This window comes from Rhinichthys klamathensis, unplaced genomic scaffold, assembly GCF_029890125.1.
Source record: "Rhinichthys klamathensis goyatoka isolate OS25496 unplaced genomic scaffold, OSU_Roscu_1.1 h1tg000056l_1, whole genome shotgun sequence".
Classification (NCBI taxonomy): Eukaryota; Metazoa; Chordata; class Actinopteri; order Cypriniformes; family Leuciscidae; genus Rhinichthys; species Rhinichthys klamathensis.
Genome location: NW_026606601.1, coordinates 1,736,051 through 1,804,625, shown reverse-complemented (window position 1 = coordinate 1,804,625; position 68,575 = coordinate 1,736,051). Strand labels below are relative to the sequence as shown.

At 39.1% G+C, this 68,575-nt stretch overlaps 3 protein-coding genes across 3 annotated transcripts; 1 reads left to right on the top strand and 2 right to left on the bottom strand.

The window, feature by feature from the left end:
* Positions 1-16,933: 16,933 nt before the first annotated feature.
* On the bottom strand, positions 16,934-25,537 carry tmem44 (transmembrane protein 44). Its single transcript, XM_056248634.1, has 9 exons — positions 25,124-25,537; positions 24,922-25,051; positions 22,520-22,610; positions 22,260-22,420; positions 22,037-22,123; positions 21,647-21,817; positions 20,652-20,885; positions 20,396-20,539; positions 16,934-17,219 (listed from the first exon to the last, which is right to left on the bottom strand). Exons 1-9 carry the CDS (start codon positions 25,267-25,269, stop codon positions 17,031-17,033), a joined length of 1,353 nt encoding a protein of 450 aa, XP_056104609.1. The 5' UTR covers positions 25,270-25,537; the 3' UTR covers positions 16,934-17,030.
* Positions 25,538-25,634: 97 nt separating this feature from the next.
* On the bottom strand, positions 25,635-33,062 carry lsg1 (large 60S subunit nuclear export GTPase 1). Its single transcript, XM_056248633.1, has 14 exons — positions 32,666-33,062; positions 32,169-32,295; positions 31,533-31,653; positions 31,334-31,420; positions 31,155-31,241; positions 30,936-30,996; positions 30,676-30,852; positions 28,201-28,551; positions 28,005-28,106; positions 27,612-27,755; positions 27,018-27,141; positions 26,829-26,908; positions 26,566-26,739; positions 25,635-26,453 (listed from the first exon to the last, which is right to left on the bottom strand). Exons 1-14 carry the CDS (start codon positions 32,765-32,767, stop codon positions 26,274-26,276), a joined length of 1,917 nt encoding a protein of 638 aa, XP_056104608.1. The 5' UTR covers positions 32,768-33,062; the 3' UTR covers positions 25,635-26,273.
* A 1,082-nt stretch (positions 33,063-34,144) lies between these two features.
* Positions 34,145-35,385, top strand: fam43a (family with sequence similarity 43 member A). Its single transcript, XM_056248636.1, has one exon. It carries the CDS (start codon positions 34,337-34,339, stop codon positions 35,378-35,380), a length of 1,044 nt encoding a protein of 347 aa, XP_056104611.1. The 5' UTR covers positions 34,145-34,336; the 3' UTR covers positions 35,381-35,385.
* Positions 35,386-68,575: the final 33,190 nt, after the last annotated feature.

The following is a 68,575-nucleotide window of genomic DNA, read 5'->3' as shown; positions in this document are numbered from 1 at the left end:
AGAGAGAGAGATTGATCTTATCATACATGCTATACTGCATTAACACACCATACATACTGATAAACAGTGAACAACCTTTCCTCTTGTACTCCCTATCCTGATCATCAACAATAGTTACACTATCTGCTTTAAAATCAATATAATGTGCATCATGTGATAAGTGAAAGTGGTGAGCAGAGAAAAACTGAAATCCTGTAATGATATGAGAAGCTGTATTGTTTTACTGGTTGTATTACATAACACAAGAGTTGCTATCCATTCAAAGGTCACTAACCTTTCAGACCTGCTGTCTTAAAAGTCGAAATCTCTAACCACTAACTGCTCTTTTATGAATTACATTAAGAGGAAGTGATGTGACAGCTACTTATTTAAGTGACTGAATACATTAAGCACACTAAGCATTGTACATCAGATTAGCCCCATTGTTACGCACCCTTAGACAAAAGGTCTTTAAAGGGGCAACATTGAGGTCGTGACCAGAAGATGGTGTATTTAAGGTGGCAAGAGACGACACAACAAAGTATTATGAAAGAAAATAAAGTACGGTTTATTGTACTTGAAGTGTAAATGCAAAAGATGGACAATAATAATAATGATGATAAATATATTTGTGGACACCAAGAAAATAAACAAAATATAAACAGATTGAGAGTTCAAAAAAATAAACAACCCAAGAGAATAAGGACATAAATAGTGACGCCAAATAAAAGAAAGAAACAAAACAAACTCCGACTATCTAGTCCCAACCTCTTACTAACTAATAACAAAAAGAAAAGAAAAGACAGTAATCTTCAGCGCCTAAGCGCCCTCTCTAGCTGTTCTAACTAATAACAAAACATCCATGGGTGGCGTTCACTTCCCTACCTGGGGTTTGTATACATCGAGTTTGCTAAGTGTTGCTTTGTGTACGTCACGTGACATATTACCTGTCCGAATTTCTCTTGGTAACCTCAAAACACGCCATCATGGCAGAACACATTACTCTTAGCAATCTCAGAACACGCCGTCATGGCAAAACACATTACACTTGGTAATCTCAAAACACGCCGTCATGGCAGAACACATTACACTTGGTAATCTCAAAACACGCCGTCATGGCAGAAAGAAAAAACAACAGGACAATATCTGTAACGGAAAATAAACACAAAGGCGGCAAGCAAAGCGACAGAAAAGAAAGCAAGCCCACATGCGTTCCTCTCCCGCTTCCCTTTAAACTCGAGTGTTGAACTTGATAGGCGGCGGGAAGGAGATGACGTCACGATGTAATGATGATTGACATCTCTCCCAGCCAACAGCAGATGAGTGAGGACGCACACCTAAGAAGGTGATAGCAGAGAAAGAGAAACCAAAAGAAAACACACACGCGGAACCACAGGGACGTAACACTCCCACCCTTAAGAGCAAACCTGTTTGTGAAAAACAAGTTAAAACAGACAATATTTTTACACTCTCGAAAGAGCGTCAGCCAAAACATTATCAACACCCTTTTTGTGCTTGATCTCCAAATTATAATTCTGGAGTACTAGAGCCCAGCGCATCAAACGCTGGTTTTGATTGTACATCCTGGATAAAAACACTAGAGGGTTATGATCGGTGAAGACTGTGATAGGAAGACTACTGGAACCGAGGTAAACTTCGAAATGCTGGAGAGCAAGCAAGAGAGCAAGTGCTTCTTTTTCAATGGTAGAATAGTTAAGCTGATGTTTATTAAACTTACGGGAATAATAACTCACAGGATGATCTATACCATGGGTATCCTCCTGAAGAAGAACAGCTCCTGCTCCAACAGCACTGGCATCGACCTCAAGCTTGAAAGTATGCGTACAATCAGGTGCAACGAGAACAGGTGCATTACATAAAAGCATTTTGACACAATCAAAAGCATTCTGACACTCCACAGACCATTTAAAAAGTTTAGATGGACTAAGCAACGAGGTGAGAGGAGTAACAACGGTTGAGAAGTTTTTACAGAAACTGCGGTAATAACCAGCCATACCTAGAAATCTTCGCAACTGTCGTCGAGTGGTAGGGACTGGAAAATCTGCAATAGCGGTAACCTTAGCCTCCACTGGTCGTACCTGGCCTTGTCCAACCTCTTTACCCAGATAAGTGACAGTCGCTCGACCAAACTCACACTTTGCCAAGTTGAGAGTTAAGTTAGCTGCACGTAGATGTTCGAACACAGTTCTCAACAAGCACACATGTTCCTTCCAAGTCACTGAATATAAAACTAAATCATCAAGATACGCATTGCAATTCGGTACATCAGCTAAGACGATATTTACAAGACGCTGAAAGGTGGCTGGAGCGTTTCTGAGTCCGAAAGCCATCGCTGTGTATTGGAGGAACTTGTCTGGTGTTACAAATGCTGAGATATCTGACGCTTGTGGAGTAAGTGGTACCTGCCAGTACCCTTTCAGCATATCCAGCTTTGTAACAAAGCGAGCAGACCCAAGATTATCAATACAGTCTTCCATTCGCGGTAACGGATAACTGTCTGGCACCGTTACGGCGTTCACTTTACGGAAATCCGTACAAAATCTATACGTGCCGTCAGGTTTAGGAACGAGAAGACACGGAGAACTCCAGGGACTGCAACTAGGCCTGGCTAAATTATTCTCAAGCAGATAATTCACTTCTTGACGCATAACAGATTTCTTGACTGCATTTATGCGATAAGCATGTTGCTTAATAGGACGAGCATCATTTACAACAATATCATGTTGTAAAACATTTGTTTGTTTAGGAACATCACTAAACAGACAGTTAAAATCAGATATTATTTTAACAATGTCAGTTCTCTGGTCAGGAGTTAAATGATTCAGATACGAGTGAAGATCTTTTAAAATCTCGGAATTAGCTAACCTTGCACACTGCTGAGGAGCATTGCGAAGCACGACCCCATCCTCGTCAGCCCCCGAGATATCAACAGGTTTTAACAGATCCACGGCTAATGCGACAGATGAGACAGCGGGCCCTGCAGTCTCCTCTGAAGTTTTCACCTCAGGCATCTCCCTGTCATGGTAAGCTTTTAGCATGTTTATGTGACAAACTCGGGTTTGACGTTTTCTGTCAGGTGTGTAAAGCACATAGTCAGTTTCACTCATTTTCTGTTTCACCACATAAGGACCAAAGAAACGGGCGGACAAAGATGATCCTGGAACAGGTAAAAGCACCAACACTTTATCACCGGCTGAAAACGAACGCGCAACTGCTCTCTGATCATACTTGCGCTTCATGCTTTTCTGAGCATTTCCTAGAGATTCTTTAGCTAGTGACCAAGCAGTATGCAAACGATCTCGAAACTTACTCACATAATCCAGTACATTCGTGTGAGGACTTGAAACAGTGGTCAAAATGTGTTCTTTAAAAACTTTCAAAGGTCCTCTCATCTGATGTCCGAATACAAGTTCGGCTGGACTGAAACCAAGAGATTCTTGTACAGTCTCTCTTACCGCGAATAATACTAAGGGAACCCCCTCATCCCAGTCTTTAGCAGTGTCCATGCAGTACTTCTTAAGCATCGACTTAAGTGTCTGGTGAAAGCGTTCAAGTGCGCCCTGGCTTTGTGGATGGTACGCACTTGAAACTCGGTGAGAAATTTCTAAAGACTCCAGCACTTGTTTAAAAAGTCTTGATAAAAAATTTGTGCCCTGATCGCTTTGTACTATTTTCGGAAGACCGAAAGTGGAAAAGAACTTCACTAATGCTTTGACAATAACGGGTGCGGTGATTTTTCTCAGTGGAATTGCCTCTGGAAACCTAGTAGACATGCACATTATGGTAAACAAAAACTGGTTACCCGATTTTGTTTTAGGCAACGGCCCAACACAGTCTATGAGCACATGCTCGAACGGCTCCCCGATTGCTGGTATGGGAAACAGTGGAGCAGGACGAATCACCTGGTTCGGCTTCCCAACAGTTTGACATGTGTGACAAGTACGGCAGTACTGAGCAACATCCTTCTTCAAGCCTGGCCAAAAGAAGTGCTGTAAAATCCTATCATACGTTTTCGTAATTCCTAAGTGACCGGCAAGCTGATGATCATGCGCTAAACATAACACATGCTGACGATAAGGAGAAGGAATGACCACCTGATACACAACATTCCAATCTGAATCGTTTGTGCTAGAACACCACTTTCTCATCAATAACTCATTCTCAAGAAAATAAGCAACTTTCTGATTTTTAGCTACCTCAAGAGAGACAGCAGAATTAAAAGCAGTAATGAGAGATTTATCTTCTTTCTGTGCAGAAATAATTTTCTCTCGTGACACGGACATTTTCAATTCTGGTGCGTCAGACACATTTTCTCTCATTTTCTCTGACTGTGATTTATCTATTTTTGATGACGTAACAGTGCACAATGATTCGTCACCAGCAAGAAGAGGGATAAAAACAGAGTCAGACAAATCCACCATATCACCCACTTTACGCGACTGAGCGCGAGTGACAGCGCATGCGGGAAAAACTTCAGGGTAAGTATGTGACACATCATCTGATTGACTACACACATCTGGTTTTGCAACAACTTCTAACACAGGCAAGATTTTTCCTCCAGCTAGATCATTTCCAAGGATAAAATCAACGCCCTGAACAGGAAGAGAAGGACGTACCGCCACTCTTACAAATCCCGTACATAACTCACTCTGTAAATGTATACGATGTAATGGCACAGTTATACAACTCATGTCAATGCCCTGAACTATCACACTTGAGCCACAGAAAGTGTCCTCAGACAATGGTAATCTATCTGCCACAATAAAAGATTGCATTGCACCGGTGTCTCTGAGCATTCTTATTTCTTTCTGGTCGTCACAATTTCCGTTTAAAGAAATTAACCCTTTCAAGATAAAAGGTTGATAACTGTCATCAATTTTCCTCACATTAGGCACACTAACAGTCGGCTTAACAGTTTTCACAAACCCTACGCTTTTAGGCTGCTGCTTGCGTTTTAACGTCAAACAATCTGCGATCACATGTCCTTGTTTGTGACAATAAAAACATTCTCGATCCTCTCTAGCACGAGGTGGACTGTTTTTAGAACGAAACGTTTGGGTTTGCACAGGAGCAGGCTGTGACCTCTCTGAACGTGCAAGTGAAAAAACATTTTTGTGGGTTAAAACAAATTCATCCGCTAACACGGCTGCGTGAGACAACGAAGTTACCTTCTGTTCATTTAGATAGACCACAACACGATCAGGCAAACACCCTTTGAACTCTTCGAGCAGTACAAGTTCTCTTAACTCATTAAAGTCACTCACTTTGCTAGCTGTGCACCACTTGTCAAATAAAATTCCTTTGTCTCTTGCAAATTCCGCGAATGTCTGTGCCGAATTTTTTTTATGCCCTCGAAACTTCTGCCGATAAGCCTCTGGGACTAACTCATAAGCACGAAGTATCGAAGCTTTCATAAAGTCATATTTTAAACTTTCTTCTAGAGATAAAGTAGAACAAACCTCTTGAGCTTTTCCAATCAATTTACACTGTAATAACAGAGACCAGACGTCTTTAGGCCAATGAAGAGAAGTAGCTATGCGTTCAAATGCAGTGAAATAAGAATCCACCTCTGATTCTCTGAACTGAGGAACTAAGACAATGTGCTTACTTATGTCAAATCTTACCTGGGATGAATCAGACCGCGGAGGAACATCAGAGACCGGACCTGGATTCAACTGCGCAGCCGAACTGGCAGTGATCTGCATCGCGTCCAGATCGAGCTGTCGCAGCTTTACCTGAGTCTCAGCCTCAATTTCAAGCCTGCGTACTTCCAAACGCAGATTTATCTCAGCTTGACGTGCCTCGGCTTTCTCCTGCGCCTCATATTGTAAACGGGCTAAGCGGACTTTCAGTCGCGCGCCGTCTCTCGAATCAACAGAACTGGGAGAGAATGGATCAAACGGTGGCAAGCCGGCCTTAGCCTCGGCTCTCACCTCCGCCTCAGCATCAGCTCTACCGCTCCGCTTATCCTCATCATCCACAAAACTGCGATGTGCCACTGCAACGTCACTCACACCAACACCTCCGCTAGCCTCCTCATCACCCACGGCATTTGACATAGGAAGAACATTGATCTCTTTTAAACGTTGTATCAACTTACTTTTTATCTCACTCTTAAGAGCTTGTCTACTCACAACAACCTGATAGTGATCAGCTATCAGCACTAAATCTTGCTTCTTACATGAACTAATCTGTTCAAAAGACGGGTTGGCAATGAACTTCTGCAAGCTAAACATTTCCATGATGCACAACCAGCAAACGAGTACAAAAATACTACTCTGCATGAATATGCCGCCAAACTAACGTAACGTCACTCACCACTAGCATACACACATACAACTGATCACAACTAAATTAACTTGGGATTAAAGATCCCGGACGAGCCCCCATTAAATGTTACGCACCCTTAGACAAAAGGTCTTTAAAGGGGCAACATTGAGGTCGTGACCAGAAGATGGTGTATTTAAGGTGGCAAGAGACGACACAACAAAGTATTATGAAAGAAAATAAAGTACGGTTTATTGTACTTGAAGTGTAAATGCAAAAGATGGACAATAATAATAATGATGATAAATATATTTGTGGACACCAAGAAAATAAACAAAATATAAACAGATTGAGAGTTCAAAAAAATAAACAACCCAAGAGAATAAGGACATAAATAGTGACGCCAAATAAAAGAAAGAAACAAAACAAACTCCGACTATCTAGTCCCAACCTCTTACTAACTAATAACAAAAAGAAAAGAAAAGACAGTAATCTTCAGCGCCTAAGCGCCCTCTCTAGCTGTTCTAACTAATAACAAAACATCCATGGGTGGCGTTCACTTCCCTACCTGGGGTTTGTATACATCGAGTTTGCTAAGTGTTGCTTTGTGTACGTCACGTGACATATTACCTGTCCGAATTTCTCTTGGTAACCTCAAAACACGCCATCATGGCAGAACACATTACTCTTAGCAATCTCAGAACACGCCGTCATGGCAAAACACATTACACTTGGTAATCTCAAAACACGCCGTCATGGCAGAACACATTACACTTGGTAATCTCAAAACACGCCGTCATGGCAGAAAGAAAAAACAACAGGACAATATCTGTAACGGAAAATAAACACAAAGGCGGCAAGCAAAGCGACAGAAAAGAAAGCAAGCCCACATGCGTTCCTCTCCCGCTTCCCTTTAAACTCGAGTGTTGAACTTGATAGGCGGCGGGAAGGAGATGACGTCACGATGTAATGATGATTGACATCTCTCCCAGCCAACAGCAGATGAGTGAGGACGCACACCTAAGAAGGTGATAGCAGAGAAAGAGAAACCAAAAGAAAACACACACGCGGAACCACAGGGACGTAACACCCATGTTCAATGTTTCTGACATGATGTTGTTGGAGATCTTGGGTGTTTGTGATAAAACCACAAGCCTTAAAAAAGAGACACTATCCATTTAAAAGCACACAGGAAACGGATGAGCATAGCCTACAGTATAGGCATAATAACACATTCAGATTATCTTCTCGAGTAAGAAGTATCAAAAATGCCTGAATTAAAATAAACTCGTCACCACATTCTGCCCTCTTGAGGCCATCGACACACCAAGAACGTTGGCTATTAGTATTAGTATCCACACCAGCGACAATATAGTTCTGTTTAAGCCTTTTTTTTACAGTCTAAGGTTTAAGCACGCACTGCAGCAGTTCCCTTTCGAACGGTCACTTCGTATTGCGTAGCTATACGCAGTGGGGAAACTCCTTTTCCTCGATTTACTGAAACCTATATGTAAAACGCATTTGCAGCTGCACAGCTAGCACACTGAGCGTCTGACCCGCTCATAGGCTGTGCTGCAGCAACTGCACAACCAATGGCGCGGGCGACTCTGACATACAGCCAATGAGCTAGCTCAACGTCAGAGCCCGTCAAGGGGGTGTGGTTTAGCCTATAAAAGACCCCCGAATTCGCCATTATAGCAGATTTTACTCCTTCAGCGACAGTACACATGTCCCTGAGCTTTTTACTGTGAATTCGCCGTCGAACAAGCCTTTCAGCCTGAGCGAGCTTCTCTTCAGCAGACTTCGCCTGCACGTCGATTGTCTCCTGACGCCGTCTCACCTGTGGCTATCCGGCGACATCCTATATCCTTTATATTATTGTGATTTGTTTACAGAATGCCTCGTTCATCCTGCGCCACGTGCGGAGGCCGTCTGCACGAGGCAGACCAACACGAGAGCTGCATTTCCTGCTTGGGTGTCGACCACGCGGAGAATGCACTCTCTGCCGGCGGATGTGCGGCCTGCGACTGCATGCCTATCTCCGTGCTGCGCAATCGGCTAGCTCTCTCTCGAGACGGCGATGCCGCTTCAACCACGCTTTCCATTCCGAGGAAGAAGAAGCGTCGCAGCCAACGGCAACCGGAGGGTATGGAGATTTGTGAACGCACGCCGGCCGCGTCCCCGCGTGCTTCACTTTCTCCGACTCAAACGCCATCACCGGTCCTGTTCACAGGAGACCAACGCCCCCCCCCACACGTGGCGGGCCTCGTCTCCTTCGGCGGATCTCTCGAGCGCGACGACAGCATATCCATCGCCGCTTCTGAGGACGAATGGCCGGGCTCTCTCGACCCCGTCACCGCTTCTCAATCCGTGGCCAGTGGATTAGCGACCAGGACGAACTCCGACGCCGAAATGCTTCGGATCCTGACGAAGGCCGTCGCGGACCTCGAGCTAGAGTGGGCCTCGCCCGAGGAGCCGCCTCGTAGTCGACTGGATGGATGGTTTCTGGAGGGGCGCCAGCAGGCCCCGCGTCACAAACCGGCGCCATTTTTCCCCGAGGTCCACGAGGAGCTAACCAAGGCCTGGCGCGCTCCTTACTCAGCACGTGTGGGTTCTGCAGTTTCCGCGACGCTCTCCTCCGTGGATGGCGCAGCGGAAAAGGGTTATGAGTCTTTGCCGCCCCTCGAAGAGGCCGTGGCAGCTCATCTTTGCCCGAGCACTGCAGCTAGCTGGCGAGCTAGAGCCGCTCATCCCAACAAACCCTGCCGAAACACCTCAGCCCTCGCTGGACGCGCGTACTCCGCCTCCGGTCAGGCTGCATCGGCCCTGCACACGATGGCCGTGTTGCAGGTCTACCAGGCCAAACTCCTCCGGTCCATGGACGAGTCTGGCCCGGACCCGGAGACCTTTCGAGACCTGAGGAGTGCTACAGACTTAGCGCTGCGTGCTACTAAGGCTACAGCACAGGCCATCGGAAGAAACATGGCGAGCTTGGTCGTGCTCGAGCGCCATCTTTGGCTTAACCTCACTGAGATCAAGGACGCCGACAGAACGAGGTTTCTCGACGCCCCGGTGTCCAGCTCCGGTCTCTTCGGCCCGGCGGTGAAAGGATTCTCGGAGAGGTACACAGAGGCACAGAAAGCGTCCCAGGCCATGCGACACTTCTTGCCGAAACGGTCGAGCTCCGCGACCAGCAAGCCCAAGCCGCCGCCTTCGCCTCATCCAGCCAAGTCGGTGAAACAGGCCTCTCAGCCCCGCCCTGCGGCTGATAGCCAACGCCAGCTAAGGCCCGCGAAGCGCTACCCGCTCCCCAGGCGTCAAGGCCCTCGACCCAGCGCCGCGGCCGACCAGGTGCCTCCGAAGTCGTCCTAGCACGGAGAGGAAAGAGAGAGGGCTCGTGTCTCGCGCTAGCCGGACCACCCTCGAAAAAGCTGGCAAAACTTCCCACAGCTCCCTGTTCAGTTCAGGCGGCTGGGGATTTTATTATTGTAAACAGGCCCGCAGCAGTGAGCGCGTCTTTGCAAACAAACGCCGTTTTCACGGCGACCCAAATAAAGCACAAAAAGAGTATGTTTCACAATCACATCACACGGGTTCACGGTCCCCCTTCACTAGGCGGCCCCCGCCCTGTTGTAAGACTGAAATCCCCCCGGGCAAAAGCCGGTATAATCAGTCAAACACTCAATATGTGCACAAATCACAGTGTAAGGGTATCAGGTCCCCCAATGTTAGGCGGTCCCCCCCATTCAGTGTGACAAGCCCTAGCCACACGGGTGATGGCCTGGCAAGCCATCCCCGGTGTGTCGAGTTGGGTCATAAACACTATAAAGCGAGGCTACTCGCTCCAATTCGCTCGCAGGCCCCCGAAATTCCAGGCGGTTATCGAGACATCGGTGAGAAGCGGCGTGGGTCACGTGCTTCGCACCGAAGTTCAGAATTTATTAGCAAAAGGAGCGATAGAGTCAGTCCCTCCCGCGCTAATGTATTCGGGGTTTTGCAGCCGCTATTTTCTAATTCCAAAGAAAGACGGCGGGCTCAGACCCATACTAGATCTGAGACGTTTGAACAGGGCTCTCATGAGACGGCCGTTCAGAATGTTAACACTCAAACAAATTCTCGCGCAAGTTCGCCCGGGGGATTGGTTTGTTTCAATGGATCTGAAAGATGCATACTTTCATATTCAGATCGACCCTCGTCACAGGCCATTCTTGAGATTCGCCTTCGAGGGGAGGGCATATCAATACACCGTTCTGCCGTTCGGTCTGTGTCTGGCACCCCGTACATTCACGAAATGTATGGATGCAGCGCTTTCCCCGCTAAAAAGCCAGGGTGTGCGTGTGCTGAATTATCTCGACGACTGGCTGGTGCTAGCGCAGTCGAGAGACGAACTAATAGTTCACAGGGATTTGATTCTCGGCCATTTAAAATGCCTGGGTCTCACAATCAATGTTGCCAAAAGCGAACTGAACCCCAGCCAGACTGTGGTCTTTCTGGGAACGGTTTTAGACTCGGTGACAATGAAAGCGCGGCTCACTCAGGAGCGCGCGCTCTCTGTGCAGACACTGGCAGCCGCATTCAGGGCGCGCGAGCACGCGCCTCTGAAGAGGTTTCAGAAACTGCTTGGTCTAATGGCAGCCGCATCATCAGTACTCCACATGGGATTACTGCGCATGCGCCCGCTGCAGCACTGGCTGAAACGCCGTGTGCCAACCCATGCATGGCAGTCAGGCAGCCTGCGCATTATGGTGAATCACGGGTGTTTAAGAGCACTGATTCCCTGGCGGGCTCAGGACTGGTACCACAAGGGGGTGACCATGGGGGTAGTTTCCAGGAGGAAGGTGGTTTTTACAGACGCATCCAACCTGGGTTGGGGAGCGCTGCACGAGGGCAAGCCTGCCTCCGGCCTCTGGTCGAGCACGGAGCAGAGCTTACATATCAACTGTCTGGAAATGAAAGCAGTTGGTTTGGCCCTGAAAGCATTTCTGTTAAACCTCAGGGGTCACCATGTCCTGGTCCGTACGGACAACATGTCAGTGGTGGCCTACATAAATCGCCAGGGTGGCATCAGGTCGGGCAACCTGTATGCTATGGCGAGGGACCTCCTCCTATGGGCACAGGCCAACCTGAGCTCCCTGAGAGCAGCGCACATCCCGGGAGTCCAAAATCTGGGCGCGGATATGCTCTCACGGGGCAACACTCCCCTAAGCGAGTGGTCTCTGAACCCTCAGACGGTCAGTCTGATATGGGAGAGATTCGGCGAGGCCGAAATCGACCTTTTCGCCTCGAGAGCCAACACCCACTGCAGGGTGTTTTTCTCGAAGAACAGGGACGCGCTGGCCCAACCGCCCCCTTTATGCTTTCCCCCCCATCTCGATGGTCCCACAAGTCATCGAACGGGTCAGGGAGAGCGGATGCCCAGTCCTTCTGGTGGCTCCTCTCTGGAAATCCAGACCATGGTTTCCGGAGCTGGTTCAGCTGTCAGACACGGTCCCCTGGCCCGTTCCAATGAGGAGGGACCTCCTCACACAGGCCAAAGGGACGATATGGCACCCCCGACCCGATTTATGGGCCCTCCATGTGTGGCGCCTAAACGGGTACCCGGGGGCCTTCCTGACAAGGTCTTAGGCACTATCTCTGAAGCAAGGGCCCCGTCTACTAGGCGTCTGTATGCTTTGAAGTGGTCGGGTTTTTCCAGCTGGTGCTCGAAAAATCGAGTTGACCCAGAGTCATGTGAGGTATCGGTGGTACTCTCCTTCCTGCAGGAGCTACTGGACGCGGGCCGCACCCCGTCCACGCTCAAAGTTTATGTGGCAGCCATCGCAGCGCATCATGCGTTGGTGGCTGGTCAATCACTGGGAAGAAATTACCTGGTAGTAAGATTTCTGAAGGGCGCTAGGAGAATTAACCCCTCCAGGCCCCCATCAGTACCTCCCTGGGACCTCTCCACGGTCCTCAGGGCCCTGAAGGGGCCGCCTTTTGAACCGCTCCGGTCGGTGGGTCTAAAACCACTCTCGCTCAAGACTGCTCTCCTGTTGGCATTGGCATCTATCAAGCGAGTGGGAGATCTGCAGGCCCTTTCTGTGAGTCCGGCATGTTTGGAGTTTGGAGCGGATGACTCCAGAGTCATTCTCAAACCCAGGCATGGTTACGTACCCAAGGTGCTCTCAACGCCGTTTAGAGCGCAAGTTATCACGCTATTAGCCCTTCCCCCTTCTGCCGAGGATGGGGAGGTTAATCTTCTCTGCCCTGTCAGGGCGCTGAGAGTCTATCTGGAGCGTTCTGCGTCTTTTAGACAGTCAGAACAGCTGTTTGTCTGCTTTGGTGGCCGATCTAAGGGTGGTCCAGTTACCAAACAAAGACTGTCTAGATGGATAGTGGATGCCATTTCTATGGCTTATACTTCAGTGGGTCAGGTTTGCCCTATAGGTGTCAGGGCCCATTCGACTAGAGGCATGGCCTCGTCATGGGCTTGGTCATCTGGGTTTCCCATTCAAGATATTTGTGAGGCGGCCGGCTGGTCCTCGCCTTCCACATTTATGAAGTTCTATAATATGGAGGTGCCTTCCCTGCAGGCGAAGGTTCTTTCAGTATGATTAAGACTCGATGCTGTCTGGTCTTGTCTACAAAAAATTACTGTGCATAATCACATACATACATATATAAAACCCGCTTAGGCTGGTTATGAATTGTACTAATAATCCTGACAGTGTCGGGGTTTGTTAGTATATTCTGTTGGTTGTTACTGACTCTTATATATTATTCAGGCCTGACAGTGTCTGGTCTGTTATATATATATATTCTTATATTGGGTTCTGGCTTGTTCTGTTAGCTCAGGGGGCCTGAGTTGCAGTGCAACCAGTTACTAAGGGTGCAGCGTTTTACAGGGCGTCCCCACTGCGTATAGCTACGCAATACGAAGTGACCGTTCGAAAGGGAACTACTCGGTTACTATCGTAAGCTCAGTTCCCTGAGAGAGGGAACGAGTATTGCGTAGCCGGCCGCACTTAGTAACGGGTGAAGTTGTCGCTTCAGTCGTATAAACCTGCTATAATGGCGAATTCGGGGGTCTTTTATAGGCTAAACCACACCCCCTTGACGGGCTCTGACGTTGAGCTAGCTCATTGGCTGTATGTCAGAGTCGCCCGCGCCATTGGTTGTGCAGTTGCGGCAGCACAGCCTATGAGCGTGCCAGACGCTCAGTGTGCTAGCTGTGCAGCTGCAAATGCGTTTTACATATAGGTTTCAGTAAATCGAGGAAAAGGAGTTTCCCCACTGCGTATAGCTACGCAATACTCGTTCCCTCTCTCAGGGAACTGAGGTTACGATAGTAACCGAGTAGTTTTGAGCTCTTTAAAGCAGGATGGATTCTGATTGGCTGTCAGTTGCAATGTTTTTAATCATTCATCAGCTGGGGGGAAATCATTGTTTTCTGTGCCATTACTGTGGTGTGGACTAGAACAATTTGTAAAACTAGGCCTATATCTTTATCGTTATTGCTAGTTACTGTTATTTAGGAATGCAAAAATGGTTCTACCCTTTCGGAACCTTTATTTTTAAGAGTGTAGTGAGTTCAATATGACGTAACAGTTACATGCCAATCCAAAAGACAAACAGTTCTCGCGCACAACTGCAGCTTCAGATGTTCTAATCCGTGCTTCGAGTCAGATGTGCAAACAGAATTCCACCTATTTAAACAAAGCGGCCAGTTTGCTTTCATTTCTCCAATTTCAAGGGGGGTAGAGGATTAAGTACAAACTCAAGCCCCTCAGGCAGGCCGCTCGCGGACGCCCGGCCAGAGCTCAGTGACGTCAGATGCGCATCATCCACGGCATGTTGCGTCAGACGCTCTGTGAAATGATGGCTCAGCAATGTCTGTGTCAAAGAGCACATTGCAACCAGTCTTTGAGGATTGTCATGCACAGAACCTAAAGAAAAAAGTGATTGAGAGAACAAATGGAGCTAAATAAAATTAGGTCATTACAATATTCGAAGATACAAATGTTAACTGTGAATGTTTGTTTACAGCTTAAATGAATAGTTCACCCAAAAATGAAAATTCTGTCATCATTTACTCACCGTCAAGTTGTTCCAAACATGTATACATTTCTTTCTTCTGCTGAACTCAAAATAAGATATTTGGAAGAATATAGGTAACCAAACAGTTGATGGACCCCAATGACTTCCGAAACAACAACAACAACAACAACAACTTAATGGTGCGTTCTGTGCTGATATCATTGTGGTGTGGCTATTGTTTTACATTTATAATGATTTTTGGAACTATATCTCGATAGTCCTTGGTGCGAACGTGCCTTAAAGGGATAGTTCACCTAAAAATAAATATTTCACCTTCATGGCATTCCAAACAAGGTTATTATAATTAACATACACAGACACACACACATATATAGTATATAACTGTATATATGTGTGTGTGTTTGTATATATATATACACACACACTGAGTAAATATACAGTGTGTGTATTAATTATAAAGCTGAAATAAATAAATAAATAATTAAAATTGGAAATGTTACTTTTGCAAATAATAGTTTAATAAATTACTAACTAAAAAGGCAGCCCCACTGTATAATAACATTAGACCACAACAACAAAACGTTATTCAGTGAACAAATATGCAAAAGACACAGAATTAATTGAACTTAGTGAATGACAGGCATTTCAGTTTGTTGGAAATTTCTGCAGAGTTCCACAGATTCTATGTGAGCCTACGCATTATTCACATCCCCAACGCAAAGCCACCAGGACAAGAAATGTCATGTGCTTGACATACTCTAATCAACACATTGTCTTGCTATCATGCTTTGAGGAAGTCTCCTGAATGCCAATCTGTTAAACCCGACTGACTGAGATACAAAGAGCATGGGAGGCAAAGTCACAAGCCAAGGCAGGCCGAGTCTGGTACCAGCGGGGACGCTGAATACACTCATGGTCTCGTCTACGCCTTATCTCGGGCTGTTGGGCCATGTCCAGTGTAGGGCTGAGCGATTTTATCGATTCTGCGATATAAATCGATATTTTTTCTCCCAAGAAAGTATCGATTTTTAGGCCGCGAGTATCGATACATAAGTCCCATTCAAATCCCCCGTGTTAAACCCGTTCGCGTTGCATGAAGAGTGATTTGGTCAGCCAGCCGCTAGTGGCCAGCTGCGCGCGTGCATCGATATTGACGAAAATCCAGCTGTATTCAAACAACAACTTAGCTCTCCTTGTTGGCTAGGCTCCTTGCATGCTGGCTAGTAGCTTTTTTTAAAGCTGGGTCTCCGAAATTGACAGCGCTGTGTTGGACAGATTTGTGCAGCGGTGTTCCGTGAGTGAGAAAGTGCGCGAGGTACGGATGAGTGTGTGTGTGTGTGTGTGAGAGAGAGAGAGAGAGAGAGAGAGAGAGCGAGAGCGAGGTAGTGCTGCGTGAATGCGCTGCGGCGCTCTGCAATCAAATACGATTTTAAATAGGCTTAGTAAAAAAAAAAAAAATGTAAAAAAAATCGTATTCGGTGGTGGAAAACGCCGGCTTTAGGCGCATGGTGAACGCGATGGAGCCCCGCTATCCTATTCCAACCCGCGAACACCTCATCAAGGTTTGCATTCCCAGGCTGTACACTCAGGCAAGAGCACACGTCAAAGCCTCCCTGGCCAGCGCGGAGAGAGTTTCCCTGACGTGCGACGGCTTGACCTCGCGCACAACTGAAGCACGTCACATGTTCAGTGTCAAGCTAAAAAAGCTGTCAAAGAAAAGGCAGTGCAAAGAAACTGTTCACAACAGGCCACTTGCTGCACCTTTTAACTCTCCATTGAAAAGTAAATAAAGTGCAGTATTGCAATTAACAAAGGCTTATAAGCTACAGTTTGCACTGTTGTCTTTCAATAAATAGAACTAATTTTCTCTACACATATTTGATTCATTTTGTCCAGCATTTGCAAGCTGTACTCTCTGCCCAGTCAAAAACATATATTGTGTAAATGATGTTTTCAGTTTTCAGTTCAATTAATTCAATCCAAGTAAATGGAAGACTCACAAGATGTCACCAAAATCACTCTGTCCCCTTTAAATCTTTCAGAAAATGATGTAAGTGTATCGAATTATATCGAATCGTATCGTTGGCTGAATATCGTGATATATATCGTATCGTCAGCCGAATATCGTGTATCGTATCGTATCGTGAGATTAGTGTATCGCTACAGCCCTAGTCCAGTCCAGCTCAAATAAGCCGACAGAAACTATCAAAATAAAGGAAGTGACCTCCCGACCTGGCGAGCCTGCAAAATGGTGATATTGCTTTTATTAGGGCAGTCAATGTGACACCTCCCTTCATTTGTCAGTGTTCTGTATCGTCTATGCAAACGACAGGTCTGATAAGGTTTTCAGAGGCATCCCATTAATCAGCGACGTGGCTCTGGAGAGGAAAGGGGACGACAATGGAAAAAGCCCTTAGCTTGAATGACAGGGAAGTGCCGACAGCCTTCGTTGCCACGAGGAAAGGATACAAGGGTAGATCAGCCTTCTAAAGCTGGTACTGCAACAATAGTCAGACCAGCTCTGAGGTTTGAGAGACACCATCAGTCTTCTCAAAAATGTGCCTGATCACATGAGTTACATATAAAGCCTGATGTAAATGATGGCTTTGCACTGTAAATGAACATGACATCCAGTTTTACACTGCTTTATTAAACTTACACTCAAATCATGTTATATAATTAAGGCATGATCATTCAACTTAGTGGCACAGGGTTCAGTTTTAAAATTATTTGGAGGCCAACTTCTCCATTAGCTGTGCGCGGTTGCAGATGGAAATACGAGTGCCAGGTCTGCCGGTGGACTCCGAAATGGGACCCACTGGCCACTCCTGGAGAGGGAACGCCTCTGATTTCTGGAGATCTTCAGGAGCTTCCTCTACCGGGATCCACTGCGTTTTTGGTTCTTCAAAGTCCCACTGCATAAATCAAAGAAAACATAAAAATGGTTTATAAAAGAATTAGAATATGAATGATAGGAATGAATAAATATTAGAGTAATGGCACATAAGAGCCTATTAAAAATGATACAAACTTTCAAGCAAAAAAATAAATTAAATTAATAAATAAATACATTTATTAAATTAATTAAATAAATGCATTTAATAAATAATTGGTTTCATAAATAATTAATTTAATAAAAAAAAATGCATTTAATGAATAAATGTAATAAATAAATGAATTTAATAAATAATTAGTTTAATAAATAATTAATTTAATAAAATAAATAAATGCATTTAATGAATAAATGTAATAAATGCATTTAATAAATAATTAGTTTAATAAATAATAAAATAAAATAAATAAATGCATTTAATGAATAAATGTAATAAATGCATTTAATAAATAATTAATTTAATAAAATAAATAAATGCATTTAAACTAATTATTTATTAAATGCATTTAAACTAATTATTTATTAAATGCATTTATTACATTTATTCATTAAATGCATTTATTTATTTTATTTTATTATTTATTAAACTAATTATTTATTAAATGCATTTATTACATTTATTCATTAAATGCATTTATTTATTTTATTAAATTAATTATTAATGAATAAATGTAATAAATACATTTAATAAATAATTAGTTTAATAAATAATTAATTTAATAAAATAAATAAATGCATTTAATGAATAAATGTAATAAATGCATTTAATAAATAATTAGTTTAATAAATAATTAATTTAATAAAATAAATAAATGCACTTAATGAATAAATGTAATAAATGCATTTAATAAATAATTAGTTTAATAAATAATTAATTTAATAAAATAAATAAATACATTTAATGAATAATTAGTTTAATAAATAATTAAATAAAATAAATGCATTTAATGAATAAATGTAATAAATAAATTCATTTGATTTGGCCCGCGACTGCTATTTTAAGAGCGGGTCTGTCGCCCGCCCCATGCATTGAGAACAGTGGACAGGCTGAGGGGTTTTCTTAACCCTGTTTTTTTAGGAGGGGCTGTTTGTGTCTGTGCATATGAGTAACTAAACACTCCTGTCAGCTATTCATGCCTTAAAGTAATGGTTTGGCCCAAAATAAAAATGGTCATTTACTCACCCATATCTCGTTCCGCACCCATATGAGTTTGTTGTTTCTGCATAACAAAAAATTAGATAAAAAAAAAAAAAAAATGTTTTTCATTTTAATTATTTATTTTATTTATATATTTTAAAGTTTATTCATTTAATACATTTATTTTAATAAATTAATTATTCATTAAATGTATTTCTTTATTTTATTAAATTAATTATTTATTAAACTAATTATTTATTAAATGAATTTATTTATTACATTTATTCATTAAATGCATTTATTTATTTTATTAAATTAATTATTTATTAAATGCATTTATTTATTACATTTATTCATTAAATGCATTTATTTATTTTATTTTATTATTTATTAAACTAATTATTTATTAAATGCATTTATTTATTACATTTATTCATTAAATGCATTTATTTATTTTATTAAATTAATTATTAATGAATAAATGTAATAAATAAATGCATTTAATAAATCATTAGTTTAATAAATAATAAAATAAATAAATGCATTTAATGAATAAATGTAATAAATAAATGCATTTAATAAATAATTAATTTAATAAAATAAATAAATGCATTTAATGAATAAATGTAATAAATAAATTCATTTAATAAATAATTAGTTTAATAAATAATTAATTTAATAAAATAAATAAATGCATTTAATGAATAAATGTAATAAATAAATTCATTTAATAAATAGTTAGTTTAATAAATAATTCATTTATTAAAATAAAGAAGTACATTTAATGAATAATTAATTTATTAAAATAAATGCATTAAATGAATAAACTTTAAAATAAATAATTAAAATGAAAAATACATTTTTTTTTTTAAATCTAATTTTTTGTTATGCAGAAACAACAAACTCATATGGGTGCGGAACGAGATATGGGTGAGTAAATGACCATTTTTATTTTGGGCTAAACCATTACTTTAAGGCATGAATAGCTGACAGGAGTGTTTAGTTACTCATATGCACAGACACAAACAGCCCCTCCTAAAAAAACAGGGTTAAGAAAACCCCTCAGCCTGTCCACTGTTCTCAATGCATGGGGCGGGCGACAGACCCGCTCTTAAAATAGCAGTCGCGGGCCAAATCTCCTGTAGACTGAACAAGCATTTTGTACCACTTCCGATGCAGAGAGGTCCTGCCCTGTTCCTTTATTATAGATCTTTAACAGCAGAACAATCAAGCAACAACATGAACTTCTGGAACACCAAGCCCAGCTTTCTCTTTCACAGCTGCTTACAGTAAGTGACTCAATGGAATGGAATTGCAAGAATGTCACATTTTGATTTGTCAGAAATGTGCCCACATATGCCCACAATCTTCTCTCATTCAGACACTTTTTAGATCCATTTATTCAACTCTCACAGCTAGTTATAAGTCTTCATATAACCTGTTATTACAATTTCGCCTGATGCTGTTGGCTCAAAAACTACAGGCTTAACCTACGGTTAGAGCTGTCGGAAAGCTTACATTTATCACTGGAATACATTGTTGACATCAAGAAAGATGTCATGGTCTGAACTCTGGGTTGTCCTTTATCGCACACTGTGTCTGAGGAGGTTCACATGCTTAGCTTTTTCCTGTTTAGTGAATAAAACAAAGTTCAATTGTTTTCATCCAGGGCGATTTGCCTTTGTTTTAGATTAAATGACATCCTCAATCACTTGGCATTCTCAAAAGCTGCTTGGAGAGCCAAGAAAGTACTAGAACGCAACAACAACATTTTCAGCAATACGGTTGCAGGTACATATTAAATTGAGTGATTAGATTGTAAAGTGTGCAAGCATTATGTTAAATAAAGTCTGTAGATATATCCTTTTGAAAGACTATCAAGACACTCAATAAACTGTTTTTCTTATTTTCCATATTTTCCATGTGATTTGTTTCAAGTCACCAGCAAAACTCTGCTACCATCTACCCTCAGAGAGCAGTACTGCAGCCTTTAACTACTACACTGGATGTTCAATAGAGGTGTGGATCCCTTTGAAAAGAAAAAAGAATGGGGTTCTAACCTCTAGTTCAGAGCCGAGAGAGGACGAATCAGTCGAGGTACCAGATGAACACGGTTCATCAACCCGCACCACCCTGACAGTCCTCTTCAGAGGAAGACTCTCTGATGAGCCGTCCCGTGAGATGGTCACCTCCTTTAAACAAACCTGGAAGAGGCACCAGTCATGACTTGTAGTTAATCATTAACATACCTTATACAGTAGACTGTTCAAAACACCATATAACGACTTGACCAAAATGAAAAAAACAAGTGCAAACCTTCCTCATTGGCTGTATGTTGACATCCATGTAGAGTCCCATGTCAGTCCCTTTAGGAGAGATGCCTCTTGCTGAGAGCCTCTTGCTCAGAGGCTTCTTTCTACAGCATTCAACATTGTTGTTGCACAGCTGACCCTTGATAGAAGAGTCACCGAGTAAAGACTCAGTATCCGAGTCTAAAGACCGGACAGAACGGCGTTTATGGCAGGATCTGAAACAGATGGTGACCACGATCTGAAAGATCAAAGTTAAAGAGAGGATGGAGAACAGGTACATCATTTCACATGTTTAGAATTTCCACAAATACTATAATGCTATTTTAAAGATTCCTAGTTTGTCTCCTACAACAGGTTTACATCCAGCCAAGGTCAAAAAACACTAATTTTCTCAATATACTTTGCAGCATCACCTCTTTTCTTTTCTCATCACCTCTGAAACAGTTCGATAAAGGATCCGATTTCTCTAAACCCATCCTTTCCAAGAGCCTACTCTGCTCTGATTGGTCTACCACAGCACATGTTGGAAAATAAAACGGCCATTTCCATATCTGAATTCCAGCTCCAGAGGCTTCCTCAGCACTTGTATACACAGTGATACGAACAGACACGATGGCGTCGGTTTTACTGTATCAATTCGAGCCCGAGTCCTCGTCATTTGGAAGTGCATGCAAAGTGGATTTGTTTTTGCAGAGCAGAAAACACCGTCTTCTCGACATGTCAAAAACCTGAACCAAACTCTTCCAGACCTCAACTACAACTACAGTGTTTGAGGGCGGGTCAAACAGACGTTGTTCGTTTTTAAACTTTTTCAGACCTTTTACATTCACAAACAGCTATATTACACACTACATGAAAGGTATGTCTGAAAAAGCATAATGGGGCAGTTTAATGCTTGCCTTTGCAGGCACCAATATTTAAGGGATAAAAAAAGCACCAAAGCAAAACATTTAAATGCAGACCTACATTCACTCACAGACAGTATTTGTTAAAGGATACAGAAAGATCCAGAACCGCACAGCTGATGGCAGAGAGTATCCATGGCATTGCTCTGATAACTGATCTTAGCTCTGTGTCATAGAGAAGAATGGCAGAGCCGTACAGAGCTCCAGCAACAGAAGACAGAACTCTAGAGGACACTTGCACAGCAGAACCCTGCTCTCCTCTATTCTGAAAAAGACATAATGGCACAGTTTAAACAAAGTGCATGAGGACTCGGGTATGATGCTCACATGCATTGCGTGCAACAGTGGTTTGTGACTGTATTCTTTCATTTAATGTTCTGTTGACATTATGAAAATAGTGCACAACTATTTAATTAAGCCAAACAAGAGGACAGACATGATAATGTGCTAAAAATGATTTAGAACAAAAAAAATTGCCACCCACAGCTTTCAGGACGAACGGAAACTTGGCGGTCCAGTTAATTGCGAAGGACAGAAGACCCAGCACGTAACCAAGGTGCTCAGTGTGGTCCTGTTCCCAAAAGACACATGTAAGGTCCAGGTGGTACTCTTGCTTAAAACACTTATCAGTATTTTGCATATGGCATAAGTTTACATGTGGTATGGCTCCATATATACTCCTCTCTTTTGAGAATGACTTTACTTACATTGAGGAAGAAGCCAAGTAGTCTCCTCATGGATGAAGTTGGAGATTTTGCACTCGAATGGACTGGCAAACCCAGGTAAACACTGCCGCCCATTACAAACAGCAGACACACAGCTAGGAAATTCTGCCGCCGCCTCCTGGAAATCATTCTCATTTTCTTTCCTTGAGAGCACAAATGATACACCATTTATTGTGACCTCACAATTACACCAATGAGTGATATGTGTGTGTGTGTGTGTGTGTGTAATATCTAACCCTTACCTATTTTTGACTTATACCATAAATAAATGGAGAAAGATATTGACAGGAAATGAATGACATCCAAAATTGCCATAAATGAAGCCATAGAAATCTGCAACAGATGCACAGAATGTGACTTATTCAAAGGGCCGTTTATAAGAAAGAGTAGACTGTTAGCATTGCTTTCTTGTAGTATTTGTAATATAATCAATTTTGTGGCATATAAAATAATCATTTATAGTAGAATCATTCTTCTTATTGACAAACTGTCTGTTATGCTCAAATTCACTCTGGTGATGTTCAAACTTCTCTTTTCTGTATTTTACAAATCACTTTGGTCTGACGTGAATTACGTGACATGTCTGACAAGGCAGCATTACAGGTTCCCAAAAGCTGTTACCTCTCTATATTTCACACACATTTGCTTTAATGTTATCCATATTCACTCTGATGATGTCTACACTCCTCTTGTTTCATACCCCAAAAAGCATTTTGGTCTGACGTGAACAGCTGCACGCATACAGCAGTGTCATCAAATCCGAACCATCAGTCGACAGGTTTCAACCGTCATTGATTCAAAGCTCTTGCAGGGATAGTTCACCCAAAAATTAAAAACCTGTTATTAGTTAAACACCCTCAAGTTGTTCCAAACCTGTAAGACTTTCATTCATCTCCAGAACACAAATGAAGATCTTTTTGATGAAATCTGAGAGCTTTCTCTCCCTCCATTGACAGTCTACTACTATATTGACGCTTCAAAAAGTTCATAAAGAGATCGTAAAACTAATCCATATGAATTGAGAGGTTTAGTCCACATTTTCTGATTTAAGATTAAGAGACTTAAGATTTATATGATAACAGATTTAATTTCTTAACATATAAACCTTGATACGCGAACATAAACAGAAGCTCAACCGAACCTGCTTGATGTGCGAGAACAAACCTTGCAGAAGCTCAAACGTGCTGCGTCCCAATTCTCGTAGTATCCGCCCTAAATAGTATTCAAAATTAGAATTAGTGTGTCCCAAACCGTAGTATATTGAAATGAGTATTCCAAAGATACCTGGTCAACTTTTCCAGATCAGTGCACAGCTAATATTGAACACACACTCATTGTGTGTTGGACGAGGACTCGGGGTTGACTGATTGCGTATCAGTATCTAACCTGACAAAAATATATTTATTCAATGTTATCCACATTATATTTCATCTGCAACAGCAATGTGAACTTTTGTAAAGATACGTTTGGTCATTAACATTTAACTGCATCATTATGCAAATTGCAAACACGAGTTCTCAGCATGAAAGACCCATGACTGGCAGATCAACGTGCTCCTATATTTCTCTCTGAAACGGTAGAAAATTAAATTAATTGAATGTGTTGGATTTTAACTGTGACAAAATTATTGACAGTTCAGTTTAAAAAGTGACAGGATGCACGGAACTAAGCGACAGAGCGTCCAATAAAGATGCAATTATGACAAAGTAGTATGTCCCAAAGCTCTTCTGCTATACACAGTACACACTCAAAAGTATGTACCTTTTCTTCACAAAAACAGTACTTTTAGGGCATAGTATAAGTAGGCGAATTGGGAAGCAGCAGAGAATGAACCTCATTGGTTCTCGCACGTCAACCAAGCATGTTTGAACTTCCATTTACCACAACTGATGTGCCAATTGATGAATGTTTATATGTGAATAAAAGCCTAAATTTAATCTGTTCATCTTATTGCACCCTATAAAGCGACTAAACCAGTCAATTCATATGGGTTAGTTTTACAATCCCTTCATGAACTTTTTGAAGTGTCAAAGTGGTAGCTGTCAGGGAGGGACAGAAAGCTCTCAGATATAATCTTCATTTGTGTTCCGAAGTCTTACAGGTAGAAAATTACATCGTTTAGATAGGTTTAGAAAACGCCGTCGGTGTATGAATGAGTGAGTGAATGTGAGACAAAATGTAAAGCGCTTTGGTGGCCATTGGGTCTGTGAAAGCGCTATATGCAGTCCATTTACCATTTACATGACATGAGGGTGAGTAGATAGCACAAGTCTATTTGATGTGATGTTTACATCTGGAAGACGTATTTTTAAGAGTGTTTGCTCATCTGCAATACGTCTATAGGACGTTTCCTGTCAGATATCAAATAGACGTTTAGAAGATGTCAGTTTAACATGCATTCTAAATCATTACATCTTAAAGACATCTTCTAAACGTCTATTTGACATCTTACAGGAAACGTCCTATATACGTATTGCAGATGAGCAAACACTCTTAAAAATACGTCTTCCAGATGTAAACATCACATCAAATAGACTTGTGCTAATTAATGATATAATTTAAATGTTTGGGGTGAACTATCCCTTTAATTACAATACGAAGGTGATGATAAAACAGTTCTGCGAACTTGTGTCTAATTTCTCACCTGAAAATCAAACTGTTTGGAAAGGAAAGCGCCCACTGCGCTGCACAAATTGCCCACGAAACAATATAAGGCGAAGAATGCTTCATCGCCCACAATCCTGCTTCGCGATTTACATCTGTGATAAAGAAGACTGAGAGGGGGAAACAAATTATAAGTTTATCCATTTACAAACTTCGGGTAATTTTAATAACATGACACTCACAGTGAACAGGAAACCAGTAATATAAAAGCAGACAAGACGTAAAGAGCAGCCGAGATGCAAATATGTTCTTCATATGTCGAAAGACAACCTTTAACAAACTCTGGGCTCCATCGGTGGACAATGTCTAAGAATGTAATTTTATCCATATGTTTCACTTATACTGTCACCCATTGAGGGAGAAGAAACTCCGAGAAAATCCAAATGTTTGTTTCTAACTTCTATCATTAGCTGCCAGCTGTATGGATGGTAGCGAATAGCGATCCCCCGTCAATCACCTGTATCTTTTTGGTAACGCCCACATGCTTGGCTCATACATATTAATTACGTACCGTAACGTTCACCCAGCTGATTGGCTGCGTTTGGAAAGTGAATGCTAGCCTATCCTGTGAAGTGGCTCGTACATGTACATCCCTGTTATTACATTAAAATAGTTCAATGATTATATTTTAGCTCCCACAATTTGTAATTTTTAAGTCGAAGTATGAGGACTCCACAAAAACATTTCCTGAAAGACTGTTTGTAATGTATTTAATGTAATGCAAGTTTATGACCGGTCATTGAGATAATGCAGGAAATAATTTTAAGTGTGATTAGAAGGAATGGAAAAACATGCAAGAGATCTAACCATCTAAAATATACACATTCCCTTATATATTAAGAAACATTTTACCCTTTAAGAGGTTATTTACAACAGACAATTCAACAATACCTCATATTTAAATAGCTTCGGAGAAAATTACAAACCGCAGTCCTAATGATGAATTTGAGAGAAATTACACTGAGAAACCACCACTATACTTAGACGATAATTGTCAGCTTTGCTAGACATTCATATATTCTACTGAAATTAAATTAGCAAATTTTTTTAAAGAATAAAACTAACTACATTATCAAGGAGCTTCATTTATTAGCGTTTGTCTGGGACCATTAATCTTGTCATCCCATACACTGATAAAATAGTGACAATTTATTTATTATTATAAGTGATGATATTTCAAACAAAGAGGAATGTCCAAATGTCCAGCAGCACTCATCAATCACTTCAACGTTATGGTGAAATTTGAAAATTCATTAAAGAGTCTTTGCATTAAAGAGTGTATGAAATCCAGACATCTTTGAGGTTGCCCTTGCAAATTGATTAGAACAGGGATCACGCATCCAGATGTTTGGTGAGTCTTCTCACTTTCTCCTTCTTGTTCCGGTTACCATGTTTTTTCCAGGGCTTCCCAGCCTGTTGTTCTGTGTTTGCATTTGCAGGCCCAACAGGACCACTTCCAGGCTTATAACCCATCACCATCTGCACACCCTTGGTCAGCGCTCGCACATTTTCCTATGAAAAATTGCAGATTTTGATTGATTTAGACCTCAAAATTTATAGATGTGTAATGTACTGCCAGCTGAACATTATTACAAAACAAATCCCTTCATGGGTTGAATCTCACTTGATGAAAGAAACTTTTATCCACTGTGTTCTCTATGCGTTTGACTTTTGATGGTTTGTTGGCATTGCTAGAAATCTGTTCGGCATCATCAATCTGCATGGCAAACCTGGCGTGCTGAGGCTGGAAGTCTTTAGGGTCAATGTGGGGTGGAGGGTGGCAGTAAAGGAGTTTTCCCTGCAGAGATTCAGAAAACATCCGATTAGCATCTCCCATTCGCCATGTTCATAACTATAAAATTCAGAGTGGCAAATGTAGGCACTTACACTGACATAGTCTTTCAAAACATAACGGGCTGATCTTGACTGGTCTGGCTGGCCGTGTGCCGTCATGAAACCTCTCATATCTGCATGAAGAAAATAAATTATGATTGGTCAGTAGTAGCAGAGTTTAAAAAAAGGTTAATTAATTGGTGCGAAATGCCTTAATGTGTACATCATGCAAAGTTAACTGACATCCATATGCCATTAGCAGCTCCTCATAGGTAGGCAGTCGATCAGGGTCCTCGTCTTCCCTCGGTCTGATGATGTTGATACCGTAGGTCCCCTCCAGCACAGTTCGAGGGATAGTCTGACATACGTATTTAGGTTAAGGGAAACATCCTGCAGTTCAAACTTTGATGCTTCAAAAGATTTCTATTAAAAATAAATGCTGTACTTTTGATTCTTTCTATTCAAAGAATCCTGAAAAACAAAATGCATCACAATTTACACAAAAATATGAAGCAGCACAACTGTTTTAAACATTGATAAAAAAAAAAAAAAAATTCTTGAGCAGCAAATCAGCATATTATAATGATTTCTGAAGGATCATGTGACACTGAAGACTGGAGTTATGGCTATATTTAATTAAATATACTAAATAAATAAGTATTTGAAATTGTAATAATATTTCACAATATTACTGAACTTTTCATCAAATAAATGCAGCCTTGGTGAGCATAAGAAAACTTACAAAAAAAACCATACATTTTTAATCCATTGAACATACAACTTAAAAGATCAAGCAAAAATGCAATTGTTATGGTCATTGCTGTTTAAAAAGGATATCAAAGAGATGGCTGGAACATGATCTCTTATCTGATCGATAGGTAGGATCCCACAGCAAATCATCTCGGCTTTGGTGGACACAAAAGATGGCATGACCAGTCCAGGACAATCACACAGACAGAGACCAGGCTCAACAAACAGAGTCTGAAACATAGACACACCAACAGTCAAATAAACCCCAAGAACGTAAACATGTAAATGTACATGTAAAAATGCTTATACATCGCTAGTTGCTAAATTCTTGATCAGATTGGTTGACTGCTATTGGTATACAGCTTGAAAATGAGTGATGTAAGGAAGTAGTTAAGAGTTTCTTACGAGTAATTTAGGAGAAAAAGTTTAGAAAATATCAGTAACTCCATTGTGAATTGTTCCTTAATTAGAAATAGTCACCTGAAAATGCTTTGTGTGTCCAGGTGTAGCTGAAACTGAGACTTTCTTATTCCTCATGATGGTGTTGATGGTGGAGCTTTTTCCAACATTAGGATATCCCACCTTAATGAGAATTTAGAGTGGAAATATGAATATGAGTTCTGATGGACAGTGTCATAAATGTTTGATACATTATAGAACTGTTGTTTAAACCCACCAATCCAACTGTGATTTGTCCGTCTTTGCATGTCAGCCCAGAATGCACAGACTTAAAAATTTCCAGCAGCTCATTTTTACGTAACAAACGGCTCGAGTTGTAAAAAGCCGCTGCGGATCCTGGGTTCTCCTCTGCATGATCCTCGTCTCCTGATTCCTCAGAGCATGTCTGCCATTCTTTCTCATCAACACAGACTCTCCCTTCTTCACCATCCTCTTCTTCATCCTGCTCACTCTCATCTTTCTCTTCATTTGGTGTAGTGCTATTTTCCTCATGATGATCTGTGGCATTTTTGGAGGCTGCTTCCTGTTCAGTATCACTCTGATCCTCTTGGTCCATCAGCTCTTCTCCCTTAAACACCAGGTATTGAGGAGAAACAGAATAATAAACACACAGTTCTCAAAGAATCATGCTGGTGACAAGAATGAGTCGCTTAAAAACTTACCAATTCATGTGCATCATAACACAAATATTCAGGTAAGCCTAGTTCTAAAATTATATACAATACCGTGCAAAAGTTTGGGGTCGGTACAATTTTTTAATGTTTCTGAAAGGAATCACCAAGCTTAACAAGGCTGCATTTATCAAATATAAGTATAAACAGTCAAATTGTTAAATATTATTACAATTTAAAACAACGGTTTTCTATTTTAATATATTTTAAACTGTAATTTATTCCTCCAGTCTTCAGTAGGGATGCAGCGATTACCGGATTTCACAATTAACCGCGCTTTAAAACGTCACGGTTAATTAATCGTAAAGACTATGCTACACCGCGGACGGCACGGAACGGAACTTTTGCACCTAACACAAAACGAAAACAAAGTTACACCAGCGGTGCACCAGCTTAAAGTGTCGTGCTCGTCAACCACTGAGGGACTAAGCAGCGACGCTCTATTTCCACCGAAAAAACGCCTTAAGGGCCTGTTCACAGATCGCGTCTTTTGCGCGCTCAAGTTCATTTCAAATGTAGGCGCACGGTGTCCGCGCTCATAATGGAAGCGACGCGCTCGTTTTTTCCAAGCGCGTCCGCGCTGCATCGAGATAAAAACATCTCAACTTTTCATAATGCCGCAAGCGCACCGTGGGTCAAGTGACAAGAATCAACAGAGCAACGACAGACGCCTCCGGAGCGCAACCGCCCTAGCGCTTTGGATAGGAGAACGCGGCGTGCAACTTTCAGCTTTGCAACGTAAAAAAAAAAACAACAACAAAAAAACAGCGGAATGTTTTGGTTACGCAAGTCTGTGGAAAACAGAATGTGACGTGCTCTCAAGAGTTTCAGTCAGTGAACATTTAACTTAATATCCTATTGCTTTCTCCTGTCTGTGTTGAGTAAATGTCAGGCTTTGTAGTTGTAATATGCCCGGTGTAAAACACTAACATAAGATCAGGGCCGTGTAGACTTCTAGGACTACCAATTAACTGCATTTCAGTTAATTAATAACACTGCATGAGAGATGTTCTCAGTTTCTTTCTATAATTTGTACTCAAACTTCAAACAAACAAACCAAAATAATGAGATTATAATAGATGATTTCCTAAAAGCACATGTGAAATTTGGTTTAATAATTAAAAAAGAGTATTAAAATAAGTACAATAATATTGGTGGATAACATTTGGACTATATTTGTTTTCTTTTAAAAGAAATACATAGGCCTAATATTTAGCTTGCATTTAATTGAATAGAGCCAAATATTTTGTTTATTCTTATTTTCATTGGGATTTATTATCCCTTTATAGTATTATTTATGTTTTTATGTCAAATACCAACAAGATATTGTTTTCATGTTTTCAAGTTTTCTACCTCGGTTTGAAAATAAATTTAGAACAAACTAAACACTTAATAATTTTGTGATCTATTTCAATCAAAGTGCCCTGCAGCCTTTGACTTAATTTGTTATTTTTAAAAGAAAAATGCTGGATGTTTACAAAGCACTTCTCTCTAATTCCAAAGGAAGAGATTGATTATTGTTTGTCATTTTCTAATTGTGTACTGTGTTGTGGCAGCAATAAATAACACATTAAAATCTAGTGTTGAGTGTTCATGTGATATTATACATTAGTAGTGTTGTGAAATTAAGTGATGCATAATAATCGTGATAATCGTTAAATCGTGATTATTTCTCAGACAATAATCGTACTTACAAAATCTGTAATCGTTGCATCCCTAGTCTTCAGTGTCACTTCAGAAATCATTCTAATATGCTGATTTGCTCCTCAAGAAACATTTCTCAGTACTTTTTTTCCAGAATATTTTGATGAATAGAACCTTTACATTTATAAATTTATCAGATGTTTTTATCCAAAGCGACTTACAAATAAGGAATACAAGCGATTAATCTCTAAAAGGTTCAAAAGAATAGCATTTATTTGAGATATTATTCTTTGTAACATAAATGTCTAACTGTAACTTGTAATCAATTTAATGCATCCTTGTTAAATAAAAGTACATTTACATATAATATATCTTACCTTCTCCTCTGCCTCGAGTCGTTGAGCCTCAGCTAAAGCAGACCAGAACACCGCTCTGATCCCCTCTTTCTGGAAGTATCTGGCCCAAGCTCGCCGCTGTTCTCTAGTGAGCAGGTCAGCTTTGTTCAGCAGAAGCATGTTTACTTTGTGAATAGAGACCTCTTTTACATATTTTTCCTGATGAAGACACAAAATGAAGTATGATTAAAATAGGAAGAGCAAGTGTATTTATTTTGAGCCAATGTCTTATTGTTACTTACCAGATCTGGACACCGGAAGAGAAGCGGGTTTCTGGCATCAACAATTTGAACCACAACATCACTGAGGATTAAACAAAAAAACAGTATTCTAGGATACTAGTTTTCAGTTGTAGTGTAAATGTCCCCTAAGAAACCATCATGCTTACATCACAGTGTAATTTGATAGTAAAAAGTACAAATAAAATATCCATTGTAGAAAAGAGGCAATCAAAAGCTCACCTCCTCTCAATAACTCTCCAGAGTTGCCTCCAGAAATCGAGATTCCTCTCAAAAGGGGTAAGAATCATCTTCTGTTCCTCTTCCAACCTATAACAGAGAGTGCATTTGCTCACAAACACTATCCTGTTGTTGGAGAATCTGATTTGCTAGTCTTTGGACTAAATTTATCAAACATTCACCCTGCCAGTTCTCTTCTCCATGTAAGGAAACTGTCCCTCTCGGTTTGCTGTAGAACCTCAGAGCTTGTGTTCTCGTCCCAAGGAGGCCTGCAGTGACAGAACACAATCCTGAATACATTTGCTTTTGCATAATTGAGTATCTATGGCAGATCAGTGGAACTTTATTAAAAAGTAAAAAATTTATTCCACAACAACATACCTCCGGGGGATTCGCAAGAGCTCTTTGTTTTCCTCATGGAGTTTCTTCAGTCGTCTGGACTCCTCAGCGGAAAGCAAGCCAGCCCTCGCTTCAGCTGGGACAAATTTTATGTTCATTTTCTCTGCAAAAGAATAACACATATTTTTATCTGTTACTAGCAGGGTTATTTTAGTATTATTTATATACTATTATCCACCTAATTTTGCAAAGCAGAAGGAATTATTTTAATGTGCGAGACTTCTGATTCATTAGCCACTATAGGGAAATAACTGGAAGAATAAGAAAGTGCAGGAAACGGTAAAACTATTTGCGTTACAAACCAGTTTGTTTATGATTATGATAATTAAACAGTATGATAGCTAATACCAGTTTGCAATATAAAGCAGCATGAAATGGAAATTGTGATAGTATTTTCTTCTCTATTGAGACGTATATCCGAGTGAAACAGCTTCTCGAACAAGAAAAAAATTGTAGGAAGGGACTTGATTTTGTCCATTGGGAATTGATTGGATTGTTGTGGTTTGCTTGAATTTAATTCAATTAATAAAAATGTTATTAATAATTGTAGTTAACGATAATAACCCTGGTTCCTAGAAATAATCGTATAAATAATCCAGAAATGATATTACCACCAACCTGCAACAAATTCAGTTCCAGCGAGTTCAGCTGTGGCAAGAAAGTCATCCAGAGAGCTCTGCTCTGTGACAGACTGTAGGTTTAGTCGACCCCAATCATATCCATCATTCAGCTCGCTGGTGTGCAGCTAAAAGACAGAAAACAATGAAAATACATCAGATTTATTGAATAACACTGGCTAAAATGTACATCTACTGAATCAAGTTAAAACTCTATCTGTTTCGCTCTTGACTAAACAAAAATAATATATTTCAACAGGATATTTTGTTGTCCATGTGTTTTGGTTTATGATGGAAAAACCTTTTAAATCCATAAATATTTGTTTATGTTACGCATATCGTACGTTTGTCGACCCCTAATCAAAAATTACAAAATAATAAGTCATGGTTTCTCCAATTATTTTATAAATGTTCTATATTAATAGAACTTTACAATAATCTAGACTAATGCTATAGGCGAAAGAGCAATTTTATGATCAGACAGTTACTTTTTCTTACCCATGTGTCATTTCTCCTGTATCCGCGGCCTGCGTTCAGTCTCTCCTTTATTAAAGCTCTCCCTAACCCCGAGCCTTCTCCGTGAGCCTTCTTCTTTCCCATATTAGATACGTTTACACGGTTAAACAGCGATATAAATGTGTCAGCGAGCTGTTCGTGGACATACGAATAGACAGAACTTCACCCATGTGGTATGTTTGTTATGGCAAAGGAAGGAAGTCACACGGACTGGCGTATGAGAGGAACCTCCTCTTTAGAGCAATACGGCGTCAAGAATAGATCCCCTTTTTAGGTTTGTTCAGCTTAGTCGAGTGCATATGTTTACTTTTTAAAGGTTGACTGAGATTACAGCGAAAAGATACATCTTTTTGGTTGTTCTAGGGCTATGGTGTCTCACTAAAATATGTCCCTAGGAAACCCAAAGGCGTTGCTTTGAATGGTTCCGGATGTTTGCAAACTGCTTGAGTCATGTTAGCATGTCACCAGCAGAGGGCATCACATAACAAGTTTCAGATTCGCCCAAAACATTCTTCCTGCTCTATGCAGAGGTAAAAAAAGAGGGGCAATAATAATATTAATAATAATGAAAAAATATTGCTAATAATACTTAAATGTGTAATATGTTTAATCATTTTAATATTTAATTAATAATTACATTTGGTTGTTGTTTTCATTGTTATTAAACCTATAATAACAGGATGCATGCTTAAACTTTACTTTAATTATTTTCATTATTGTAGAATATGTCGTAATAATAATAATAATAATAATTATTATTATTATTATAGTAGTTGTTGTTGTTATATAGTATCAGGTTGTATTCTTTTTTTTGTGCCATTTTTAACCTTATAGAAATTCAAATAAGGGTTTGTGTTTTGTTTTACGTCGGTATCAATATCAGTAAAGAAAAGTATATTAGCAAAGAAAAACATTTTATCGTCACCAAACTAAACAGTCTTTACTGTCTTACATACGCATAATGAGAACAGATGAGCCGATATGAAACACTTAAATAAATAACTTTAATTAAAAATATATTAATTACAGGCACGTTTAAAGAGATATAAATAAATAAAAACCATCATAAACTCATTTCTTGTTGTTCCAAACCTGTATGAGTTGCTTTCTTCTGTTGAACACAAAAGAAAATATTTTGAAGAACGTTGGTAACCAGACAGTTGATGGGTTGATTGGGCTCCATTGACTTCCATAGTCGGAAAAAATACTATGGAAGTCAAGGGGTGCCGTCAACTGTTAATTCTTTAAAATATAGTATTTTGTGTTCACTAGAAGAAAGAAACGCATACAGGTTTGGGACAACGTGGGGGTGAGTAGCCTAAATGATGACCAGAGTTTCATTTTTGGGTGAACTGTCCCTTTAATCCCCATCTTGGTATCGTCCTCGCTCCCCTCTGAGAGTCTGAATTGGTTCATTCTGGTATATAAGTCACTGATTCACGCTTGTACTGTACAGTGTGTTACTTAGTGATGCGGCGACTATAGCGTCCGACGCGATACTCCACCGCTCACAGGTCAACGAAGTGCTCTGCAACTTTGAAAATGTCTTAAAGCAAGTCGATAGATGACTAAAGCCTGTTTCGGGGTAGAATTTAGGCGTAATAGAAATAGTACAGTAGATTTAGTATCTTCACTGTCCTCAAGACGACCAGTATGTTGCCTTGGAAGAAGAATAAGTTCGAGCTGATCGAGGAAGACAAGCAGCAGTCCAAGCAGAAGGGCTATGCCGTGAGCCTCAACTACTCCGCGCTCACCTCCTTCGCCAAATCCTGCCCAGAAAGCGCACTCAACAGAGTCGGGAGCATGTTCAAATCCAAGAGGAAAAAGGTGAAGATCACCAACGAGGACCCTACGTATACGGTCTTGTATCTGGGGAATGCCACCACCATTCAGTCCAAGGGGGACGGATGCACGGACGTGGCCGTCAGTAAGATTTGGGGCAAGAGCGAGATGGGGAAGAACGGCACCAAGATGAAGTTGACCATCAGCTCGCAGGGCATTCGCATGGTCCACGTCGACGAAAAGGCGAAGAGACCTGGACATCTCTATTTATTGCACAGGATCACCTACTGTGTCGCAGACCCGCGGCTCCCCAAGGTATTCGCCTGGATCTACCGGCACGAGATGAAGCACAAGGCGGTGATGCTGCGCTGCCACGCCGTGCTGGTGTCCAAGCCGGAGAAGGCGAAGGCCATGGCGCTGCTCCTCTACCAGACCTCAGCGACAGCACTGGCCGAGTTTAAAAGACTCAAAAGAAGGGACGATGCCAGGCACCAGCAGCAGCAGTTGATCGGGGAGCAAACGATTCCCTTGGTGCCCTTGAGGAAGCTGCTAAACGGACAGTGTTACTATAAACCCCCGGTGGAGCGCAGCAGGAGCGCACCGAAGCTGGGCTCCATCACGGAGGACCTGGTCGGGGAAGAGGAAGAGGAGAAAGCCATGCACTTTGAGTGCGAGGATATTCTGGACAACGACAGCGACTGTGTGTCTAACGGCAAGCAAGAACTGAGTCAGATTATCAATGACTTGGGCTCCATGAGTATAGGGAACGACGTGCAGACGCTAAAAGCCGATCTGAGAGTGACTCGCCTGCTGTCCGGGGAGAGCACGAGCAGCGAGTCCTCCATAGAGAGCAACCAGGAGACTGTTTCTCTGTCTAATGGCATTGTGGATAGGAAAATGCAAGAAGTCGGCTGACTAAAGTCAATCTGTACCCAGCAATGACATGCGATGTTACATGGTAATAATGAAGAAGAGCGTTTGAGTGCATGAATGTGCCACTTCGCTTATTCATGGGATGTGTGTGAACCTAGTGAGCTGCCTACTACCTAGACATCATGTTTGGGCCAAAAGTGTAAAAAAGTTCACTTAACTGCCGCCTTAAGTAAAATCAAAGTGGTGCCAAAATTACAACCTGCACTTTAAAAAAACAACAACATTTTAAATGGTTTTACTGATTAAGAGAATTGAGTTAGCAGAATTATTGTGACAAGATTGAAACCAAGACAAATGTAATGCACTTTCTTTCTTTTTTTTACAGTGGAGGTTTAGAGATGCACCAAAATGCCGTCTAGGTAGGCGGCTCACTAGGTTTTGAGACAAGCCATGGATCTGTTTGTGGACTTACAGACACTCGCACAATAATCCCTCATTAGGGGTCTGGATGGAAGTTGCTCTGCGCAATAAGACGCTTAAAGTCTCTGTTAACCTCTCTATGGGGAAAGAGGTTTTAGGAAAGATCTGTTTACCTAATACGTTTCCCTCAAGGAATTTTGTTTTTTTGTTGAATGAATGAAAACACCAGTCCTGAAATATGTAACTCAATCTTTATTTCTTTCTATATTTGTTTCTTTCTTTCGAAAGAAGTGTCTAAACAACGAGTTACAAAACTACTTTCCTTTCAGGATGTTCCTTTGTTTGTTTGTTTTTTGCACTGTGGTGGATTTCAGACAAGTATTATGTTATTTATGTGCATAATATTGTTCTCAAATGTTCTTACAAACATGTTTTATCTTTGCTGTGCAAAAGAGCCAATTTCCTGATGTACAGAGATGTATATATTAAATACATAATGTGTAAACAAAATCCATTATTTTTTAAACAATGTGGTTTGTTTCTGTGAACACCAATAAAAAAAGTCAATCGAACATCGACGTTGAACATTTTCTGCTGTAAAAACCATAAGTCAAATATTATTTAAACAACTTGAACTTCCAAGCAGGTTTAAATTTGCTGTCACATTTATGCTCTCAAGTGTGCTTTCAGAAGCATGTAGGCACCATATTACGTTCCCTTTGGAGTCTCACAATAGCTGGCACGTTTGCACTTGAGGGGGAGCCGCATGTTCCCTGTGGTGAGAGTGTTAATAATGCTGGCAGAGAGGTCACTTCCTACAGCAGTGCCACACACCACCAGCTCTTCATCGCTCTACATGTATTGAGGCCTCCTTTCAGATCTGCACATGTAAACAAGTTCAAATTATGGCAGAGAAATGAACAATTGAGTGGCAGAATCTATACATCAATAGAATCTTAAAATGCTAAACTAATTATTAGACCTGCCGCCGAATTTAATCAGGGGTAAAATAACGATTTGTACAGTTATAAAAAAAATAAACCTGCTACCTTATTAGACATGATAATATAAGCTACGCTAAAAACAGGGCAATCAAATTTCAGATCTGAAGACTTTTCCAGCAGTCTAAGCATCAAACAAGTTCCCATGTTCCCATGTTTCCCACCTCCATGGGATTCACCATCAAAAGCCTTCATACCACGCATATAGTATATAACCCTGCACAGTGCAGAACAATAAACGGATATGCTAAAATGAGCCTGCATGTATAAGGGAACAACCTATTACCTAACTATTAAACTGTGTTTCAGCTGGGGCTTCCTTTATGGAGCTTATTAAATGTACGGTTAATAGCAGATGCATTAACAGATATAGGCCAGCTTCACAAATGATGTAGGTCACAGATACATTTACAAGCTTTATTGAAAGATAAGGATCATTTCTGTCTCCAATTATGAAGAGTTAAAATAGCTGTTTGAAATAAATGTAGCAAGTTTTGTGTGCGCAAAATTAACTTTTAAAATACCCTTCGATTCGGCAGAGATGTAAACAAAAATGAAACAGAAAGTTTAAGCAGTCTTCGGAAGAGTCAAAAGTTAATTCTCACCCATGGAAAATCCATCTTGAAGTCAACTTTGTCTCTAATAGAAAATTGCCTAATTGATTTAATGGCTCATGCGTGAAATTGAATGAAAGAAAGCGCATTATTGCAGTGCATCACAGTGTTGATTAACTAATAGCGAGAGGCAAATGCTAAAATCTTGATATCTGCCTCCGTAAGGGATTTCTGCAGGAAGGTGCTTTTTAATAAGTGCTATAGTCTTCATTATTTTTTTATTATTATTTTTCTATTGAGACAGGATTTGGCATGGCCAAGGCAAGCAATATGAACTTAAATAATGCATGCTGTTGTTCAAAGCCAATGCGGCCTCACAGGTTAGTCTCCTGTTACACCCGTCTAAAAAAAGAACAACTCACCCAGTCTCTCTCACACACACACACACACACACACACACACACACACACACACACACACACACACAAACACACAAACACACAGGATTCCCTAATGTCTTGCATCACATTTAGCGTTGGTGCATATATGCACAAGCCCTAAATATGCAATATCATCATAGCAACCATGGAGATTGTTTAGATTATAGAATCACATTGTTTTATTTATTTTTTTAGAAAGGTTTAGAAAGCAGACAAACTGTCATTAGTCCAAATCAAAGTCAAATACATCAAAAGGTCCAACTTGTTTGGTAAAACAAAATAGTTGCTATTAAACATCTTGGAAACAAAAGAAAAGAAAAACAAACAAACAACAAAACCCAAAGCAAATCAAAGCAAAGCAAAACAAAACATTGGTGTTTGGTTATCTAAATGTACGTTTAGATTTACATGTTTAAATTTAGCGTAAATGGCTAATAATCAAATGACCTTATTGTGACAACACATCCTTTTATATTTCAGTGTCAATAAATATAAAATAAATGAAATCAAATTACATAAACATCTGCCTCCGCATATTTTTAAGAGGAATGTGAAATGGGAGGAAAAGTAATAGGTTGTTTTTACCTTAAGACAACAATGAGCATAATTTTTGACATTTGATGAGAAATAACAGATATTACACCCACAATCTTGTCTCAAGGAGACAGAACGTTCACCAAACAATACTGTCATTTTGAAAGTAGGCAAGAGTGCAAACAATTGTTATCATAGCTATCTTAGTGCGGGTGTCAATGTCATCATTACATATGTATGCAGTCACAAAGTTTATCTTTCACATCTTGTTCCTGACATGCCCACATTCTCAAGAGTCAGTCTCAGAGAGCTCATGAAATGTTAACGCTATGGGGCCTGCACCTCTCCTTAATGTTTTCTACACAAACGGTCCCCCCAGAGAGCAATACGTTTCAGTACGGTTATTTTAATCCTTCTGCTTACAGACAGGAAATGGAATAATAACAGGAAAACAGGAAGAATCACAAGACACGCTCCAATCTGCACACTTAGATTGGGAGATTTCATGGAAATGTCCCTCTCCAAGGGCTCGTATTTCATGTCCACTCGGCCAGAGTGTGCTTTTACTCTGAAGGACACAACAGAGTACACAACTGCTCAGTCCAGAAGCCCAGAAGACAAGAAGCAACTGCTGTTTTTGATAGTTAAGGAAAATATGATACAAAGCGTGTCAAGTCGTATGAAATGAAATAAAACCATGACAAAAACAGGATGACGATTATCACACGGCAGTGCAGCTCTCTTACTTTAAAGAATACATGTCAAAGTTCACTTTGTCATTTGAGATGTTTTGCATGATATCTAGTACAAAATATTATGAGACATAGCTTCTCTAGCCAACATCAACAACACTTAGCAACTAAAAAAAAAAAAAACTGATTGTACTTGAAAATTTAAGGCAGCAACTTTTTTTTTTTTTACAGTAACTATTAAACTGTGTTTCAGTTTCTGTGCTGGGGCTTCCTTTATGGAGCTTATTAAATGTACGGTTAACAGCAGATTCATTAACAGCCAGCTTCACAAATTATGTAGGTCACAGATACATTTACAAAATGAGCTTTATTGAAAGGTATGGATCATTTCTGTCTCCAATTATGAAGAGTTAAAATAGCTGTTTGAAATAAATGTAGCAAGTTTTTTGTATGTGCAAAATTAACTTTTAAAATACCCTTCGATTCAGCAGAGATGCAAACAAAAATGAAACATAGAAAGTTTAAATAGTCTTTGGAAGAGTCCAAGTTAATTGTCACCCATGGAAAATCTTGAAGTCAACTTTGTCTCTGGCGCTCTAATAGAAAATAGCCTAATTGATTTAATGGCTCATGTGTCAAATTGAATTAAAGAAAGTGCGTTATTGGAATGTAAAAAAAAAAAAAAACATTAATTAAAAAATAATAATAATAAATAAGAAGATACAATATATAACAAAAACAACAATAAATAAAATAAAAAATAAATAAAATAAAAAGCCTCAACCAGGTATCATGAAAATAAAATGTAAAATATCTCACCAGGGTATCATGAAAATAAAATAAAATGGTTTCAAACAGGATATCATGCTGCATTCATAAATAATATTAATTAAAAAAATAAGTGTCAAGAGAGAAGAGAGAGGCTCAATGCCATGTTCTGTGCAAGCACACAAAAATAAACCATGTCCAGACAGCATCACACCACCCAGTCATGGTTTATTTTACTACATGTAATGTTATGACTTTATTTTTACCACTTGTATATATACTCCGAACACACAGACACACAAACATCAGTAGATACCTTCAAAACCAAAACAAGAACATTGTGCCAAACAGGGTCATTTTGAGTGTACAGCGCATTTCACAATACTAAAAGTGCCAAAGCATGATTTATAAATGGTGCCTTGCAATCCAACAAAGAAGCTTATTAAACAGGAACAACACCAATAGCAGCTTATCTTTGCTAATACACATGCAACTATAAGAGAACATCAACTGAAATCTGCAGTTGCTGAGCATTAACTGGATTGTTTGACGTCTGAAAGTGTCATTGACCGGGGAGTTCCGTCTCTTCGAGGTGCTAGTGGTTTGTAGGAGGATAACCAAGTAAACGCAGGTGAAAGACGATGGAAAAATCTGGTGGAAATCTTTGCACTATACCCATCAAAGACCAGTTCGGGAGTTTGGGGCTTTCCTCTGTGATATCGTTTTGAGGATTTCGCAACAGTTAGTTGACTCAGCAGTGCAATATTTAAATCCCTGAGAATTTTAAAGCAAACTGAGACTGGGTTTGAAGCTTGAACAGCATTAATATCAGCCAATCGTTTCCATCTGCATGGTTTTAAGTGATTATTGTTAGGGTCGGGAGAAAGGAATCATGTTCCAGGAGTCAGGACCAACAGAAAAAAAGGCCAACTTTTACTTGGCCAACTCATGGCAAACATCAGTCTCTTGAATATGGAGTGATTCACTTTGTTTTCTGTCGTTTCTCTGTGTTCATGTTGAAAAATTTTACATCTTGAAAAAAGCCTATTGCAGATCAGAGGATGAGAGAGCAGTGAAGAACTTACTTCAGCAGCTCATCGGTGTCAGTCATCAACAGTTACTCTTTCCGAAACAGAGTGGGAAGTAATGCACACCCCTTAAATTTGCACTCTTGAACTAACTCCCTTTTCCAGTATCACAAGAATGTACGTAAGTGAAATATATAGTAAGATATCACCAGCATTCATGGAGTTTTTCTGTATTATTAGGCCTATTATTAATTAAATAGTGATTTATGGGGTTATGGGATACCAACCTGGGCTTTTAATCAGTTTCATGAAAATCAATTTCAACTTTCTGTGGTTAAAGTCTAGGAAAAAAAGGGAAAAAAATTAGCTGCAGCAACATTTTAATGCCAGAAGTTCCTGAGTTGCACTGATGTAGTGGTGTATACGACCAAAAAAGTCAGTAGCACCTCATTGCAGTACACAAGATCCAGGGGGCGGAGTTGGATCCAGATCTAAGGGGTGGAGAGGAGTAGGATTAGGGGTGGGGTTAGGGATCAGGGGGCGGAGATGGAGGGGGCGGATATTTACATATACCTAAACCTATATGTAGACCTTACATATAGGTTTAGGTATATGTAAGGTGGGAGGAGTTGGATCTGGATCCAACTCCTCCCCCTGGATTTCGTGTTCTGCAGTGAGGACCATCTCAAAAAAGTTGGGAAACAGTATATACGTTCAGTGTAATATCAATGATATCTGCTTGGTGAAGAAAGCAACATCTCAACTAAATCCTCCTGCTGCATTGTTCAGAAAAGTTTCCGTCACTGATGTGGAGAGACAGAGGGAGACTGTTTTTAAAGTAAATCGCCATCACTTCCTTCCTGTTTCCTTTCATTCAGATTTCCTGTGAACTTTGTAGACAAACAAGCCGCGATTTGATTCACAGGGTCCCTATGCAGTGTTCACCGATCCCTATATTGAGCAGGGGATATCTGGAGTCTCTTATGCTCATCAAGGCTGCATTTATTTAATTAAAAATACAGATAAAATGTAATATTGTGAAATATTATGGCAATTTAAACTGATTTTGTTTTTAATATATATAGAATGTAATTTATTCCTGCGATAGCAAAGCCGAATTTTCCACATCATAAACTCCTGTCGCAGTGTCACATGATCCTTCAGATATCATTTTAATATGCTGGTTTGATACTTAAGAAACATTTCTTATTATTATCAATGCTGAAAACAGTTGTGTTGTGCTACTTATTATTCTTGTTGAATCCGTACAGATTTTCTGATAAATAAAAGGTATAAGAACATTTATTTGAAAAAGAAATCTCTTATTAAATTGATCAATTTAAAGCATCCTTTCTGACCTTACTGACCAAAAAATATAATATTTATAATGTCTGTTTATAATATATTTAAATGATAAACCTTCCTATGATTTAGAATCTTACTTAAGATGTGCAGTGAAGATAGTCGTTGTCTCCACGTGGTTCTTTCTGAAATGTAGCCCTTGTCACCGGCATAATCTGCGACACAGACAAACACACAAGCACAAACACACAAGTCATTTTGTTGCATACATAAGGTCACTCAATGAAAGCACAAAATGTGTATAGCTTGAATATAGAGTGCACAAAGCCACCAGTCTGGCTGTAACTTGACTGATGTCTCAAACTTGACATAAACAAACTAATTAGTTCTGCATGACAGTTTTGATCCTCGACTGTTTTGCCGAACTGCCTCAAGTCAGTTTGCAACCGGTTTGTCCCCTTATATAATTCCAGTGTGGCTGTGAGCTCTGCTGCATGTGAACTCAGTCTTGAAGCACAGCCATAACCCAGTGTGATATCAGTGCTATGTAGTATTTCAGGTAAGACTTGTGACTAGACTGTGTGTGCACCAACAGTTCATTTGTGCACAACAACAACAAACTGTATGTGCTTTTAACTGTACAGTAAAAGGAAAGGTCATGGCATGATAGTGGACTTTGATTTGAAAGACACTTTGATTTGAAAGTGATGCTATAGATCTCTCCATCTGACATGTGCTTGTGAAGTCTTATGCTGTACGGGAGGAATTCCCATCATTCCTGCTGAGCTTTACATTCCTCTGTGAAGTTTGATTATGCAGAAAAAAACCTGTTTGATCAAAACCCGAATGACTTTGTGTAATCTTCCATGGAATTCAAATAAAATGTATATATTTATATATATATATGTATACATAATATATATATATATATATATATGAATTCTCACCAATACATTATTGTGAAATAATTATGATTCAAATTTATTGTATACAACTGTTTTGTATTTGAATATATTTAAAAATGTATCATGTATGATAATAGCAAAGCTGAATAGATCCTTTGACTTATATTTTTGCGCTTCCCTGTGGATTCTGCGATCACCTGTTGCGTAATGATTTTGCGTCTGCATGACTCCTGCTGATTATCATTCTGAGAATGTTACATCATGCTTGCAACTGCTTGATATAATCTAGACGCACAATGAGCATTATATCCTGCAGGTGTGATTCTGACTGTTTTCAAAATTGATAATAACAAGAAATGTTTCTTGAGCAGCAAATCATCACATTAGAACATGTGACACTGAAGACTGGAGTAATGATGCTGAAATTTCAGCTTTGCCATCACAGAAATAAATAACATTTTAAAATATATTAAAAATAGTGTTTCAAAATAGTACTATTTTACTGTATTTTGGTGTATTAAAGTTTTTTTTTTAAAATATTTACTAAATATTACTAACCCCAAACTTTTGAAATGCATACTAAGTTGTTCAGTTTCTATTTATGTTGCATGTTCTGATAACGGAAATGACTGAGTGGACAAATATTAACACAGCTGGGTTTTTTTTTTTTTTTTTTTTTTGCAGTGCTGAGTGATGGCACAGCTGGGCAACATGATTCGCTGAAGGAGTTTGGTCATTTGTGTTAACCTTATAAAACCCTGAATAACAAACAATTAGCCGCAATCTGTCCCTAGCTAATCGGGACACAGTGCAACCTCCTGGGAAGCTCAGGGAAACTATTGGACTGTCAGCATGGAAAGATCCATTACAAAGACTGTCCATTCATTTAAAAAAAGACTGTCTAACTGTTTAGCCTACAGCGATTTGCTTGAAATAGGATGCAGCAACAGCACCCACTTCCCCTGCACACCCTCAACTCAAACGTGCTAAACATGCATTCGGTAAACAAGAGAACACGGACTAAAAATAGAGCCCAGTCTTTCAGCTGTGGGCGCTGACTTCAAGGAAATATGTATTGGGACAGGGAGAACAGTTGGCGTCCGTTTCTCAGTATTTGTTTCTTGCTCTCTAATAGAGAACGGAGTGGAAGGGATGAGTCGGTCCCCAAGCTGGTTTCCACATGCTGACTGAGACTCATTAGTATCCACGCAGTGCTGCCTTTCTTAGGTCATTGGCTCGAACACAGCCCACGGGCCTGTAATGACAGACGCACAATGTTCTGATTTATAGCTAAGATGAGAGGTAGGGAATAAGGGATGGAGGAAGACAAAGGAAGGAGGAGTTGAAGGGAGTATGGAAGCTTTGGGAGAGGGACTGATGCAAAACAGGAACCGCAGAACAAGTGCAGGAAATGAAGGAGATAAACAGGTGTGATAGAGGACAGTGTAGGCGCCAAGGCATGCAGCCATTCCAGATTCCATGTTCTGCGATGCATATCTCTATTTTATGATCATAGAAATTGTGACATATATCACCAAGGCTGCATTTATTTGAAGAAAAAAAAACCCAGTAAAAACAGTTCTATTGTGAAATATAAAAATTTAAAATGTTTTCTATTTGAATATACTTTAAAAAAGTAATTTTACAGTCTTCAGTGTCACATGATCCTTCAGAAACCATTCTAATGTGCTGATTTGCTGCTCAAGAAACATTTATTATTAAGAAATAATTGTTCACACTTCAAACAGGTTTCTCTCTGTAGAAGTACCACGGGAAACTATATGTTCTCAGATCACTCAACACCTCAAAATTACACCGACACGTGACTTGCAACATTTCTCTTTACAAGCTGTAAGCTTTCAGCCACTCTATAACTGTCTGTTATCCTTCCTCTTTTTCTTACGAGCCGTGCTTTTGTACCTCCGGTGGTCTGAAAAGCTCAGGCCACTGCACAGAGAGCGTAAACAGGAAGTGGATGTGGAGGTTTGAGGGCTCTGGGGATTCGAGATCAAGACCAGCAACAGCAGAGGGGAAATTAGCCCGACAGCTAGCAGCTAGTCAAAAAACAACTTCAGTCCATCTGACGAATGACTTGAGCATTAGAGGAATGTCTGTGAAACAATGGCTTTGAAAGGTGATTTAGCAAACAAAGGAATTTTTCCATGATTTTCCTTTGGCAGGGAGAAAGGCAGGCGAGAGCTGCTGCTGGGTCAAACTGGACTGTTAATTAGGTCAAGATGCCATAATGTTTGTACACGTTTGTGTACAACATGCGTGAACATTTAACAATGTTAAAGCTGCAGTCCGCATTTTTTCCTCTTTGTCGCCATCTCTGTTCGAAATCTGCAATTGCAGTTATTCGCGGAATTATCAACTTTACGTGAGTTGTAGTTCGACACCGCGGATGAACACATTGAGGAGAGTGTGCAGCTGTCAATCACCGCGCCGGTGTCGATACTGGCATTCAGAATCACAGGTTATTCTTTTTGGAAGTATGACTAACATAATAATTTTCACTGGAAAATGTCATCTGAACAAGTAATAACATCCACTTTTGTTCTGGTTCTGACATTGCAGTAAATCGCGCTGATTAAATCTAACAATCGCTTATCATCACGCAAAACCGTGCAAATTATACTTTGTTCTCAACTTGTTAATGTTAACAACGTCAGCATTGCGTGACTACATGTAATGTCCTTCCGATATATCCTTGTTTTCGCATGGGTCCGGTTGCAGTCTCTTTTTTTCTAAGCCACTCCAAAGTCTGAACAAAGTCTTTTGCATTTTACAGCGGGTGAATCTGTTGTCACTGGTGATCGTCGTTTGAACCTTTCTGGATCCGCCATCAAATTGATAAGTTTAATTATATCAAGTGCTGTGAGAAAAGGCTGTAAATCTCCACCTCCAGCATCCTCACACGCAATATAGCCGGCTAGCCGAGACTCCTTGTTTATGTGTACAGATGTTACGTAATGACGCAAAGACATGCTCGAATCTCCCGCGGAAATCCACCAGTACCACTGGAGTTAAAAACATTATTACAAGCTTACCGTTTTGAATCGAGCTAAGGCAAGCAGAGAGTTCTGAACACTGGCTGGTAATGTATTTTCTCAAATATGTATTTTGGATCATTTTTAACCCAAAAAAAGCTACGGACTGCAGCTTTAACTAGATTTTTACATTCTCTGTAAGAGGGATTACCAGGATAAAGCTTTATGCAGTTTTTAGTGATTTGCTTTGCAGATGCTTGGGTGATCTGGGTGGTGGCTATGGCATTGATAAGTGGTTGCTATGGCATTTGGTGGTTGCTAGGATACTGATAAGTGGTTGCTAGGGTGATCTAGGTGGTTGCTAGGGTATGGTGTTGTTATTTGGTTTATAAGGTGGTCCTATGGTTGCTGGGGTGCTGCTAAATAGTTGCTAGGACGCTGCTAAGTGATTGCTAGGATGTTCTTGGTGGTTGACAAGGTGTTTTGGTGGTTTCCAGGGTGTTCATGGTTGCTAGAGTATTCTGGTTATTGCTAGGGTGTTGGGAATTTGTTGATAGAATGTTCTTGTGGTTGCTAGGACTCTGCTAAATAGTTTCTAGAGTTTATAAGGGTTTCAAGGGTGTTGCCAAGTGGTTGGGTGATCTAAATAGTTGCTAGGGTGTTCAGGTGGTTTCTATGGTGTTCTAGTTGGTTGCTAGGGCATTGCTAGGGCAAGTGGTTGCAATGGTATTCTGGTGATTGCTAGGGTGCTCTAGGGGGTTTCTATAGTGTTCAAAGTGGTTGCTAGGGCGTTGTCAAGTGGTTACAAGAGTATTCTGGTGATTATTAGGGTGTTCTAAGTGGTTGCTAGGGTGTTGCCAAGTGGTTGCAAGGGTGTTATAGTTGTTTTCTATTATGATGTCAAGTGGTTGCAATTATTAGGATGTTCTAAGTGGTTGCTAGGGCGTTGCCAAGTGGTTGCAAGGTATTCAAGTGATTGCTAGGGTGTTCTATGTGGTTTCTATGGTGTTGCCAAGTGGTTGCAAGGATATTCTGGTGATTATAAGTGTGTTCTACGTGGCTTCTAGGGTGTTGCCAAGTGGTTGCAAGGTTATTCTGGTGATTGCTAAGCTGTTCTCGGTGCCAGCCAGAACACTCGACAAGTCTATGATATTCCATGGCTCAGGTCTCTCCTGGAATCAAACACCTTAAAACCTCACCTTAAAAACACATCCATCATTAACGTCTGTAGCACAAATAGCACAGGATGATTTATGTTTCTCATGTTTTCACTGCTTTTTACTATCTAGCTTTATAAGTAGTTTTCCATGCCTCAGAAAGTATGCTGCTATTTTGTACCAACTCAGAAGACAAATCACACCGCAGGGCTTGAATGCACCTTACACATATTCAATTTTCAGGTATGACTCATTTCTATTACTTTGTGTTGCTCACATTCTTACTTGTTCTTAATTTAAAGTCACACCCAACATGTTGCAAATACATTTTCTTTTACCAGTGTGACAGGTTCAATGTCTCTAGTGTCATGGAACTGAATAACTGAAGTTTTCACACCCATCACATGCACTGCCTGCACAAGAGTCATGCACACATGACTTCCCTCAACCAAACACTTCTCTCCCGTTAAGTCAGATTAGTGAGTATAAAGAACTTGAAACTGTTTTACAATCCTTGAGCTCGTATTCAAGGCTATAAACTTCCCCCAAAAAAGCCAAAACATAGAGCACTGTGTGTAAATGTCAGTGCCAGTGGAAATAAGCATTTACCTTTATGCCAGCTGCAACTCCTGGAGCGAAAACACAAGCAATTCCTGTAACAGAACACTCAGAGAGGGTAAAATGAGTTATTGTTGTTGGATGAATACAAGGGCCTCATGGCCAAAGGAAGCTAAAGTGGGAAATGCCCTAGATCTGCCAACATTTCAAAACAATAAGAACTAAATCTGACTGACTGTATAGCCTTCAAAACGTCCTGCTGGTTTCCAAACAAACAATAGCCAGTACTTTTTTCCACACACACTCCAAACATTTTATATGTAGTTTATGTAATACTAGTTAATATGTATATGACAGTTGATTTCGGGAATGCAGACAGTCTTCATGGATACAGAGCCGTTTCAGCTCCCAGCGGACCGATATAGTGTTACGCCTCCACTAAATACGAGAAGCCACTGTAACAAATTGGGTTCAACTGTCCCTGGCAGTCACTACTGGTAGTTTGTGCTTGGCTGTGAGCACAGCCCTTTTTTCACACTACTGTCCAAAGAGAGAAGTGCTGATGATGTCACTAAGTTAGACATAATGTGTCATACACACTTTCAGAATTCGCAGAACTACAGTTAAACCTCCCAAACGAACGTTTATAGTAACCGAAACACAAAGTTCACAGACACTCAAACACCATGAGACAGCTGCACACTGACAAGAAATTCCTCAACACCTGCTATATGATCAGTTCCTCAAATGATCTCACAAGCATGTCTATTTTGCTAGATCTGACACTGAGAAATGGTGCATGGCCTGTATTTGTGGTCTTAAATTGGAGTTTAGTACCAATTCCCAAATCCAGCTTTTTTGTCCAAAGAGTCCAAAATTGAAAATTCTGTCATTATTTATTCACCTTATGTTGTATATTTCCATGAAACACAATAAGACCTGAAGGTAAGTAAATAATGAAAGAATTTCCATTTTTGTGTCAACTATTCCTTTAAAGTATATGGGTAGGCGATTTCGGAGAGGCTAGCAATAGCGAGCTAGCTTTGAAAGGATTAGATCCCACCCTTCAGAGCGTCTCCAAAGCCATGCCTCATACAAAACACACGAACACGCACAGAGCAGATTCTGAGAGACAAATTACCTCATGTCTCAAAGCACATAACATTACAATAATAATGCATGTAAACAACTTACAGAGCTAGTACTTGTACCACCTGACTGCTGCAGATTTATTTTGCCGTTGATAGAACATCACGGGTTGCCATCTTGCAATTACGGTTATGGCGTGAACGCAGCATAAGCTTGTTGTTTTGGTTCAGGAGGAACTGTAAAAGGCGGCTGCTGTTTATTAGCGGTGCCCGGTGACTCTCTGCACAAGCAGGTGTGCGGAGGTGAAATACATAGATTTACAGACAGGAAGGACATTGTATCTTTTGGACGAAACATTTTTGGTCCTGAGACTTGTATATTTTCGTAATATTTACACCACTTCTATTACCACTTCTATTATTGATTGCTATCAGGATATGAAGATAATTTAAACCAGAATAGCAACAAAAAAAATGCCTACCCAAACTTTAAGAGATGATTTTAGAAAGTAGCATACAAAAGTACTTTGGTTTAAAAAGCTTAGAAAGAAAACACAACTACCGTCACATGCCAGGACTCCTCGCTGAGCGGCCATCTGTAACATTACATGGTGCTTCAGAGCAACTTGGCCGCATTTTGATTCACTCACGCAAACACATGCAGAAAAACACAAGAAGAGATCTCGGTGGAGAACAAATTGTAAAACTGGCATCTACTTCAGCAGAGCCAAGATCATGAGGGTCAGTAATAATAAAGCTGACTCAGCAAACTCTGAAAATGTGTTTCACAGGGAGTTTCACAGCCTTTGCATACCAACATTCCTGATGTTTCTCAGAGCTGCAAATTGCATCTGGCCTTGAGTACGAAAAAACAAAACAAATTGAAACAAATACAATGAGACAGTTTTGTAGCATTTCACAATATATAATATAACATTATATATCATTTTTTAATTCAATCAAACATTTCTCTTCAGGTTTATGCATCTAACATTACTTTAAACTGTGTAGAAAAAAATAAACACTTAACTTAATACAAAGTAAATCTTTTCTTTGGCTTCAGTACAGTGAAAATAATTTGTTTTGGAGACAATTAATTAATATCACATATAATATTTTTCTCACACAGTAAAAACAGATATTTATTTATACATGAAACTGTATAATTGTTTTCATATTTGGGGTATTCCTCAAATGATCAGCATTAATAATTGGGGATCCTTGGCCTCAAAACGTTTGAAAACCACGGCAAAGTCAAAACACTGAGATGAGATTTCATGAACTCAGTTCACATGAATGCATTTGAATGCTGATTTAATTTACACATGACTAAATGAAATTGCATTCATATCAACCCGATGGCACTCATAAACAAGAAAGATGATGCTGCATATCAATGTAAGATTAGTTTCATAAAGCCACCAAAACTGGGCCATTCTGAAACTGGCCTTTAGCGAAAACCCTCAAGGTATCTATTCCCAGTCTGAAAAAAGTCTGTTTTTATCCATTTAATCTCTCCAATCTAGGGTTAATATTTTTTAACAATCACCTCAAAATCTTTTTAACACGTGTCCTAATCGCACATGACCTCTTTTATTTGGATATGAAGAGAAAAGATCATGTTCTCAGCCACAGTCGCCCTTTAAAACCTATAACTGGATGATGTAACCCGTTAGAAGTAGAAAATCGCTATAAAATCTTTCACATCTGTCTGCTACAAAGCTGTGTTTCATCTACTCGCAGTGTTTGTGTAACAGGTTCTTGCACTTAAGCCCCTGTCTAAATACATAATCACTGTGTTTACTTCTATAAAGTACCTACTTCTATTCACCGCAATAATGAAACAGAGACAGACCTGAGCTGCTTTGTCAACACCTTATGCACAAGCAATGGAGGAATTGAACCATTATGGGCTTAAGAGCATCATATTACAGAAACACTTAAGCAAAGTTCACTGGCTCATAGAGTAACACAAAATGTGCCCAATAAACAGGAAAATAATACAGTACGATGTCCAAAAGACCATGGTATTTTCTGGTAAGTCATAGCACAGGAGAACTACACATTCAGGGATTTTATGGAACGCGTGTCTGACAATCATTGATTAATTTCGAGGAATTGGAAGGCTGCAAAATTATCCAAGATGCAAACTCTCAGAATTTGAACTGAAAGACACACACGTACACACACATACATGCGCGCGCGCACGCACACACAAACACAAACAAACAAAAGCAAAACTCTCTGCACTCACATTCATAACCAACTAGTTTTACCACTTTAAACTGCTACGAGGTGAATCCAGATGTTGAACATTCTTTTACCCATCTGTTAAATGGGAACTAAAGGGGTAACTGTACCATTGGCCAAATGATTTTGTTATGAATTAAAATTATTCACACATTTTTCATATATCAAATGTGTAGGATAGGTTTACGCAAAGGATTGGGTCCTGAATACAACACATATAACACAAACCAACAAATGAATAAAGCACAACACACATAAAAGTAATAAAGACAATTTTTGAGGTTATTCCTTTATGACAATGCCAGTGGCAACAATAAAACCTGTAATGCACTCCATTATGAGCATGACATTGCTTGTGTTCTGTGCAGTGCGTATTTATGTGTACCTGATGCAATAACATGTAACAAAAGCACAAAATGAGGATGCAGAAGTATAATCCTCTATTATAATCCATCCATCATGCTGCAATACAAGTGGTTTGTTACTCCGTGCTTTTAGATGTTGATGTAGACGCGTATTTACAACACAGGAATAAATAAATAAACAAACAAACAAACAAATAAATAAATACAAATTTAAATAAAATAAATTATTTTATTTCAAATAAATTTTATTTCATGAAAATGACCAGCTGATATACATTCCCTTTTGAAACACCCATTTTACACCAGCCAAAGCTGGCCAGGCTGGTATGTTGGCTGGTTTTAGACTGGTTTTAGACACTTTTCAGCTGATTAGGCTGGGAGACCATTTCAAACTAGCTATTTCAAACTATAGCTGCTGTTATTTTGCTGTTATTATTACCATGCTGGGGAAAAAATGGTAACACTTTATTTTGATGGTCCCTTTAAGACATTCTGTTAATTATAAGTAATGTTTCACCTACATGTCAACTACCAGTCATTAGAGTATTAGGCATGTCTGTTTTATATGCTAACTCTTTATTGTGATGCTCCCACAACAGACATTCTACTGACTATAAGTAACTTTACAACTACATGTCAACTTATTCTACTAACCCTAACACTACCAGTCAACTAATACTCCAATGAGAGTTAGTTGACAAGTAAATGCAACATTATTTATAGTCAACAGAATATCTAAAGGGGACAATCAAAATAAAGTGTAAGCAAAACAACTAGTTCACTGGTCATTAATCTGGTTTAATCAGTCTGGTGTTTAGCTGGTCATCCAGCTGGTCTTCCATCTTAAAAAACTGGGTAAGAACAGCTTTGGCAAGGTAATTTTTTGCTGTTATACCGAGAAGACTTGTTTTGATTTTTCGAGAATGAAAAACGAAGAGCGAGAGAGAAAAGAAGGTGGTGACATCTGCACATTTGTCATTTACCTCTCTACAAGGGCAGCGGTGTAAAGAAATTAGACGGCAATAAGGCCTGAAATCTGCAGCTAAAAACAACCCTATGTCCCAGATCCCGGCCGTGCTCCCAACCGCACAAATACTTTCATACTCACCCTTACTAAACAGGACCGCTCACGGCCCTCTCCTGATGACAGAATCATTGAATGACGAGTGATTTCGAAGGTAACTGGGCCTGGCTATTGTATTTTAGTTATTTTTATCAGCATAGGGGCCGAGCGTGTGGCCTAAAGTCATATTCTACCGTAGTTACATAACCAACAATAAACAGCAGACATGATCATGACCTGATACCACACACACACAATCACTGTGACATAATTACACCACATATACTTGATCTGAGCTCACATCCTAATTTTATCAGAGCTCATCAAGTTGTTTAGCAGCTAATGACCACATTCTCAATGGATTTGATTTAAAGCCATGGCACAGGACATAGTTTAATTAACGCCTAAAATCTTGTTCAGATGCCCATGACCTACATTTTTGTACTGTACGCTCTCATTAGGGAGAGGGGTTATATAAACAGATAGAGCCGATAATAGAGCACACTTTCAAGTTTGAGAAATCAGTGGAGTGCATCCAAAAAATACTCTAGAGAGTAAGAGAGATCTTGCCCAAAAGATTCAATCCTTTTTTTTTAATGGAAGCTTGTTTCCGCCACAGAATAAAAAAATAAAAATAAAAAAAGGTAATTGTAACAGTTCATCTCATAATTCTCACTTAATTCTCATCTTTTTCTTCGCAATTGAAAGTTCAATTGGAAATATCTTACAATTTGTTTTGTTTTCTTGCAATTATGACTTTTTCTCAGAATTGCGAGATAAAAAGTCAGAATTGCGAGATAAAAAGTCACAGTTCTCAGAAGAATTGTCCAATTTGTGAGATATAAACTTTTGTGAGAAAAACAGAATATTGAGATAAACAGTCATAATTACCATTATGTCTTGGGATTGTCTACCATTACCAAATTTTCGTGGCCGAAAAAAACCCCCAGAATAGTGAGATGTAAACTCAGAATTCCAAGATAAAGAGTCTCAATTACCTTTTTTATTTTTTTCACTCCGTGGCGTAAACAAACTTCCATAAATTTCCTTCACAATCTAAACTTGTAAATCTAAGTACACTCTAAACAAAAATGGTGCTAAATAGCACTAAAGGTGGTTCATTGGCTTGTAATCATGGGAACCACTTTAAGTGCCATATAGCACTTATCTTTGTCAAATGGTGCTATGTAGAACCTTAAGAGGTGCCATAGAGCACCTTAACCACCCCAGAGAACCACTGAAGAACCGCTGAAGAACCAAATTGGGCCTAACAGGTTCTTTAAATGGTAGTGGTGCAATATAGCACCATGACCACCGCAAAGAACCCCTGAAGAACCGTTGAAGAACCATTTTTTTTTAGAGTGTATATATAACTTCATGGCTGCACTTTGCGACAAAGAAATATGCACTGAAGGCCAAATAGGGTCAGATCTGAGTTTTAGTGTCTTAGAAATCCCTCAGCTTTTTTAACAACAGTCCCTAATGCTGCACACCCCAGACATCCTATTTTTACACAGGTTGTACATCATACTGGCTTCCATTACAGAAGCAAACACGTGTAATGTAGTCACAACACAGCTGGGGATTTTACCCCTTTTGGCAACACACCAAAATTAGACAATAAATGTAGTTACACTTACTGCACCACTGAGGGCATCCATCCTCATTAGGATGGCATGAAATACCCCACTGTCATTGTTGGCGCCGCCCATCCGTCTGTCGGCCTTGGGAATAGACTCTTGCAAGCCTTATTGTGACCAGTTACAATGGTCAGTATAATAATTAACCTTCTTATATATTCAACTGCTTATTTTGAATGTAGAATATACCATAGTAGTGGAAGAATGAAAAGAAATTAGCTGCTGGGTCAATTTAACTGTCAAAACAAACGATGAACCCCCTTCACACACCTACCCAGCACTGGGTAAATGTAACCCAATGTTGGGTAGTCTGTGCCAAACTAGTTAAAACTGGATACATTTGTCAATGGTCATTTTGTGCTCTGTGCTGAGAGAAAACTGCCTGAGGGAAAACTCCCTGAATGAAATTAAGGTACAATGTTTTCATATTAAATGATTTCTGTACAAATAGGAAACCATCTGTAGTCTCAAATTTGACTCTCTTTGTTTACATGTACAACGCTAGCCTTCTACGCCATCATGGATTTTTCACTTCCCGCCAAACGAATGCTGCGACGCCACATCGCTGTCATACGTAACAAAGTTGCCGCCCGCTCCACTGACTACTACAATGGGAGCGCTATTGATCTAGTGCGTTAGCGTCGCGGCTGTGATCGCGCGATTCGTTTCACGGGTTGAAACTTAAATGTCTGACAGACAAGGTAAAGCTGTTTTTGATGTAACTTTGCTAAATGGAACATCCTAATACCAGTTTTCTTCCCACCGATTCCCAGAGAATGCTCTTGCTGCCTCCTAAAAACGTTTACTAAAAGTTGTTGAGTATTAAAATAATTGAATAAAAAAATATTTTATAAGAACTGTCCCTGTCTTATATAGCCTTAACAGAGAATTTAGAGTGTGTTTTTATTATTTAACCTTCAATTTCAGGTTGACTGACCCAGCAATATGCCACAACCCAGGGTTAAGGTAACCCAAACAAGCTAGGTCAAAATAACCCAGCACTGGATTGCCGAATAAATAACCAAGAGATTATAAATAACCCAGTATTTCAGATGTACATGCTGTTGTGAAAATTCAACCAATTGCAAACCAAATAATTCAAAAAACACATGCTGATCAATGTTAAAATGCAGCTTTTGCTTTCAGACTACAATGCATGTAGAGCTCTGCTGAGAGGATGCTGGGAACCTGAAAGAATACAGGCAACAAAGAGAAAACTGTTTTTGTGAGACCCTCAAATCTGACGCAACTCTACTCTTCCAGCCCTCCTGGGTTGAGTACAAATACAATATAGACAAACACATTTTTGAATAATGTGTTCATCCACTTTTTGATTGTGAATGTGTTTCTAACTGAGTACGGAACATATGCAGTCTACACTTTTGAGTGTTTCCAGCGATCAAATCACAGGCACAAATAAGAGCTGGTGGCAACAGTTAGTTTAAAATAAAACACATGTGCAACAAGACAATTTAAAAATCTATTCTGGGCCAGACTGGAGGTGAGTGATTATGTTCCGTGACCGGGTGTAATGACATCTAAGTGTCGCTCACGGACAGAGGTGTATGGAGTGTAATAGACATGTTTTTGGTGGGGGTCATGGGGACGAGCAGCTTGACTCACCATGGGTCGTGTTTAGTTGTTTTTCCTGCTTAATGCCCCTCTCACCTTGTCTCCCGAGAGCTTTAAATGCTCCCTGCAGGTTGTTGTCATATATCTAACAGCACATTATAGCGACTAATTCAATCTTATTGTGTTTGGCTCCAACACGCTGTTTAAATTCAATTTCCTCCACAGACCTTTTGTTAATAACAAATGTGTCAAATGATTACTGTAACATTGTCCAGTAAACATGCAATGCTAACTGAGAAGCTAAGACCAGTAACAAACAACAATGCCATTCTTATTTATTGGATGGTATTAAAAGGGGGGGAAACGCTTAGCAGTAGATACAGCTAGTATCACTATGCTCAGTACATCCCAGTCCCTCTTAATAATAGATGTTGCTTAAGGGTTCCATTAACATTTCTTTTAGAACTTTTAAGGAATAACGATGAGACATATCATTAAAGGTGCAATGTGTAATAATTTTGAGTATCTATTAACAGAAATGCAATATGACATCCATAACTATGTTTTCAGAGGTGTATAAAGAACTTACTTAATAAACCGTAATGTTTTTATTACCTTAGAATGAGACATTTATATCTACATAACCGCGGGCACCCCCTTCTATGAAGGTCGACATATTGTGACGTCATGTTTCTACAGTAGCCGAACGCGAACAAACAGCGCTACAGACCGCGTTTCGTCACTACCTTGAAAGAGAAGCCGCAGAAACCTAGAAGCTAGCCATAAACACCATGAGTAGTGACTTTTCCCTTGTCAGTGGTGTAAATGTGTAGTTGGATTGTTTCATGTAACTTAATTATTCTCCCTCGCTGTGTTATGGCTTTGCTATGTGGGGATAAATGTGCTGGTTACGTTCGTGAGACAGCTGATTAGTACTCTTGTCATTGACCGTAAAACAGTATGTTACAGGAATCACCAACCCATCGATCGCGGTCGACAAGTCGATCTTGGAAGCATTTTAAGTCGATCGCGAAGAGTTTTCAAAATCAGAGAAAAAAACCTATTGTGTGTAGTAAATGGTGTCTAGGGGATGCGGAGGCGTTCCTTTGGACCTTTGGGCTCATATCATGCGGACGCGTCGAGTTTAAACAAGGCTTTACACTTTAACCAGCTCAGCCACAGTAACAGCTCATATTTAGCCAGCTAAACTTTTACTACCCTGTTAGAAAACATATATAGTTGCATAGTTTCATGTGGTTCTTCTCCCTCGCTGTATTATGGGTTTGCTATGTGGGGAGAAATGTGCTGGTTACGTTTGTGAGACAATCAGTTGATTTCTATTATTATATTATATATTAAGATCCTTGATCCTCACCAGACTATGGCTTTGTAAACTTTATCCATGATGTGGTTTATAATGGACTGTGGTACAGAAACAGTGACAATGTTACACACTCTTGGCTTACTCTGGCTATTCTCTGCTGTCTCCAGACGACGATATGTTTGTCCCGTTTTAGCCACCGTAGCTTCTTCGGAAGGGAGGGGTGAGCGGTGGGCTGAGCCCTTAGTGCAAACTCGCAACCGAACCGCTAGATGTCGCTAAAAATCACACACTGCACCTTTAAATAAAATAAAATAAACAAAAAATCAAAAGGTATGTTTTCCACAGACTTTGAATTGGCCTTAACTAGCCTATATTACACTAAACAAACAAAAAATATATTTTAAATGCACATTTTGCAGCTCTATAGAAGACAATAGTGTCATTATCCAGCCTATTTTTTCATCTCATTATTCAGTTCAGGTCAATTAGTTAGAGAATCAGACTATACTATTGCGCTACGTTTTTGATTCACCAAAAAGAAGCGGCTATAATACCCCACTGAGGGGCCTTGTTGAAACACACATTACGTTATTCAGTGTGTTGACATCCTTTCCACTGAAACAGGAAGACAGGGCATAACATATCGAACAGCTCCTCCCCTTTTTAAAAATAGCTCATAGCATTTAGTTTATATTACAGCTCGGCCAGAGCCATTGAGCCCGGTGATCTGATACGGTTTCTGGTCTGAGCCGATTCGCACATATGATCCGCTCTCGTGTCTCTGGACCGGAGCTGCGGCGGTTCACGTGACACTAATGTGAAACCAGACTTCATTCGCCCCAATGGAAAGCATATTTACACAGTCTGAATCGTTCTCTATCCCCTATATAATGCACTATGTTCCATTCACCATATAGAAAATAGTAAATGTGTGAACAAATGACCGATTTTAGCCGCCGCTTCAGCGTCTATTTATAATGTAGGAGACGGGGCACTTCAGATTCCAGAGCATTTGATTGGACAGAAAATCTGATGAGAAGCTGAAGTGCAGAGTGATGTCATCAAAATCATTGATCATATTGGCGGAAGTGAGAGACGGTAAAGGTCCGTTCACACCAAGAACGTTAACTGTAAAGATAACTAGCGTCCACACCAGTGGACGTTATTGTTCGGTTTATTCTAAGCGCGTGCTTGTCTGCCACTTTAAATGCTTGAGTTTGTTACACCAGGATGGATTCTGATTGGCTGTCAATGTTTTTATCGTTTATCAGCTGGATAAAATCGTTCTGAAAGGGATTCCAACGAAATCGTTTCTCTGTGCCGTTACCGTTACAGCTGTGGTGTGAACTCTGCTATTCTTTAATATTGACAACGATTTTTAGAACTATATCTTTATCGTTATCTTTATAGTTATTGTCCTTGGTGTGAACGGGCCTTAAGTTTTGAATGCTTATATCTTCTAAATGTAAATGTCGTCATTGTTTTGGGAGCACAGCTTATAGATAACAGTAAGACTAACATATTCATACTAAAACCAAAAAACGTTAATTTGGTTTCATGGGGACGTTGCATCGCTTCTGCTTCAGGCCTTTTGCATGTGCATGCAAAAGGCCTGAAGCAGAAGCGATGCAACGTGTTTTACAGAATACAGAAGTTTGTTGTGCATAAACCTGTATTGCGCTAATGTTCTGCACTGTAGATTCGGTAAAAGTGTTGCAGCACCACAGAATAAGTGTCACAGAACACTGTGCAACAGTATATTAGCCAACTGTAAGCACATGCGAGAATGTCATTCCCTTCTGGTATTTTTAAAAATAATTCTCAATCAGACAAAAAAATGCCCAATGCAATTCTGGAACAAACAGATCAACTGAGGTCTAAAACACAGCGAAAGGCAGCTAAGATGTTCACAAGCACATTTATCTGCTCTTCCTCTACTGAATGATCACAATACACCTTTTCTGTCCAGACACACCTTCACACACATTCCATCGAGTACAATCTACAGTCGCCCGGAGACAGCAGTGTAACTCGCCCATTTACACTGATACACAGTCCATAACCCACTATCAGTTGTGTCAGACCAATGATAGTCCACATTTGTTCATAGATACTGCACCACACCGACCTTTAGGGTTGTAATTACAGTTTCCCAGGCCTGTTCCCCTCATCAAAAGCCAGCCATGTCATCTTAAACGAGAGAATAAAAATAAACTAAATAGCTTCTGAAGGAGTTTAAATGACTGTTCTGGCCCAGTGTCTTCTTTTGATCTCAGCATGTGATAATTCACAGCTATCAATTGATGAATGTTATCAGCAATGTGGCATTTGTGTGTTTCTCAGTGCAAATCTAGCTCGCCATCAGAGCTCTGTGCAGTTAGAATTATTAACATCCCTGTCTGCAAATAAAAACCCTGCATGAGTTTAATAATCTACAGTAGTTTGGCATCTTTTTTTCTCTCTCCCATCTTCATTGTCTTTCTTTCTGTCTGTCCCAAAAGATATGGCTCTGTGGCATCGGAATATTGTTCCATTTGTTTGAGCATCCAAATAAAACTGATATGCACTCTTAAAAATAAAGGTTCCTAAAGGGGAGTTTCATGGCAATGCAATAGAAAAACTATTTTGAGTTCCACCTTTCAGTGACCTTTCAGTGAACAGTTCTTAAATTTCCACTATAAAGAACCTTTTGTCCAATGGAAAGGTTCCATTTATGTTCTTCATGGAACCATCAATGCCAATAAAGAACCTTTATTTTAAATAGTGTTGCAACATCAGCTAAACCAATGGCATGAGTCTGTTTGTTAAACAATGACCAATGGGGTGTTCAGGAATCCTGTTTGAAACAATGATTATTTTTGGCACAGAAATTAAACACTTCAACTTTAAATAATTCCAGTGAGGTTTTCATTAACCTTAGCCTGATGTTACCTATAGCCTGACTCACCTCTTCAAAAAATTCAGTATACACCCATGATAACATGACTGATTTGTTATCTTGGACATTGTTATCAGTGGTCATAAATTTCAAGAGGAATCTGTGACATAAGCTCAAGTGTTATTAAATATTGAAGAACATTACACAATACAATTTAGTTCCAAGTTCCAATTGATTATCAAATCTTTATGACGAATAAATATGGCAGCATCCAGATTTTATATACACTATAAGGAAAAAATACGGGTAATTTTCTGCCAGGTCATTCATTATCTGTTAAGTTTACAGACATTTCCTTTAACCCATAACACAAAAGACAATGCAATGCGTAATTCAAAATACAGGTAAAAACCCTGTAAAATATCAATACAGAACATTCCTTCATATTAACACAGTACATTGGCCTCTATTTTAACAGACTTTTCTTAGAGTGTATGTATCACTCTGTCAGGTGATAATAGTAAACACACTGTTTCACTAAACTAGGCAGTGCTTTCTCATTTTGAAACACACACACACACACACTATGCAAAACAGGGACAGAATACACAAACAGACAGACAGACAGACAGACAGACAGACAGACAGACAGACGTAGATAGATAGATAGATAGACAGACAGACAGACAGACAGACAGACATACAGACAGATAGACAGATAGATAGATAGATAGATAGATAGATAGATAGATAGATAGATAGATAGATAGATAGATAGATAGATAGATAGATAGATAGACAGACAGACAGACAGACAGATAGATAGATAGATAGATAGACAGATAGATAGACAGATAGACAGATAGACAGATAGATAGATAGACAGACAGACAGACAGATAGATAGATAGATAGATAGATAGATAGATAGATAGATAGATAGGTAGATAGATAGATAGATAGATAGATAGATAGATAGATAGATAGATAGATAGATAGATAGATAGATAGATAGATAGATAGATAGATAGATAGATAGATAGATAGATAGATAGATAGATAGATAGATAGATAGATAGATAGATAGATAGATAGATAGATAGATAGATAGACAGACACAGGCACGTGCACACATAGACATCAAAGGGGGCTTGAGCACCTGCCCTTTTTATTCCTGGAGAGAAAGTGCCCTTTTTTCTGAGGTGCTTTTTTATTTTTTTTAAAAATAATATATATTATTGTTGGTCGTCGCTAGGCCAAACTTCTGCCTAGCCCCCCTAAAAATTTGTGATTAATGTAGGCTACACAAATTCGTGTTCGCTTCAGTCTTGTTATTATCAGATTCAGCGCGTTCTTCATCTTCATTCCGCAGCGGCGCAGAGCAGAGAGCACGTCAGAAACAGAGGAAAGGGTGTGTGTGTTCATCTGAGCCTCATTGGTCTGTCACTGCTCGTCAATGTCAGAATATTTGAGATGACCAATCAAATCAAAGTAGGCGGGCTTTATGGTCACAGACGCTGCTGCGCGCGAATTTTAACCATTTTAACCTATGATTTTAACAGTGCAACTCGACGCGGACGGTCAAGTGCGAGATAAGTAAGTAGCTAAACTTAACATTTCATATTTGACATTTTTTTAGGTCGTAAATGTTAAACGAATGACTAAAAATAATCAGGCAAACTAATATAGTTTTGTCTAATTTCGCCATTTTGAACTGAAAATAGGCCTATGTAACGTGACATGTAATGTAATAATTAGTTTACTGTCATTGTGAGGGGACAAGACACATTAACAAAGCCGTTTTCATCATGTTCGGCACAAGATTAATAATGAATGTGTACATATTGAGAATATAATACAAATTGTAGCCTTTGGTAAATAAAAAAAAAGCTCAGCTTTAGGAGGGGAAGAGAAAGGGATGAAGAGACTGAGAAAAAAGAAAGCGTGATGGAGATGAGAAGAGAGCAGGTATTGACAAATAATCTACTGCCCACTGACATGGTTTTAAAGCTATTTCTTATCCCTTTTTAGGGTCTTCAAACGTCTTGAAATGCACATATCAGACAAATAAAAAATTTGAACCCCCTACCAACCTCAAATTTAGGACCTCTTTGATTATAAAGCCCTGTCTACGGCCCTGTATTAGGCATAAGATCAATAATGAATGTGTAGCCTACATATTGTGAATGCATTTAATTAACTTAATTACCTTTAGTAGCTTTCAGTAAATAAACGCGTCTGAGAAAAGGATTCATAGGCAAAATCAACCTATCAGTTGACCCTATGTTTACTTTCTTCAATGACAGACAAAAAATGAAAAGCCTATATCAGTCAAAGCTCAGCTTTAGGAGGGGAAGAGACAGGGCAAGATAAAAACAAAGAGAAAAAGAGTGTGATGATGATGAGGAGAGAAAAATAATCAGCTGCCCACTGACATGGTTTTAAAGCTGTTATCCAATTTTTATGGCCTTCAAAACATCTTAAAATGCACATATGTAGATCAGAGAAATCAAAATTTTCTCGGGGAAACACCGAACCCTCTTCCGTACTTCACATTTGGGACCACAGTGATTATAAAACCCTGACTTTGCATGGTAATGAAACTGATTAATAGTGAGCATTAGATCCTAAACTAGTGTTACCTTTTTTTTATTTAAAAAAAAATATATATATATATATATATACACTCATTGGGGGCTTAGCCCCCCTAAAATGAAAATCCTAGTGACACCCCTGCTACAGATGCAAACAGATGGAGGATAGTTTAAAACAAACTCCATCTAATTGTGAATTTTGAAGGTTTTATTTGATGATGATGATGATACAGTCATGCGTGAAACAATTGTGTGAGTTTGAGGAAGATAAAATTAATTAACTTTTTTAATTATTTTTTTTTAAAAGTCAGAGTTGTTAATATATATACTTTTTTGTTAAAAAAAAAGTAAAAAAAAAAAAAAAACGTAATTATGAGAAGTGCCCTTTTTTTCACTTGAGCCCCTGCCCCTCAAAATGTCTGTGCACGTCCCTGGACAGACAGATGGACAGACAGACAGATAGACAGACGATAGACAGACAGACAGACGATAGACAGACAGATAGACAGATAGACAGACGATAGACAGACAGACAGACGATAGACAGACAGACAGACAGATAGACAGACGATAGACAGACAGACAGACGATAGACAGATAGATAGATAGATAGATAGATAGACAAACAGACGATAGACAGATAGACAGACGATAGACAGACAGACAGACGATAGATAGATAGATAGATAGATAGATAGATAGATAGATAGATAGATAGATAGATAGATAGACAGATAGATAGATAGATAGATAGATAGATAGATAGATAGATAGATAGATAGATAGATAGATAGATAGATAGATAGATAGATAGATAGATAGATAGATAGATAGACAAACAGACGATAGACAGATAGACAGACGATAGACAGACAGACAGACGATAGACAGATAGATAGATAGATAGATAGATAGATAGATAGATAGATAGACAGACAGATAGATAGATAGATAGATAGATAGACAGACAGACAGACAGACAGACAGACGATAGACAGATAGATAGATAGATAGATAGATAGATAGATAGATAGATAGATAGATAGATAGATAGATAGACAAACAGACGATAGACAGATAGACAGATAGATAGATAGTAGGGGTGTAACGGTACACAAAAATCACGGTTCGGTACGTACCTCGGTTTTAAAGTCACGGTTCGGTACGTTTTCGATACAGCAAAAAGTAAGAAATGCCAGAGAAAATTCCTATTTGTTAAAAGAAAAAATATTTTTTAAATAAGTTGAGTTTTCCTACATCTTGAAACTTTCAGGTTTATAAATGGGTGTCATCTTTGAAGGATGAACAAATAATGTTTTGGTCATCACATTAAAAATAACATTTAAATATATGAAGAGTTCAGATGCAAAAGCCATTTGAAATTTTCTTTATTTTTATCAAGCTTGTATATTTAAGTTCAGTAATTTCACTTAAATGGCAATGAAGATTACCTATTAATTGTCATTTGAGTGAAATTACTGAACTTAAATATACAAGCTTCATAAAAATGATCATTCTAGAAGAAAATTTCAAATGGCACTTAGAGGCTTTTGCATCTGAACTCTTCATATATTTATTTATATAATATTTGAGTTTTGAAGTGCTGGAAAAAGATGTGTGAAGTACTTGAAAGCATTTCACTATTCCAGCCAAACTGGTTACAGTTATGGTGCATGTTGCTGGTCTGTGGACGTAAAGTATTACTAACTTAGTTCATTCACGGCACAATATTTCTCCTGGTGTCCACGTCAGCGCTGTTTGATCTAATAGAGATCTACGGTTAATAACGGAGAAATGTGAATGCTTCTCACTAGATCTCGCAGCGATGTTATTACTTCAGTGGCGAATTCAAATGTTTTCTTTACTGGATCTTAGCGCTGTGTAGTGACAGTGTCGCTTGATCGAGATCGGCTCGCGCTGCACAGATGTTGCTGGTCCGAACTCCGAACTGATAAACGATCCGTGAAGCACAATATAATGAGTAGCGCAGTTTCGTTCCGCTTTCTTTACGCTTGCCATTTGATGTTGCGCAACGTTGTGGTGGTCGCGCGAGCGCGAATTTTGTCGGTAGGAAAAATGGTCCAAGGAATCGTTCGGTTTGTATGCGTACCGAACCGGAAGCCTCGAACCGAAACGGTTCAATACGAATACATGTACCGTTACACCCCTAATAGATAGATAGATAGATAGACAAACAGACGATAGACAGATAGATAGACAGACAGACAGACAGACAGACAGACAGATAGATAGATAGATAGACAAACAGACGATAGACAGATAGACAGATAGACAGATAGAAAGATAGATAGATAGACAGATAGATAGATAGATAGATAGATAGATAGACAAACAGACGATAGACAGATAGATAGATAGATAGATAGATAGATAGACAGACAGACAGACAGACAGACAGACAGATAGATAGATAGATAGATAGACAAACAGACGATCGACAGATAGACAGATAGAAAGATAGATAGATAGACAGACAGACAGACAGATAGATAGACAGACAGACAGACAGACAGACAGACAGATAGATAGATAGATAGATAGATAGATAGATAGATAGATAGATAGATAGATAGATAGATAGATAGATAGATAGATAGATAGATAGATAGATAGATAGATAATGTTTTTAAAAAATTCACAAATTAAGAAAAAAATTAAGAAAGAAATCCTTCAAACTTCAGGGACAAGTAGGTCGTGTCATGAAAGTTCACTCTCAGAAATGTAATGCCAGTAGCTTAAGTTGACTTGTAATATATCAGCTGCAGCCAGCCAGGCTTAAGGATCATGTGCAGACTTTATTAGTCGGAAGAAAGTTTTTGAAGGATGAAATAAATCGGCTTTGAAATTTCTGACACCAGAATTATCATCACACCGGATGATAACTGCTATCTGGTGCATCAAACCAAGGCTTTATTAAGAAAGTTCTCTGCAGGTTTGTGTGCAGGATACAGGCTTGCAGAGAATAACCTACAGAACTGCAGCCAGTATATGAGTAATCTGAAATCTCATGTTTTATACAGCAATTTATATTTTTATACAGTTTGTCCTAGACTTGATGATCAACATTTGCTGGTCATGTAAAATATATATATAAATAATATAAAATAACATAGAAATCTAACCCAGGAGATGGAAATAAAACAAATGTGTACATGTGATAAATTCTTTGAAGCACAAAAGCGACATTTTTTATTTAGCACTGAGCAATGAGAATTAATGATGAGAAAATACACTAAACACTGTAAAGAGTAAAGAGTTTCCCTTACATTATGTGTAACCAACTAGTCAGGGTGATTTATTCATATTAATTATTCTTACCATAAAGCACATATATTTGTACACTCACCTCTTTCTCATTGTATACAAGCAGTGCATATTTGTACTTTTTCGTAATTTATCATCATTAACATAATTTTTTTGCAGTTTTTTGCAGTTTTGAAACGCTGTTCGCATTGGTCCGCAATGTAAAGGTTCACAAGCCAGGTTCAAAGTTTCATTTTGTTGACAATATTATTTGGAAAAGTATTTCGTTTCTTTTTACGTATTTTTCTTCTTCTCATAGTTCTGTACACTGTAATAGTACCGTATTTATTTCTTTCTTTGTTTGTTTTAATTATTTATTTATTAACTCATACTTATTTATCTTAACCTAATTTTTATTTTATTTATTTATCTACCTCTTTTATTGTTTATTTATTTAACAATGTATTCACTTATTTGAATCAAATTTGTATTTGTTTGTTTTATTTTTTGTAGTTTATTTACTCATTTATTCCCTTATTTATTTGAATCAAATTTGTATTTATTTGTTTATTTAAAATATTTTTTTATCTACTTATTTGATTGTTTGTTTATTTATTTATTTACTCATTTATTCACTTATTTACTTGAATCTACTTTTTATTGATTTGTTTATTTACGTAAAAGCTCAAGGTGAACCCGCTGCAACAAGCGGATGTGCTGCATATGCAGTGTGAAACAGGCCTTATTACAGTAGCCTATGTGTTTGTATCATAACTTTGGCACTCCTGCTGAACACTTTTGGGGCTGACAGGTGAAAAAGGTGAACCCTTTGAAGATCCAAAAGTCTCCCTGAGCTGAGGAACAGAATCTAAACTCAGTGCTATGAATCAGATCATAGGTCCGCAATGGAGTCTAATCTCTCAGGGCAGACAGGTTTGGTGGACACCGACTTTCACTTATGTGCTTAGATCTGGGTAATTCAATTCTTAAAAGTCTTATCTAGAGTGATTCTGAATCTCATAAAGTTGTCTATATGTGGTCAGTACACATGAGGAAATGTCAAAGTAAACATTAACGTTTCTGAGCAGGCATGTCTCTCCATCGCACTAGATTCAACACCGCTCAGCGATTGGCCAGTCATAGCAACAGCGACATGAGAAATCCATAACACTTTCTCAGAAAAATGACTCAACAGTTACAAGTTAACCTCGTAAGTACTTCATATCGGTGCGTTAATTATCCATAATATAAGGTCAATGGTCACATTATCTGAAATCAAGACGGCATTTTTGGATCTGTCATTCATTTTTCTGTTGCATTATGCATCTTTACATTGACTTATATTGGCATTAAGAAGCTGTGACTATGCAAATGTCACTTTTAAAAGGAAGACAAAAACATGCACTTGGTTCTTACAATTATAACTGTGGACTGCATGGATTAGCTTTCACAAGGTAAAAAAGATCATTCGTTTTTCCTAAGGCATGATGAATGAACGTGGTGAGCTGGTTTGGCCGGGGTGCGATGGAAAGAAGCACCTCCTGCTGTGGGGATGCATTCCTGTAATCTTGATTAATTGTGATTTCTCTCTAGGACAAGGACAACCTTGGTTTAAAATCTGGACATTTGCCTGTAAGACCCTGCAGACTGCACAACATAAAATGCGACTTTTGTGTCAACTAAGACAAAGCAGCTATTCAGAATTCAGGTCTATTTTGAGTGCCCTTTGATTTGAATGTGTCATTAACATATACAAGAGAATTAAGCTTAAGTAAGTCCAGAATTATTTAACAAGTCATTACCCTACATATTAAAAAGATGGATGGACTGTAATAAGGGGATATATAACTGTCCTTGTTTTCTCTTTCAGCAGAATGCCAGCGGGCACATGGGGAGAGAGCTCTGAGAGCAGTGCAGCGTGGGAAGCTATTAGTGCTTTCTTCCAAATGCTTCTGGTGAAAACACGGGAACACAACAGAGAACAAAGAGCGTGTTGATTCACACACACCAGCATCAGGTGGCCACGGAAACTTTATAGAGCTGTTAATCAAGTAAAACAATTTAATCAAATTAATTATGATGTACTAATTAATTAATTGAATTAATTACATATATCCATATTTTTTGAGAAAATGATAATTCAAAAGCATTATATTCCTGTGGTGATGCTTGTAGCTGGACTGACCAAAGACTCAAAATAATCTGAAGTTAAGTATGATTTTATGATTCATTTTCTTTTTAACACATTACTATTTGAACACATAACATATATTTAAATATTAATTCTATATTTATATATGTAATATATATTTAAAAATTATATATATATATATATATATATATATATATAAATAAAATGTATAATATATTTATAAATATGAAATATTATTATAATTATTATTATTATATTATATATATATATATATGTAGGCTATATATGATGACAAATGATGACAAGATAACAAAACAACAAAAACATTAAAAATACATAATTGTTTTTATATATAAGGGTCATATCATATAGGTATACATACACATATGATATATATATATATATATATATATATATATATATATATACGTATATATATATATATATATATATTACATAATATATGTATAGAATTTTAAATATTCTTATAATAATTATAATATATTAGACTATATATAGCATGATCACGATTACATACTGTAAAAAATAAAAAACAAAAAATATTATTTTCTGCCAGGACATTATGCAGTAATTTTACAGAAATTTTCTTTAACCCTAAAACACAACAATGCACAATGCAATGCATAAAAAAATACAGAAAATTCCTTCACATTTATACAGTACATTGTGCCCTATTTT

Coding starts and splice junctions, on each gene's coding strand:
- tmem44 (XM_056248634.1), bottom strand. CDS start 25,269: ATGGATAAAATTACATTCTTAGACATTGTCCACCGATGGAGCCCAGAG. Junction 21,818..22,036: donor TTCCGTTCGTCCTGAAAGCT/GTGGGTGGCAAT, acceptor TGTCTTTTTCAG/AATAGAGGAGAGCAGGGTTC. Junction 20,540..20,651: donor ACATACAGCCAATGAGGAAG/GTTTGCACTTGT, acceptor TGCCTCTTCCAG/GTTTGTTTAAAGGAGGTGAC.
- lsg1 (XM_056248633.1), bottom strand. CDS start 32,767: ATGGGAAAGAAGAAGGCTCACGGAGAAGGCTCGGGGTTAGGGAGAGCT. Junction 31,242..31,333: donor TGGAGAAGAGAACTGGCAGG/GTGAATGTTTGA, acceptor TCTCTGTTATAG/GTTGGAAGAGGAACAGAAGA. Junction 26,740..26,828: donor TTTTGAAAGACTATGTCAGT/GTAAGTGCCTAC, acceptor GAATCTCTGCAG/GGAAAACTCCTTTACTGCCA.
- fam43a (XM_056248636.1), top strand. CDS start 34,337: ATGTTGCCTTGGAAGAAGAATAAGTTCGAGCTGATCGAGGAAGACAAG.